Source organism: Chanos chanos, chromosome 5 (assembly GCF_902362185.1).
Source record: "Chanos chanos chromosome 5, fChaCha1.1, whole genome shotgun sequence".
In the NCBI taxonomy this organism is placed as follows: domain Eukaryota; kingdom Metazoa; phylum Chordata; class Actinopteri; order Gonorynchiformes; family Chanidae; genus Chanos; species Chanos chanos.
Genome location: NC_044499.1, coordinates 15,177,477 through 15,249,289, shown reverse-complemented (window position 1 = coordinate 15,249,289; position 71,813 = coordinate 15,177,477). Strand labels below are relative to the sequence as shown.

Genomic DNA, 71,813 nt, shown 5'->3' with positions numbered 1-71,813 from the left:
GCTGCTCGTAGAGCAGGAAAGACTCAGATCGTACTGTAATAAATTATACTAAATGTTGGTACAAAGCACATTGAGGAGGACTGACAGTCTGTTACGACCTTCAGAGACAAACTCTCATTGAGACTTTATCACTGAACTCGCATGAGTCTTTTTTTTTTTTTTTGTGAGATGTTTTTGAACTATTCCAATGGATGCCATTTGATTGGAGTAGACTATCTGGCACTTTGATATAAAAATAAAGAAAAAAAAAAGTAATACATAATATATTTTTGTTATAAAATGAAGAGCGAGAATGAGAAGGACTATGTGTATAGCTAAAGCAAAGTGTCATTCCTGATTTGCTGCACTGCAATAAAGAGACAGAATGAAGGAATTCATTTCCTGAGAAAACTGAACTATGCAACTTTGTCAAGTATTATTGGATTGTATGTTAATGTTGCATTTGTTTCTTAAGGTTTTTTTTTCCCTGTGTTGTAAATCTACTTAAACAAAAGGAGGAATTTTCATGACGTTTTAAACATAACACCATATTTTTCTTTTTGTCTTTCTTTTATTGAAAGATACTTGAAAAAAAAAAAGTTTGACCAGCTACTGGAGCCAAACTATTATTATTATTATTATTATTATTATTATTATTATTATTATTATTACTCAACATTATCTCATTTTGTCCTCTGAAATAATGAATGTTGATGAAAAGTGGGGACAATTTGCACTATACCAACATTCTTGCCACATCAATTCCAACTTGTTAGTGTTTAAGAGGCTGCTGTAATCCATTAGTGGTAAATGGAGAAGGTCAGTACAATGAATTTCATTTTAAACATACACATAGTACGCCAAAGATGTCACTAGCTTTCAGAGTAAGCAGTTTATTTAAAAAGGCCTCTATCTCTCTGAAGTTCTCTTAACAATAAGCACATAAGCAAACAGACAGATAATCTTTTTAAGTAATCTTTTTTTTTTAACAATGCAGTTGTCTCAGTTAAGGATATTTTCTGCTTTCTATATTTTATTCATTCCCCACTGCCAATGTCTTTAAAAACAGAGATTACAAAACACATTCTTGTCTGTTTTAGAAGTGTTCGTCATATTTCTCTGACAGAAAAAAAAAATCACTGATGAATAAGAGACTTCTGAATATCTAAAACAAAAAGCATTTCTTTCTGTAACAAAGTAGAGGAAAAGACACTGATGGAAACCGTTGTTAATGGTAAATAAAGAAGTAACAGACATATTTTGTATGTACAGAGATATCAGACATGAGGTGATACATATGTTGCTTTGTTGTACAAAATCAAAATGTTCTTGTTATGTTTTATATCTAATTTATTTTGCAGTATATTCTCTGCTTCATCATTAAAGCTAAAAAGATGAACAAATGCTTTTTTCAGTTTGATTTTCGGCAGGTAACACTTTCCTTTTGGGTTCTTCACCAAAGGTTACTTATTTGATTATAACCTAAAGCTGGTTCTCAAACACACTAAGTTCTCAAACACACTAATACTCAACATAGTGAAGCATGTTATACATATTGTTTAAACTGCTGTGAATATGTATTACTTGTGTAAAAAAACCCCCAAAACATTCAGCTCTTATTAATTGATCTTATCAGGAATTATTCTTTCAGCAAAGAACTCAAAACATTCATGATAAAGGCTACGAGACCAGAGGATTTTGGTCAAGCTAGTTCATCTCCCTCAAAAGGTGAGGAGCATCGCTATTACCTGAGCCACCTGTTTCCACCTGCACGACACAATGTAAAATCACTGTTGGCGGTTATATGTAAATATTGCATACAGGTGCAGAATCATAGTGTGGTCTAGCAACACACACCAGTGTTTAAAAACACACACAAAAAAAACATTGCAGAGTTCTAGGGATGTGAGTTTTTTTTGTTTTTTTTTTAACTATTGCACAGGAGCCTTGTCAGCACACTGCGTTGCTGTGTAAGGATAACAGTGAGTGACCCAGAGGTGGCAGTAATAATTGCTGTCATCACTCAGCACTTAAACCCAACTAAGTGCCCCACAGACCCTGCGAAAAAGAACCTCTCTCAGAGCGGGAAACAATCTCCTCTGTATTATTAGCTCACCGAACCTCACAAAACATAATCCCAATGCCGTATGAGATTCTGCATTGCAAATTAATCTGTCATAGAATGAATGTATACAACTATTTTAATTGAAACAACAAAATTATACAAGACATTTGACATTGCTTGATTTGGCTTATTTGCATTCTCCTACTTTGGTTTCTGATGAACAAGCCATGCCAACAACATCTTATGACTGTTCTTCATCTTTGTGTTTCCAGGGAGGAATGTAATCAGTGTTGACAGCTGATAAATCTGGTGTTTAAGCATGGAAAGACAACTGTTTAGTCCTGAATCACTGGCTGAATTTGTATTTGTGTAACTTCACGTAACTGTTAATAAACATGGTGGGCTATAACTGCCCTAAATGTTTTTTAAGAGTACCATAAATTTGCTTTCTAGATGCTTCAGCATTGAACAAGTCTCATCAAGTATAAAGTTTTTCTTTGCATTCGGACTGGTGCTGTCAGGTGTATTCTACATATTGAAAATGGTTTCGATACCGTTAAAGAACAGGTATTACAGTCTGGCCTTGCATTGACATCCATTTGCTGATCCTATTAACGATCCTAGTAACAGTCACAAGCATAAACATGTGGTGCTTCTAAAGAAAGTTGTGGTCACTGACGTTCTTGTAGTAACGATAGCAATGGCGTGTCCAAAATAAAATATGAGAAAGTACACGCAGACTTACATATTTACTGAGTTTACTGAAGGACGAAACCTCAGATAGTCTAATTTTTCTACAAGGTTGGCTGTCTGAGAGTGACATTGAATAACGGAAGGGGACCTTGTAAAGGCATAAACACAAGAGTGAGCATTCCACTGCCTCAAGGACAAACATTTGGATGGCCCTCCGCTTCTCCAAAGAGAATTTCTGGGCCTCTGGAAATATAGCAATTCTGTGGGCAGCTCTCCTTGGACCATGATTTTGCAAACCTCCTGTAGGGGTGTACTTTTGGCAGGACTTTGTCTAAGCCCTAATCCACTTGCTTACGCCTAATATTCAGACACTCATGGCAGTGCTGATTGGCTAGATGAGATGTCAGCTGAAAGATACACAAACTCTGTGGTCCTCCAGGAAAATGATTCAGTTTCTCAAACCCTTCAGCCACACACATTATTATTTCTTGTTGCTCACACTGTGTGTTCCTTCAGGAGTTGTTCTGTGTTCTGTGTGCATTTCAAAACACACAGTTTTAAACTTTAGAAGGTGTTACACAAGCAGGCTTATGAGCATTTTTATCACCATAACGAGCAATAGTATGACACAATTCAACCCTGGAGGCTCACTCCCAATGGCCTTGAGCTAGTCCAACATCCTCCCATTCATACTTGCAGAGAATCAATGAATGACGTCAGAACCAATGTTGTCTCAAGCTCCCATTCAGAGAAATGACAAAAAAAGAGAAGTCATTTCTAAACTGAGCTGAAAATTTGATACTTATATTCGTTTTCCAGTCCTTTCATGCATTTTTCCTCTCTGCAGTTTGGCAGAACATAATAAGGGACTTGCAAGGACAAGGTGGCAACTTTAAACAGTATGTTTTGCCCAGCTTAGCTTGATCAGCAATACCTCTTGAATTTCGGGACCAGGGGTGAGATGACGATCTCTGGGTACACACTCCTGAATCTGCTACACTATGATGAACGTCCGTCACAGGACTTCCCAAAGGCCTGCAAAGTAGTGTGAACGAGATACTTAGCATTTGCTCAAGTAGTGAGTAAACTTGCTCATTTTACCCACTCTTTGCTCACTAGCTTGCTAAAGGTAATTTACCCACCCTTATCTAACCAATTACCTAAGCTAATCTAAATTGTCTAGATACAGGAACCTGTTAAATGATAAATAATGTCATAAGTGGCAAATCATGTTGATTTGTCACAGGTAAAGCTTACAATTAACTTTGCTGATATGGTAAGGTTTACTGCTAATTTGCTCTTTTGACTGAGCTGTAGCGATGGAAGGCTAAAAAAAGAGCCTTTTAACACTGAAATAGTACTATGCCCCCACACTTGTAGCCTCATGATTTGACCTTCCATTTTTTCCCTTGGTTTGACTAAATCAGGCTAACTAACTTCTATCTAGATCCTAGCCAGCAGCAGGCCTCGCTGTGTGCAGGAGGCTACTTACACTTAAGAAACAGAAAGATTGAATGGATGGAGTCCGAGACCAGCGAACATCCATTTTCTTGACAACTCTGCCAGATGGACTGGGCATTACCGGCTGGCCCATTGGAGACTCAACAACTGTGCTATGTGACCCTGGCCCTAACAGTGACTGTGTGTGTGGACTGGCTCCTGGGAATGGCAGAGTTGAGAGTTATCTCAAGGTTGTCAATAGTTTAATCTCATGCCAGCCTTCTGAGGATTGTGCAAAATCTTGACACTCTTTTCAGGGCACTGGATAAAAAGGAGAGAAGAGATACAGAGAAATGTGGTTAAAAACGAGGCCGTGCAGTGGTGACCTACAGTAGGACTCCACACAAGGTGGTCTGTTGTTTTCAAGGCTGAGAACAACGTATCATGTCTGCTGGTCTGGTAGGCTTTCTCACTTTGACAATAGGAGTGAGAGTGACTGGGAAATCTAACACTCATCTCTTTGTTTGCAGAGAAAAATTAGAGCGACAGTCTACAGACTGCACGGCTCCTGTGTTATCACTACAAACTCTCTCTTCTCTGTTTTTTTTTTTTTTTTTTTTTTGTGCCTCCTCTCCACTGGGCTGAGACATGAACTCCTTTATGGCACACAGTATGATGGGTCACACATGGGTACCTGTAAAGTAATACCTGTGGAGGGCACAGACAGGACATTGAGAACAAGAGAAAGAGGGCACCCAAGATAAATCACATCAACAAGCAAAGGACTACATGAGTCAGCTTATTTGTGCATTGACCCAAAATCTTATCAATGAGTTGTAATGTGATTAATGATAAAGTCAAAGAGTTTTCCAAGTATTGTGGTGATGCTAATTAGTGACTGTATTACATTCTCCTAAACATATTATGGACATATATCCCTATTCCCATTCTTGCAGTAAAACAAGCAAGCAAACTTAAAAATTTAAACATTTTCAAAAACATCTAAACAAGGTTGCATACTCCAGTGCAACCTTTAGCTGAAGAAAAAGGCACTTAAATAAATACAGCAAATGAAGAAACTCTTTTGCGTACACAATTCCTTGAAATAAAAAAAAAATGACAGTCAGTTGGAGCACAAAACATAAGGGCACTAGTCCACGCTGCATTGTGAGAATGAAATAAGTGTCTGAGACAAACATACAGACATTCCTATGTGCATCACACTACTCTGTGGTACTAACAAAAAATGAGCTGTCATCACTCATGGTGTAGTTAGATGCTAAAGTGCATCCTAAAATGAGAGTGAAACACTTCACATTGTGAATTAGAGTGTTAGTTTGAAGTTTTACATTTCAGTAAGGAATTCAATAAAATGTCAAGATCATGCAACACAGGGCACCCAAATATTACTCTTACTTTAACTCTATCTTTATCTATATGACACCGTTTTCCCTCTACATTCATAGTGAAATCAGCATTAATCCCTTAGGTACCCTGCGTTTTGAAGTTCTTGGGTTAATTATGGCTGAAGTCTCTTTCTCTGAACACACATTTTTATGTAGAAATGCTATAACTGATACATTCTGACGGGCTCATGAAATCTTAGGTTCTTAAAACTGAGAAAGGGGCAAAAGGAAAAAAATGTACCACAGTAAACTCTAATGGTCATGCCGTCTGACAAGCGACTAAACTTTACTGAAGTGCATTCGCTGAAATCAGCGCACCGTGTGCAAAAAACAGGGCTGAGCTGATGAAACCAGTTACAGTGCAAAGAGAATAAGAGCAGAGCCCCTGGACAGGGTGGGTATAAGGTAAATAAGGAAAAGAACCTGCAAACATTGCGATGACCTCATTGGCAACTTTGCCAGCTTTGCTTTCGGAAACACTTGGACCGTGTCGTTACATAGGACACCAGCCCCAGCTCTGTGTGTTGCAATATTTACACTGCAAAATGTCATACGAACTGATCTTGTTGACTGTTACGTTTAAGAATTGTTATGCAATTCTGCCTAATGTCTTGCTGGTCAAGCATCAGGTAGCCATAAATTCTAAATTTGTTTCAACAAATTTGTTAAGACCTCTTCAAGGGACTGTTGTTATCCTGATACTTTTAAATTCAAAGCAATTTTATCAGTGCCTGTTGTGCAGCTGTGATTGGCAAGTCACATGAACCTTGCTCTCTCTTGCAATCAGCTTTTCCCTGAGCTTTAGTGGTCGTTCACTTATGTGATTACTTTATAAAAACATGAACATTTGTTTGCAACTGGTCAAGCGCACACTTCATCAGACAGAACATTCACTACCATGTTGTGTTAAAGCTCTATTAAGATAACATGATTTTTGGTGAGTTTTGGTGTAGAGGGATGCAAACAGAAAATCTATTTTTTCCTTGTGGAAATGGGTTAGGGGTGAGAAAAGTGGCTTGAGCGTGGCTTGAAGACCAGGAGAAATTGCATTCATGCGTGGATAGGCTTCCACCAGCGCCCAGGTTTGTCCTCAGGCTCTGATGTGAGTTTCATTGAAGTTGGTTTGGAGCAGTGTTGCTGTTATTCTAGGCCCAGGGGAAGTGACGTGGGTGAGACAGGCAAGCATTGTCTCCTGTCGCCGTGACCTCAGGCCCCCTCTGTGCCTATATAAATATTATCACTCACAAAAATGTAGTGCAGCATCAGGGAAGGCTCCTCTCGCAATCCTGGCTAAACACGGGTGTATAGTAGCTATGTGTCCAGTTATGAAACATTTATGCAATTGTACATTTATAGACTTGATTTACATGATGTTTAGAGTACAGTTTCATTTAGCATGGTAGAGCTGAAAATTTGAAGTTGATTGACTTTATTTGATTTAACTGCCAGGTTTAGTCAAATAAAAGCTAACAACCTAATTTAGAAATACTAAATACTTATTTGACATGCCATGTCCTCTGTGTCCCCACTGTTTATGGTATGAAAATATGAACTGTACTGATTATATTGAGACTGATGCTGTAAAATTTCTCAGATCACCACTGACCTTTCATCATTTGTATTTTGTGTGAAAACAGATGTAAGTGGCTTACTGTTGTGCAATAAGTGTAACTGTATTTTAGACCCTGGTTTCATTCATCTAATATAGGCAATCTAGGAAATGTCTTATACTGCAGTGGTAATTAGAAATGTGATACTTATTTTTTGCTTTTTGTAAGTTTTTGCTTTTTAATGGGTTTGTATTGTTAGATCACAACATAGTTCATTTATACACATACACACACACACACACACACACACACACACACACACAAACTCACACATGCTCTCTCTCTCTCTCTCTCTCTCTCTCTCTCTCCCTCCCTCTCTCTCTCTCTCTCTCTCTCTCACACACACGCACACACAGACAGGTTAATAAAAAGGATGAGACCGATACTTCCGCTGTGCAATTACTCACTACTTGTGGCACCGAAAAGGTGAGTGAGAACAGCATCAATTAATTAACTGAAGCGAATGGCCACTGTTAGTCAGTGAGAGTATGAACTGTGGGGTGGCAGCTGGCCTTAGATACCTCCTTCCTCTGATGATACTGGAGATGCTGACTCACACATGCAGCTATAGTTGGTGATTAAAGTGTAATGCCATGTGGGCCACCTCCACATTCTGTGTACACACACACCCACACAAACATTGCAGGCACATGCAGGCAAAAGCACACGCAGACAACACGAAGGATCCATTTACAGTACTAAAAACTCTGCTTATGTGTAGTTCAAAATGTACCTCCGACATAAATCTTTATGTTCATCTTAACTTTGGTCATTTTATGCAAGTATGCATTTTTATTTATAAAAAAGCAATACGTCCAAACACAGTATATGCCTCTGGGCTATTGAACATCCTGTACAGAAAACATGTGCATTAGCCATTACGACAGCATGAGATAAGAGAAAACAGTGGAGGTGAAACGATGATGAAAGCTTATTTGCTCTTTCTTTGAGGCATCACACACTTGTTTAGGACACTGCACACACTGTGTGGAGGCAAGGAAGGGATGTAGGATGATGAACGAAGCACCGAGAGTAGGCGGTGATGTGATCACCAATACGTTTTCGGTTTTGTGGTGCTATACCAGAAACGTGTCACACGATTAGTGAGTAAGAGTGTGTGCAAGTGGGTGGTCTCATCCTCTCATTAACGCAGACTACAGAAAAAAAAAAAAAAAATATATATATATATATATATATATATATATAACAAATTGCAGTGTCAATACATTTAACTAAATGCTCACTCTGTGTGTTTCAACCAAAACTCTGTAAGTCAACAAAAGTTTCTAATATTCATTATTAGTTTATAAAGCTCACCACATTCTCTTAAAGGACAAAGTGTGAATATCTCATAGATAACATAGATGTAATCCTATGTAGGCCTTAATATGCTGATATTTGATGGAGGCCACAAATAAAAGATTCATGTTGCATTGATTGGAATGTTTGAGGAACAAAGTGTTGAACAAGTTTGGAACAAGTGTATTCTGCCCTAGCAAAGCCAAGTCTTGAGGTAAAACTGATCCCAGGTTTGGTGCTGTCAACTCTATTATCCTCCCAAAACCTTACTAAGCAGTACTAATGGCACAAGAGAGAACAGCATATGTAAAGCATTAAACTCAGCTCATATTGTTTGTTCCAAAGCCTAATTTAACAAAAGGCCTGAGTGCCTTACACGCTGATACATATTCAAATGGAGTGTGTTTGCTGAAAAGGTCTGATGATCTCATGTTTTTTTTTTTCTAATCTATTGTTTGGGAATAAGTGGTAGGTATGAAGATATAGATTATTTGTTAAAGCAGAATTGAGCTGAGGCTGACGAAGTGATGACACATCCATCACGAGGCAGCAACATGCTTCTGTTAATCCACTCTGTCCCAGTGGTGGTGACCCAAACCCCCACGTACCCACCCGTCACTGCAACCCACTTAATACCGAGTTTCTCTCCCATCACACTGTGGTTCTGCCCACCATCCTCCAGAGAGAGTTGAAAAATAATAACATCATTATATATCTGCCCTGAAAAGGTTACCCTCAGCTCACCTACACCTATTTCCCCACCCACGCTCGATGCTGTGGATGAGTACCCATATGTCTTGCTCATAGACACGTGTGCGGCGCTTTCGCAGAAGACTCATCTCGTTGTGACAACGTGGACACCTTCAGCGACCCGAACCCTTCTCTGACCCCCGTTTCTCATCATGAAGGGGGCTGCTGGCAGAGCAAATAAGCATGATTCCACGTATTAAAGCTGCTTTGCTGGGTTTCTCATGCTGCTGCTGTGGGAAAAGCAGTGAAATACTACAGAGAGGATATGAGAGGTACTCTGAGGGGAAAGCTGGGAAAAAAAAAAAACAGAAAAGAAAATGAAATCCCTGATTTAGGAGAAGAGATATGATGGTATCTATTGAGGTTATGATTACATACCTCATAATCTCGCTGTTATTTCTTGTTATATCCAGCGGTGACACAGTGGCTTATTATTATTATTTGCAACGCAGTATGTGATTAAGTGATCACATATGCAGCTCCTTTCTATGTATTCTTTTACTTAACTGATTTTTTTAAATGATTGAACTAGTGCTGTGTATGCAGTCAAGATCTTAATAAAGGATGCTGTACATTCCATAGACATGGCTGTAGCGATGTTGCACTGATGTGCACAGATGTGAGTTATAATGAGCCCATGGGCCAAAGGGTGAATTTCCCCTTTTAAAAACATGTTGTCACATAATTTATGGATCAAAGTGACCAGCCTTTCCGAAAAGAAACACGTCAATGAAAGCAGTAAATAATTCATTGTGCCTAACAGAGGATAAAAAGTCACCACGCTTATGGAAAATCATTCCATTAATCCATGTTGTTACTCATCCTCTGCAAGATAACTGTAGAAGGGATTCAGTACCATGTGAACACTCAAAAATACAAAAATACACTTGCTGAAGTTGTTCAGACTGTTAAATATGTTTTCTGTTTAATTTCTTAATATTTGTTTTTTTATGTCGTTCAGTAATGTCTGGATTTTATTGTAATATCCGTCACCACTTACTCTAGAGAAGTTGTGGATCTGTTGTCATCACTACTGGTGTCATAATGTTTCCAAGTTTCTGTGGAGACAAAGTTGCAAATATGTTCTTCAAAGCCCTGGAGAAGGGTTGATATCCTTTAGGTGTTGAATATTCTGAGCAGCAAACCTGAATGACTTCCAAACATATGTTTTCCTTTACTGAGACGAAAAGCCCACAATAGAGAGTTTGTGTATTGCAGAAGTATGAGAAGACCATTTGAGACATTCTGTAACAAGGATATTCAATTATATGGCTTCTTTCTTTCATTTTCTTGAACAGGTTCTAAGCTGGCTTAATTACAAATCACATCCTTGTAGACGAGAGGACCCTTACTGTGTTAAACTGTAAAGCTGTAAGCAAAAAAAGAAGGATAAAAAGAAAGAAAGACAGAAAGAAAGAAAGAAAGAAAGAAAGAAAGAAAGAAAGAAAGAAAGAAAGAAAGAAAAATGATGATACAATGCTATATTTCTAAAGATCAGCTGAAAAATATGGATTTTTTTTTTTTCAAATTTAAATTCCAGCATTCTCGCCAGAAGGAAGCCACACAGTGACAATCCTGTGAAGTCTGAAAATCTCTCTCAAATGTAGTCATAATATGTTTTTCTTGCTTTCAGTCACCATTCAGTGACAAACAAATCAACATCTCGCTCCAAACTTTGATAATTATGGCCTGTCACGCATGTTTGACCACATGGTGTGTGTTCTGTTTTCCTCTCTTTGTTCTGGATGGCGATGTGTAATCAGCCACATCAGAGAATGCTGCAGCTCAGCTACAGGGGGTATGAGCCATATGCCAATGCGGACCTCAATCATTCATTTACCAGCTCTTTAGATGAGTCACTAACTGGACCACACAGTTCCCTCATCTACTCCCTCATTCCTGTAAATGTAAGTCTGAACAAGGTCTCGTTGAAAAATGGACAGTTCTGGTTCACAGTGATATATAATGCACATTATGCGTAACCCTGGGTAGAGTAAAATGCCCCTGAGACCCATACTGTCTACTGACTTGTTCATGTCTGGTCTAATAGCAGTTAGGAGAAAGCTTTGATTTAACTGTGGTACTTTGTGTCTTCTCCCAGAGGGTGACAGTTGAAAGAATTGGGCCAGATTGTGTGTGGAGTCATTAATGATTCAAGATTACGTACTTGTTATATTGTGACTTGTATATTATCAGTTTCTTCCAGTTATATGGTGAGATTTTGATAAGTCGTCAGTAAAGAAATTAAGAATGTACATACACCTTGCAAACCACAACTTTGTTTTTTTATTGAAACTATGGGTGTACTCGAGCGTGGAACATGTATTATTGCCTGTGGGTCAACAGACAAGGCAATCTGTAGAATGAAGAGCCCTAAGTCTTGAAATCAGCTGTCTTCAGAGCCAATAATCACAGGTGTTTCTCCTCTAATGACAATGTTCTGGGTACACATTAGCCTAACCTCTCTGTCATTAGAGACCAGTCACCGTGTCTTTGATATCACAGGATGTGATGCAAGAAAAGCTGAACTACCTTGGCCCGCGGCATATCCAGGTGTTCCATGTATGATCCATTTTTGACTTGAGGGAAGATCTTTTTCAGACGGTATGACATATAAGCAGACCCTGGGCTGGAGCTTTTTTCACTGGGGTATCTGGCAGTAATGGTGATGCAGTGAAGCACTGCCAGATGCACAGAGCGCTAGGACTGAGGTCAGTGGAAAACACAGTAACTGCAGCGGTGCAACGTAAGCGTGTGTGATTTTAAAGTCGGCGTGATGTGATGTGGTCTTCCCAGGTGTCCAGAGTGTGAGGCAGTCATGCACGCTGGCATCAGAAGTTGTTTTCTGGGAATTTAAACACTTTGTAAGTCAGCACTGTGGTTTTGCTCTGAAACCCCTTCAGCAAAAAATGAACCTCACTATTTGTCTGATCAGCTATCCCTTAGTCCTTCCCTCTTTAACCACAAGATGTGGGACACAGATGCAGGCCTTAAGCACGCACAGAAGCCAATGTGTAAACTGAGGTTTCTTTGATCTAACAAACCTGTTTTTTAAGTGGGATCTACACATGCAACATGTGCTACTCACAACAGCTTAATCTGGGATGTGGTTAGTTGCGAGCCGTAATTGATTTTTTTTTCCCCCTCTTGTGCTCCCTTCTGTTCTGTTCAGCTCTGTTTACCTCGCTCTTTCTTTCTCTCTCTCTCTCTTTCTCTCTCTTTGACTGGGAATGGGGCACACCTGTATAGATGATAAAATTTATAAACACTGCTGTTCTACACCAAAAAGTGATCAGTAAATTTTGTTTGATTACGAAATCATTTCATCACAAGCTTTTTAACACTATAACACTAAAATATTATCAGAATATGTCCGAAATGTTAGTGTGAAGTATTCACGTGGTGAGCATGTCAAATAACAGCTTTAACACCTGCCTGTTAAGGAACCCAAAGCTATTTAAATATGGTTAATTATTGCTGCCTCTTTTACGCATGACATTCTAATTTATTTTTATTTAAGTATGACCAACTGGGTTGGCGTGCAAACGCGGTGGTGTTCTCCATCAACACCATCATTGCTTGGCCTGTGTTTTCCGCCCACTCTCTGTGAGTGAGTCTGATTGGTGGGGAACAGGCCATGTGTAGGCAGAGAGGTGTTATATTACACCGTACCCACACTTTGACTCTGTGCTTCTATACCATATCTCAAAGATGGTGATGATGATGATGATGATGATGATGATGATGATGATCATTGGCATTCAGTCACAGTCAGAACACACATACACACGCACGTGCACACACACACACACACACACACTCGCTCACGCACACACACACACACACACACACACACACACACACGCACACATACAAGCACAAAGCACAAACAAAGAGAAATAAGAGGATGTGCAGAGTACATAGAACACACTCATACAAACACCCACGTATGCAGACAAGCACTGAATCGACAGCCTACACCACTCGCTGTGTTATTAGGTATTCAGCGAAGTGAGGGAAAGAGAGAGGGAGGTGAAATGAGGTAAGAGGGGATTCCTTTTACGAAGTTCCCACCACAGCGTTCATATCCACCCAGTCACAGATAAAGTCTCTGTGGGCGCCGCTGCCTCCTCACTCAGCGCTGAGAGAGAACACTGAAAGGTGACATTCAGACGATACAATCTAATTACCTATGGTTAAACGGTCTTGGAGAGTGAAAGAAGAAATAAGAGATTTTCTTTGGATTAGAGCATTTTGTTCTCGAGGTCGAGGACCAGACCGTGTGTTTTCTGTCATCCGAGCTATGGCTTAGAATACCTGTGTGCCCAGAGGTGTGGTATCTCTCATGTGAGAATTATGCAAAAATACGAGCATTACATACAGCTTCTCAGAAGTACATTTATTTTGTATGCAACTTCTGAGAAGTCATGGAATCATCTGGAACCTATTCGTGTATTTTCATTCACCGTATCAGCTACTCCACAAACTGTTCAATCGTATATTTCCTGCTCCTGATGATTTTCCCTTCCCTTGTGTAATTTTTTGGTGTACAGTCTTTTGTGTAAAGTTTATTTAAAAATGAATTGATACGGCCTTTGTAGATGCTGGTTTACCATAAGGAAATTTTAATTGCATTTACGTTCAAAGAGGTTAAGTTTAAAATTTCTCAGATTGCTTTTTAAAAGCTTTAAGAGGCTTTATCACCTTCACGCAATACAACACAGATGTGGTATAGCACAACCAACACCACAAAATTTATTTAATGTCCACCTGTTTTCTATAAACTTTTCATTACCTCTGCATAAAATGTGTGTCAAACCAAAGAAGGTACAAAGTGGACTGAGAGAGAAAGAGAACGGAAGAGAGAAAGAGAGTCTCCTCTCGTTCCAATGGTGTAAAAGTCGCCATCAGCTGAGAGCTACTCTAAAGCGAGTGACCAAAGCTGTGGTCCTACTTTACCTGTCACAGACAGACTGGAGCGCTTCCACTTAGGATGTAAACCAGAATTTCACTATCTGCAGTTGAGAATATAAGCTACGTTATCCAGGAAAACTGCCGCAGCTGTCCAGCAAACAACGTGCAGACCACATGTTGTAAACGAGGTAGAAAGACCTGTATGTTCTCCACAAACACATTAATGACAGTCTCATGTCCCTTGTGGCTTCAAGCAGGACATTGTATCCAAAAGCTGACAGTTAGAAGAGAATTTCAGTTAGAGGCAATGGGACATTCCTGAAATCAACACCCATTAACAAGTCCATGAATAAACATGAAACAGACTGATTGGAAGAAGATGGAAGAAGTTCCTCACGTGTAAAAGTCATTTACCCATTATTTTACTTGTCCAGTTACAACCTCTAGGGTCTTTTCAGATTTACTGTTAGGTTTGTGATATGAAGCCTAGAACATTCAAGGCGTGAATTCAAGCTTTGTTTTCTATCTTATTATGAAGGCTTTCTGTTTTTATGGGAATGGGGGTGTTCTCCTTGATCTCGAATGAACCCTATTGCTTTTTTTCTTTCCTCCATGAGTCAGAGAACCATCAGAGGAAGCTCTTTCAATCAGTGTTCTCTTTCACCTGCTGTGAGGCTGACGTCCAGAAACACGTTGGTGACCTCTAGATCAAGGTGACCTCTGGGGCCAGGCCACCCACATGCTGGTGATCAGTTCGTCATGATGATGGAGGCAGCACAGTGGATGCTGCTGCGACGCTAAGAGAAGCATTCTTGACCATCAGTACAATAGAGCAACTGACAGAACACAAATACTTTGAGAAATTTTTCATTTCTCTCTCTCTTTCTCTCTCTCTCTCTCTCTCTCTCTCTCTCTCTCTCTCTCTCTCTTGCTGTCTTGCTCTATGTATATTTGCGTTACCAACATATTAAAAAAACACACTGCAGGTTTGCTTTGTTTTGAGCACCTGATGTCCACTCTTTTATTTTATAAACAACTTTTATTAACCTCTGGGGCTTTTTGTTGATTTTCTCTCACTTCTCTGGTTTGAGAAGGAACGCTGCTAATTTATTTTTGTAGGCCTTTTCCATGCAGCAGATGTGAAAACATTACAGTTTGATCTAACGTCAGACATGTGGTTTCAGTCAAGTCAAAAGTATGCACTAAGTCCAGTCTTTGAAAAGCATTATCCTCAGAGTCTTTGTTATTGTGCGTGGTCAGGAAATGTCCTTTCCAACCTAAATCTGTCTAGCAGTAATCCTGATTCTGACAGCGAAGCTCCATTTAAGGGATAAACCCATATTTAAACAACCTGCTTTGGCACCTGTCATTTCATTAAAACGCTGACTCATACAGCCACTGCCCAAACAAATAACTGTTTTAAGAGATGATGTAAAATGAATTTATTTTTCAATCAGAAAATTTTGTGTGTTGGGCCCAATTTCCTTGTCAAGTGCCCAAGAAGTATTTTATCCTCAGAATAGTATTTCCATGGCAGACTGACTGAAACAGTGTCAGTAGAATAAGAACAGTTTCTTTTCAGTAAAAAAGCATGCCATCTTGTGGCTAAAATGAATAACATAATTGGCCTCTTTGGATAAAAAGTTGTCTCCTTAGCTAATACTATCAAAAACAAAGGTCCTGACAATTGAACACGATGGTGGTGGTGGTGGTGATGATGATGACGATGATGACGACGATGATAAAGTTAATAGTGATGAAGATGATGATGATGTTGGAGGTTGCAGATTGCAGGACTTCCTGTGTTAACGTTAAACCGGATCTGTGGAGGAGTGTGGTTATTGAATCTACATGGTGCACTGTTACCGCAGGCGGACCTTGGAAATCATTGTGAGGTAACCTAGCCCTTGATCCTGAATGGGAATCATGTTTTTCGCCTGCAAGGAATACGATAGAAGCTGTTAGACACATTTGATCACCCTGTGGATCTGTTTTCACAATGGGTGAAAAGTGACTCAAACATTGCGTATACTCAAAACATCTGCTACAGAGGGAGAACATGTCTCAAAGCACTGTTCAAATCACCACACACATTCAGCTCTGGCTGACAGTGCATAAAAGCCAATTATTTCTTCAACTTCCGCCAACACTCTGTGAAGGTTCACTCACTGTAGGAAGATTTCCACACACAATATGACAAAAATATTAAATCAGCAAACTAACCTTAAAAAAACAACAACCCTGAATTAGTCCATGTAATACTGTGGTCTAATTCGCTGGATTCATAACAATGTAACTGAAATTTTTAAAATTATTTTTCCCTTTTTATTTGAAATGCGTGAATGGGTGGACTGTAATGTAAGTTTTGCTCTGAAGAATAACATGTATGATGTACTGGAAGTCCCTGAACTGCGGCACAGCAGTTATTTAGATGTCTAATGAATAACGGACCTCAGAAAATAAGCAGACTGAAAAAAGTGAAATGATTGAGAGGACACTGGAGAAAGTAGATGACAGCAGCCACAGGGGTTTCTACTGCTTTGAAGCGGCTAAGTAAACTATACTTTGCATCCACAGGGAAAGTTAAGAAAGGAAAGAGGAAGCAGATCAAAAAGCAGCAGAAACACTTAAGTTCTAGCCGTTTACTGATACTTTCTAGTAAGTCGTTTGGGAATATCTGGTCTTTTCATTCTAATAAAACATTACTTATGTGAAGTGTGAAAATGTCCTCCCATCTGAACATTCATTCCCAGAATATCTTTCCCAGACAACATGATAAATTCTCTCTCATTTTCTCTTGTCACCCCCACCCCCCCCCTCTCTCTCTCTCTCTCTCACTCTCACACACACACACACACACACACACACTCTCTCTCTCTCTCTCTCACACACACACACACACACTCTCTCTCTCTCTCTCTCTCTCTCTCTCTCTCACTCAAGTGATGGATTCACTGAGTGTTGGGTACACTGCATACGATTTGCACCACCTGTAAATAAAAGTCTTGCCTTTTATGAAACATTCTGTAGCTGTCTCCACTCAGCTATTGCACCTGCAGATGGGAAAATGAATGAGGGAAAACATAGGCGAGAACAAAGAGGCTCCCACACATTCAGGGCCAAATCATAAATCTCTTCCCTCTGGCTATGTTCCTGGCTTCTCTAGTGCATATGGCTGCATGCAGGTAGAGCTCTGTGGAATTTATTTGTGTATAGATTTCTATAAGAGAATTAGAAGTGCATGAGAATATTCAGCCATGCTTCATGCTATGAGAAGTGCTTTTATTCGTCTCATTATCTTGGTAAACAATGATTGCTGTGCATTGCATAGAGGATGAGCTATCTTGCTTCATTTAATGTCTCTTGGCCCAGTATTACTAATTATGGGAAGCTTGTCTTCAACAGAAAAAACATACAGATCAGCCATTTGGGTTGAAATGGAAACAAGAGTCAACACATTTGCTGTTTATGAAGATTTTTTATATGTTTACTAAAGAAATAAACTTATTAAAATGTATTAAGAATTTCGCCAAATACTGTGTTCTGTGCAATCAATATAGCATTTAGCCACAAAGCTTTTGAAGGCTTTAAGGGGGTACACAGGGGCTTTGTGCTCAAAAAAGCATCACAGATATCTTTCTCTGTTATCAGACAACTTCTAAAACTTGCCAACTATGTGCCAGCTAGCTAACTTTTTTTGCCTCTCATCTGCTACCTCTTCCATTTCTTGCACAAAGCACTTTCAGGATAATTTTACAACTTGAGGGAAAGATCTATACTCGGTATAACACTGAATACCTTGTATTTAGACCATACCAGATCAAAAGAGAATAGTGACACAAACAGCTATAGGACTATCTTCACCATATTTAAAGAGCATATGTGCGATATTCATTAAAAAAGACTGGACGCTCTTCAGCGACTTTGTAACAAAGAATCCAAAAGGAGGAATGAATTAGGCTTTGTCTTTGAAATGGACAGATTGCTGGATGCATCCCCACAATAATATGGCCTACTTCAAAGAACCAATCAGTAAATAACATAAAGTTTTATGGAATGACTTTCTCTTTGAAATAAAGTCATACAGTTCGTAAGCTAAAGCAGTTTGTGTCCCAGCGCAAGCTGTGCAGATGAAATAAAAAAGGAGTCAGTGATTTCATTAAGCATTTTTATGTTGTGGTGTTTATTTTTTTCACTTTTTCATTTTTTTTTATTTTTTCATCTCAACAGGCTGAGACATGCTTTTGGGTCTGCGCTGTTAAGCTGAGTTTTAGGTGATACTAAAACACTAGAAATGGCCTTAAGTTTTTTTTTACTTGAGAAACACTGCAACAAATTACAAACCTTTCAAAATGACCACCATCAATTCTTTGGTTTGTTGAGTGTAAGAATTTAATAGTGAGTGATTATTTCTTATAAAACAGTTTTCAGTTAAAGGAGACCGATTCTAATTGTTTTGAAGAAACTGTGTGATTTTTATAACCAATACATTATTCTGAAATTCATTCAGACACTCATTCCTTCAATCAGCCAGTCAGTCAGACGGTCAGTCAATCGACTGTCTGGTCATTCCAGAAATCTGGCTCATGTTATCCCACACATCTCTCTGAAACTGCTTGTGATTGTTTTGTTTTTTTTTATATAAACATTCAGGATTTATTGGTTTTTAGACTGCTCTTTATCACAATCCTTATAATATTCTCAAGCTTCACAGTTTCCCAGCCATCACAAACCCCATAACCGGTACTTTGATTACACACTCATATTCCCCGTCTGCTTCTCACATGACGTAAACAGGCAGAACAATAGTGTAAAAGAAAGAGATGCATAGACGTTTTGAAGTACATGGGCATTCTGGGGCAGTGTGTACTGAAAGGGTGTGAGAAATGCAAGTTCCAGGAAATCTTTTTTATGGTTCTCATGGTATTGTTTTGCTGTATGCGTCACTCTCAAACTTTGGGAACTAATTTTTTAAATGTTGTGTGTGTTACAAAAAACCCTTGGTTGTATACACAAAAGACTAGCTGGGGGAGAAAATATGGGTACACACGTGCTGACCCAAGAGTTTGGCCTGATGGGTCTATGGCAGCACAGTTCAACTGCAATAGAACTGGGACGTTTTGGTTTGGTTAATTAGAACCCCTGGAAAGTTCCGTGAGGGGGTCAGACTCCATTGTTACCAACTGAATTCTTTCTTTAATTGGTCTTTGTATGTATGTATGAGTCTGTAGGTTTGCGTGTGGCTTTGCATGCAACTATTTGTTTGTGTGTACTTATAGAGTTTTACATGCTAAAGGCGACTCCACGAGAAGATGACTTGAACATCTAAGTGCGAGATCATTTCTTGTCATTACTAATCTATCAGCATGGGACACTTTAATGAACTTAATGAACTTGAACTTGAGACTAATTAACAGCAGCAGATGTCTAGTTAGTGGGAAAAAAAGTGTTGTGTAGAGTACGCCAATGAATGATGTTGTCATATATCAAACTATTGTTGTACTGCTGCAAGGAATTAATGTGATGCTGACTTATGAATTAACTACTAACAATGAAGCACATAATTATCACAACTTCAAAGCTGACCGGAGCAGTAAGGTTATCTAAGAGATAAAACAATTTCCACAGGTTATGCGTGGTTTTGTAAGCATATTTATTTGATTGCTTTTTCATGAATTCATTCTTTGTTTAGCGATCATTCCAAGCCATCTCATGAAATATAGAGGAATATCTGATCTTCTCCAAATGTAGTGGTGTGTAGAAAGTCAGTAGCAGTTTTCCCTCAGTTCTCTTTCAAACACTAGAATGACAGTATGATTCAAAATTTGGAATTGTGACTATATCAGAAGAATTGACCAGAAAACAGTGGCGATCCCATTTAGCGGTGGTCAGTTCCCTTGTATTTAAGCTCCTTGTTGTGCACACAATCCCCATGCTGGCTGAGTAGGGCATTGCCATGTATTGTCGGCTGTTTCTTTTCACCTGACAGTAGTGCCACACACAGGGGTTTAAATTATGCTCCTTAGCTGCATCCAACACTGCTCTGGCACCCCTAATCAATCAGTGGGAACTACTACTGCCATGGAGAAACAGCCAGCTCCCCACCTGCAAACATCAACTGTTGTGTAGGTCTGGGTAGTTGGCTGAACCAGAATCGGACCTGGGTCTCTGAAGTGGTTTCTTTTAACTCAGGTCTTCTTCGGCTACATCACCTGAGCACCTAATACGCAATACATATTAACACTACAACTTTAAGTGCATGTTTTTCATCTAAAATGTCAGTGTAGATTCATTTAAACAGAAGATAAATACCCCTTGATCAGGACTACAGAGTTACCCCCTTTCTTTCATCAAAGTCCACTTTTCTGACAACACCCCAGCCCCCTAACCTTGACACACAGAGAACAGTTAGATTCAGTTACGAACCTCCACCTGCCCAGCTCCATGCTGAGTGCTCATATTTCTCTTCTCAGGGTTTGTGTCTGTCAGTTCTTCTACACGTACACACCTACACATACAACTACTTTTATTATTGTGTTGGGCTGCTTGCTTTCTGGCATAGATATGCCTTACTTTTCATGATTATTATATTTATTCCAAGCTTTCAGTAATCTACATTTTGTTTTCAATGTCAGCTTTTCAGTGTTGAAAACCTCATCGTATATCAGTGCTGTCTGGTGCTCATTGAGCACCTGTTTTATACACAATAGGTGGTGTTTGTGGGTAGGAAGCCAGTAGCAGCTTGTCTCCATGCTGCAGGGGCAGTTGCCAGTTATTGGTCAGGGGCACCAGATTAGCGGAGCATGCTGTCAGGTGAAAAGATATGTGGCAATGCCCTCCCCAACCAGTGTGGGGGTTGTGTAAGTCATGGGGAACAGAAATACAAAGGCACTGGACAACACTAAATTGGGATAAATGGGGATTAAAGGGCAAATCTAATCAACTTTGTTTCAAGTAAAATTTCGCTATTCTGGGCTGGTATACTTTCAATGTTGAATCAATGGCTGAATTATTGATTCAACACTGTAACAGCATACAGTACAAAATAACACCTCAACAATTGCGGTACTTATGTGTCAAGTTGATTGATGCTGATTCAATGCATTTTCCTGTTATGCAATCAAAGTTGTTTCAAGGACACTTAACTATCTGGGCTGGTAATCGAGAGGTTGAAACCCTTACTTTTCAATTTTGAAAACCTCACTTTACATCAGTGTCAAAATGTATTCATTTAGCATGCACCTCAATGTGGAAACCTTCCCCGGATATAAACGTTGAACCTATAGCACTTTCTCAATGTTGAAAACTCACCAAATATCAGTGTTGAATCAATAGCACTTTCGCAATGTTGAAAACTCACCAAATATCAGTGTTGATTCATCCTCATTAAACATGAACTTTTCAACGTTGAAATCATCCCTAGATATCAATGTTGAATCACTTTCTCACTGTAGGAAAGCTAACCAAATATCAATTCTGATTCAATGTTGCGTTTTCAACAGTGACTATAAATCAATGCTTTTAACTCTATGTCAATGCTGAATCATACCACTGATGTTACCAAGCTCTCAGATACAGAATAGTGTAGATGTATATTTCGAATATTAGCTGGAAGTACATTTGAGGTGCATGAAATTCAACAGGGATGTTAGTGAACTATTACAGTAATCAGCTAGCGCTGTGAGTGATAAATAGTTTTGGAATGGTGTTACGCTTCCTGCATTTGCTTATGTTTATTGTATTTCCACTTAACTGTTCATTGTGAACATCACAATTGACCTTGAAATGTAACTAAAGATTTATATGTCTTGCACTGTTTGCCAGGTTATGGTTGTACATTCGTAGTGTGTTCATCGAGCCTCTACTATAGACATGAAGCACTGCACTACTAACCTACTGCAAGGAAACAGGCTGCTGTCAGTTGAGTAAACTGCAATGTTTATTTCTCTCATTTCAATCATTTTCTTTTTTTTAAGATTAGAACTGTGTGAACTGTGATGTTAACAATTCACTTACAGTTGTGATCCATAACAGAAAAGTACTTGAAATGACAAAGGATGAAAAGATAACCAAACTCCTCCTCCTTCATATGCCTCTTAGTCTCGCAGTGTCTTTTTGACCAAATGACGTACATATCAGTGTTCTTGTCCATTCACAGCACTCCTCTATACCTCCCATCCTGTGACAGGCCTTGATAGTCAATTGTGGTTCCTATCAATCACCCTAAGGCCTTGCTCATGCCTCCAAGCAGGTCCGCACATCCGAGACAGTGGTTTAGCAGGAAAGGGGAGGAACTCCTTCCTTCTCTGCGGTGAGATAAAAACAGCAGGATTTGTCCAAGGCAAATTGGGTGTGCATGAATGTAAACTTCCAGAGGAGGTGTGCTTGTGTTTTCATAAGCCATAACACTCAACAGAATCACAAAAGTCCGCTCATATCATGTAAAAGAAACACAGGCTGTCTGTCATTTTAAAGAGAACGGTAGGTACACGCACGTGTTCATGATAGATCTCGGCCTACTGTTACATCATCAAAAGAAAACTCATCTTCCTGCCGCCCATATCCTATCAGAAGATACGCTGTATTAACCCCTTTTTCACTGTTGCTAAGATGTAGGCAAGAAGACGGATGCAAGTGTATTTGTATTTCGTACCAATTTTTTTTTTTTAAAGGGGTCGAAGCTCTTAGAAACAAAAACTTAGAACTAAAACTCATGCTCCAAAAAGGATCTGTGAGACAGCGGAAAATTGCATTATGCACAACACCTACGAAAGCTGGCCTAAGGCCTCTGTTCGTAGTGATTTATTAAATAATTACGTATTTAATAGCAAACGTTCCAAAATCAGCCTTATGTATTAAATTCAGCTACACTGATACAACATTTTTTCCTGCCTCCAAACTTTTCCTTCAGTAACTGCAGAGTTAAATAAAGGGGCTTAATTTGGGCAACACCCCAATATAAAATATCTGACACTCATTAATGAAGAGTGAGCCGACTTTCCCAAAAGCACCATCCCTTTGTTTCCAACACTGCTGACCCATGAAACGGGAATCTATTCATACACCAGGGGTAAAGAAAGAAAAAGAATATGAATAATGTATCGACTAGGTCGGAAATATTTTTGCATTCATTAGTTTAAGGCAGAGGTTTTTTTGGTACCAGGATTGAATTAATGATGATGTGAATGTTTTTGCTTGGCAGACAAAGGGAATGTGGAGTTGGGCCACCATGCTTGCTTATGTAATTCCACAGCCATTACACGCAAGATTAAGCCTTTTTCTGGCAGTCATAACTATAACCAAAACTGTCTCGTTGCGTAATGTTTACTAAACCATTGTTTATGGTTTCCAACTATATTCTTTTGTTTTGGTGGAATTTCAGCATGACCCCCATCTCTCTTTTCTCCCTGCTAGAAGACAACCGAAGGGTTTCAAAACCCGAGCACGTTCACTGCAGCCATTCACTAAACAGATAGCAACTTCCAGTGCAGACTTGGCTGGTGGAAAGCGCTGTCTTCCATTTTGGCATTATTCCTAATCAGTCTAAAAATACAGTTATTGTCACTGATCAGTTCATCTATTAACACATACATTCTTTCTTTTCATCACTGTTTGAAAAGAAAGAATAAAGAATAAGGTTGGAATTTCTGTCTGTCATAATTGGTGTCTGCATAGGCCGTGATTTATTTGAGCTCAACAACTACCCCGAAAGTTTATTAAATCAAACTAACTGGTACAAGACAGGTCTGATAGAATTCGTTATATGAACGTGAAAATGTCATTGCGCTCTCTGCAAAATTTCATTTCAAGAGGAGTTTTCTTTTTCTGTTAGAAGAGTTAGAGTCCTCTCTGCAAGATTATATGAGAACTATCCCTCAGATTGCACTGATGCATTTGCAGGTGTATGATTATCTATTTTCCATATGTTTGGCAGAAGAGAGAGAGAGAACAATCTGGTTTTAATGTTTTATTGAGGGATAAGACAGAAGAAAACAACAGTCTCGTTCTAAGGACTTTTTGATTCTTCATCTAAATCAGGTCACTCTAGCCTATTCTGAAGAATAATCCCACACACAGGTTCTGTGCTTGTCTGAGACAGTAAAGATGTGTATCACCCATATACGAGCCTTTGCAAAGAAAGCAGTGGGGGTGGAAAATCAAATGTGAAAAAAACATGAAAGAAAAAACTTTTTGACTCGTACAATACTTTCAGAACTGCTTTTGGCTTTTTGTCTGTTGGCTGTCTGTTTACACTGAAGATGTCATTTTCAATGACCTATCTGCCTTTTCTTGTTTTACTGCTAGAACCGGACCAACACAAGTTATGAAATACATGCAAAAGGAAAAAAGCAACACTTGTAAGCTCAATTTCTTTAAGATTAAGAAATGACTTATGAATCATTCCTATAGAACTTTTTTGCCATGGACAGACTATTAGGCAAATACTTCAAAGGGAAAACCATGAATTGGAAATTATTCACTCATTCTCAATGAGATGGCTCATCCAAATGGTTTAAAAGAGAAGGAAAAGTTTGTATTGGTATAGGGAGGCGCAACCGCGAGCAACGACAAGTGCACTGGGTACGAATAGCATGTGAGCACCAAAGCATGAAGCCAGATGACAAGATTTGATTATTAGAGCATGATTGTACCCAAGTAGTGAGGGAGTCCTAACTTTAGATAAATAGACTTTCCTACGAGGCCCACATTCAGCCTCATTCACTGGACTGAGATCACAGTACGCACAAACCTACTGACCCGAAGCCAGGGTGCTGACACATTGCAAATGAGTCTTTACTAATATTCATTTACTTCATATTTTCACGGAAACTGGAGGGATGAAGAAGGCTATTGAATATTGTTATAAGCACTCCAGGACATTAATACATTTTGTATTTGCTCCAAATTGAGATCTCAGTAAAAACCAGAATGTGTGGCTACTCTTTCTGAACTCCTCTTCTCTTCTTTCTTTCAGGCTCACTGCTCCTCATTCCAGTCAGGTTGTGTAAGCGGCTGAACTTCACGTTTCATGCTGAGTTCAGTTACATTCACCTGTTTTTCACTTTCTGCTCCTTTTGCAGCACCTCTGTGGTTAGGTGGGAACAAATAAACACGTTACAACGAGTGGCTGACATTCATATACCGTACATTGTGAAATTGCTACAATTACCACACTTTCACATGTGTTGAATCAGTATTTTTAAGGTTGCAACAACACAGTTAAGGATGGGCTTTTCTAGATGATATGATAGGATCCAGCAAGTTCAAAATATTCCACCACTGATAAACGGATTAAAAAACAAAGAACAGAGTTTTTTGCTCTATGCATCACGCATTCAAATGTCTATAGAGTAGCATGGGAGTATGTCCATTTATACAAAATGTATTTAAATATGTTTTCTTAAGACATTGTTTGTTGTGACATAGAGAACAGTTTAAATTTTTCATAAGTGAAGTGACAGAGCAGCCTGTAGAGCAACCTACAGTAACCGTCTCAGAACAAGTGTACAGTTTTCACTGTGAATCATGAAGAAAAATGAAAGACATGATTAAAATGTCAGAGGAGTGCACTTCATCGGCTTAATCTCAGATGATGTGATCCACTGCTTAACAACTATCACGTTCTGAAAGAATGTTTCCCTTCATTTTTGGGAAGCAGAACAACACCTGCTGATGTCAGTCATAACTGAAGGAAAGGTGACCTCTACAGTCAGTCAAATGCATTGCATCTTGCCCTGCTCTCAATTCAATTCAATTCAATTCAATTCAATTCAATTCAATTCAATTCAATTCAATTCAGTTCAATTAAATTCAGTTCAATAATACTCCTGTGCACAAATGTCATCACAGCGAGGATTTATTTGAATACCTTTTAAACTGTGTCATTACTCAATGTGAATTTTCTATTTTAAAGAGTAATATCTGAAAACTGAATTGAACGGTTCATCCATGAGTTTATTGCATGTGTGTGAACAGCAAATGCATTGAAAACTGATCAATATCCAATGCCAAGGTTTCTTCTAAAACCACACTGAGCTTGGTCACGCTGGACTTTAGCTCTAGTACACAAAACACACACTGAAATCACGCAGGCTTTATTAACATGCTTTCTTGACTGACGTATAATGAGGATTCAAAATCATTACATAATGTTACTGCTGATGTAATTCAAGAAGAACTGTCATAATATTAATTTTTCATGTTTACATATGGTCAAATTCTGGTAGCAAAACAATTAGCAAGGGAAAAACAAAAATAAGGACCGATTCTAATGAATGGATTAACAAATAGCAATAAATATTTAGTGTGGCCTTTCTGTTTGAACTGGCAAGGGTGAGTATGGGAGCAGGGAACAGAGAGAAAGCCAGGATACACGTGAAAACTGGGCTATGATGAGAAGGGTCACTGTCTTTGGGTCTCAGAGGGACAGGGTGTACTGCTCATCTTTGTTCCTGATTGGATGACCAATCAGTTCATTATGATTTTTGATGGCAGTGTGTTGTCCTATAAAACATCTTGTTCCGCAGGACAAAGAACAAAGGCAGGTTGCATGTGCCAGTCTTTTGTTTTTGTGTGTGGATAAGATCTCGTTCCCTTTGTGACTTAAATGGGGCCTGTGTCTGACCTTTGGCCTAGTAACAGCCATTATTGTTTTCCCCAGACAGTATTGCAAACTTTAGGCACTTTCTAATGAGAACAGCATTATTCTTACAAACAGAGTGGGACTGATATGTTACCCTCACAAGGAGGAATTAAATCAAACTGGGTCACCTCTGTTTGAGAGAGAAATTCCCCAATGTTTCGATACTGGGTTAAAATGACTGATCAGAAAGGACTAAAATAAAACTTAGGTCTCTGGTAATGAATAGGCTACATCTCAGCTCAGTGTGGTCTATATGCTATATATTGGTCGAAGAAGGATACAGAATAGATTTGATGGCATATTTTTCAATTCTGGTGTTTTGGACATTTATACATCCACAAACTGAAATCCTGTGAGGAAATTCAAAAACCTGAGAAAAATACTAATCGGTCATTGCACCAAAAGCTCTAAAATCAAATATTTGCAGCTCTGTGAATTGTGAGAGACTCTTGGTATGGTTGTGTACAAGGTACATCCATACTTTGTTTTCTGAAAGGAAAGTTACATTAGTGGGCTTCTGTAGAGTGTATAGCTGGAACTGATTTGGTGCAGTTTCTATCCTGGTGCTAACTGGCAAAGAGCAGCTTTCCAAAGACTTCATCTAAAGGAACTGTCACTAGAGACTTCAACATTTATCCAGATCATTTAACACTGACAGAATAAAGTCAAAGAGTTCATTCACTTTTCAGTCTATAATTGGCATGAACTGTGTGTGGTGTAGGTTCCCATACTTAAAGAATTTCCCTAGGACAAGTTGGCCATGTAAGGCCACATTTCTCTGAGAAAATCAGTCTCACAAAAGGGGAGAGAGCCAACCTAATCTAGTGATGAAGCCATGTCACGAGAATTCAGAACAATGCATTAAAAAAACAAAACAAAACAAACAAACAAAACAAAACAAAACAAAAAACCCCAGGCATATCCACCAGACGTCCTCTGCTGTCAAAGCACCAGTTCTGTGGGAAAGCATGCCTGCCATCCCTTCCCAACTTCCATGCCCTCTACACCCTCCAGAAATACCCTGGCCATAATGAACTATTCTCTGTTTACAAGAGCAGAGTTAATAACAAGCAGAGATGACCTCAACAGGGGTCAAATCTTTGGGCCTCTTTTGTGCGCTTCCCCTCTTACAAGTGTATTTGCATTCCTCATCTCTGGATCCCCGTCCAAATCAATTTGGGTGGTAAATTAGGAATCGCATAAGTCACCTCATTGATTTTGGGGACAGTAAGATCGTCAAACAAACCTGCCTCTCCCGCATGGACTCATCGCTGATGCTGCTTAGACTCTGTCTAGGCAGAGTAAAATCCAGACATCCATCAGATGAACCTAAATGACACCATGGTGGCACCATAAAAACATACCACAGAGAGAGCATCATGGTATGTTTTTAATACTACAGTGATTACAATGGCAGGGCACAAATATGATAATATCATGGTAAATGACATTGGTACAGGCATGCTTGTGTCTGAATCGTGCCTTGTTATTATTACGTACAGTATTTCCAAAATATGACAGTTCTACCTCGATTTTACTCTTTTTGAATCAAATTGGGCCAAAATCTCATATTTGGGGGATTTATGGGATTAAGCTGTTTCTTCAGATTTCTGTCCACCATGTTCTGTCTCAGTGACTTCTATTAAAAAACAGTTTTATGCAGGCCTGAATACTTATTCTAATTAATGTGCATGTAGATAGATGCTGATTTTTGTGTATAAATGAAGTGAAGTTTTGTTTATTGTGTTATTTGCATTAAAACACAATGGTATTAATAACAGCATTCAGTCTGGGTCCCTTTCTATCTGTGTTGCTTTCTAACCTTAGCTCTTACTTTCAAAAGGAAGGCTCCACTACAGTGGAATCAGGAGTACAGGGTAGTGGGTAGAATGGAGTGAAAAGTAAATGCACTCAGTGCCCTGCAAACATATACTGCAAACATCTAAAATCACCACTCTATTGTATTAGCTTCACTGCAGCTATGAGCAGAAAGTGACACATATGCATAAACCGTTAGTCATCGGGCCTTGGCACCAGACTCTGCAGCCACCAAGTGTAGGATAGAAGAGGATAATAGGGCAAGAGGACAAAAGAAATCACTCAAAGGCAAATATGAAAAAAAGTTTTATCTACGTATCTAACATACAATAATTTGTAGATTCTTTAAAATGCCATCACTTACTCATTGCTTAAAAATTCAAAATATTTAGTCCTGATATTTTCCCTGCAATGTGACTGCTTAACTTTTACTGTTCAGTTAATGCCATGAGATATCTCTATCACTTTTTAAAAATACTCTACTGAAACTGTAGAAAATACCTGTAATATTGTTGTTCAGGGTTGATGAACTACCGGGTTGGTACCACAGACATAAAGAACAGCTTTATATAAGCTTTATATAAATCTTTTTACAAGACAAATATGAGCTACATATTCTATTCAGATTATGTAAAAAGGGAGAAAATCACATCCTTTTACTCATTTGAAAATAGTTACTTTTATATACCTATTTTGGTAACAATATTTTTTCTGTTTAACAAGGGCATAAAGGAAAACCAAAAAACAACCAAAACAAATACATGGAATTATAAAAATACTTGTTACATTCTTTGGTCAAAATATTCTATTGTCATGACGCATTTAAAAAGAGATACGCTTTGAGAGATAACATGTAACATGCACAAATACTCAGTATTGTACACAATATTGTATCAGTATTCAATATTGAACTTGTGGTCACTGAGAACATTTGCTGTACTATGTGCTTTATCTCCATCAGAACTTTTTTCAAAGAGGGGATAACAGCAACATGTACAACACTGTAACTGACTGCTTTTCCCACTTACACCTTCGACAGCATTTCTAAAGGCAGTCACTGTAGATTAGTCTATGGCGGCCATATACTGGTTATATATAATGCAATTTGGTTGTGTGAATCTCTAATGGGCATGTTTCTGCTTGTTCACTCTGCTGACAAATTCCTTGGTGGATTTTCCTCCATGTTTATTGCCATTGTAACAACACTTCTGGCACACCAGCATTTTCTCCCTTTATGCCCCAAACCTTGGAGGTTCCTGTAAATGTCCCTGGCACAGCTCTCAATGGCATCAAAGGGACATCAGTCAGATGTTTTGTTATTCATGTATGTCGTCTCATGAACTAGTGCTAAACACGTCAAAATATTAATGCAGGTGAATTTGTACCTTTAAGGCGAATGATCTTGATTATCTTGGTTATATTTACATTCATTTATTTGAATAATTAAACAATTGAAGACAAATCTGGTGGACCAATACACACTGGACCATGCGTTCAAGATTATACTGGGCTCCAGAGGGTCCCAGGAAGAACAGCTGTTTATCATGTGGGTTTCTTTTAGATTAACTGGCTCATTTTAGGCCTATGTGGGATTTTACTTTGTAAAGTGGCACAATCCCTGGTACAAATAAAAGTACCACATGAGATCCATATAAGATTTCAGGTCATTCTCTTAAGTTGTTTGAAAGGATGTGTATGCCGGAGGAAAATAATCCAATAGAACATAATATTGGAGAGTCGCAGGGGCTGTGACAGCGCGAAATAACGAGATCTGTGTGCTAACTGGAAGAAATGTAGGCTAACGAGGTGCACTGCAACACATAAAACGTGTATTTTCTGTATGTTTGGCTTTTTCTCTAACTAAATCTATTATCTCTGGCTTCTGTGTCTGCCCGCCTGTCTGCCTGTGGTTTTTAACAGGGTTTAGTGACTACATCAACTAGGCTGCAGAGACAGGATTAGCTAGCAGTGACCTCTAGTGATAAATATAAGTTATAGCTCTGCGTTTTTTCAGGAAGCCCGATTTGTGTAAAATACTCAACGAAGACATGCAGATTATTTTGTCCCTGATTCTAACAAACACAAAGCAGATTTACAGTTGTGCGTCGTATCTCATCAACATTGTATAAGGAGTCGCCTTCAACCGTGAGGGCGCCACAGTTATTGGTGGTGATGGGGGGAGGGGTGGTGATGGGGACATTATTTTGATTTGTTTCCAGTGAAACGACGTCTATTGAAATGACATAGAAAACAATGTGTTTAAGTAATTACCGAAACTAACCTTTCCCCGCAGTCTGTTCAAACGTCTTTAATTCCTGCCATTTCCGACGCCAAAAGAACCAAACTCATAGTCGTTTTACACCTTTTATTAAAATAAATAATATTTAAATGTCATGTTTCATGTAGATCGCTTATATAAGTTAACTTGTAATAGAAATATCCATTTTAGACTAAAGTGAAATAGTTTCATTTATTAGTGCTTTCCATGAAATATTTGCTTCATTTCATGGTTTCATTTTACTACTGACGAGTGACATCAAGACTTGATGAGTGCAAATGTTGATGAGACGTACATTTTTTGTCATTTAAAGTGTTGTACATAGAGTCTGACTGTTGTGATAATACCCTTTTGTGCTTCTGTTTCTGTTTGATTTAGTTTGCATTTTGAATAACTGCATTTTTAACAGGACTTCCAGTCAGGAAACGAACTCCTTGCCAATAGGTGGCGATAACGACACAAAGGTTGTATACGGCATCGAGGAAAAAAATTCGTTTCCTGTTCCGGTGTTGGGGGGTTGAGTAGTAAGAGTTCAGATACGTTAGCTTAATCGAGCCACGTATATTTAGATAGTCATTGCTCCTTAGTTATTTATTGTTATGCAGAGGCCAAATTTTCGCCATCCATCTCAAGGAATGGGTCCAAGGCCTGGGATGTTCGGCAGTCCAACACCAGCTTTCGACAACAGGGCAGGGGGTATGTTTACCTCACCGCCTTGGACATTCCCAAACGCACCACCACCGCCGTTTGGGCCGAGATTCGGGCAGTATTGTGGTTCGCCAAATACTCCACCGAGGGAATTTGGTGGTAATAGAGGCTATGGCAATAGTGGGAGCGGAGGCAAAGGAAGATTTAATAACAGCTTCTCGCCTGCTCACACACCGCGTAGACCAAATACGAATCCTCGCGGTACTCCTTCGTATAAGAAATCACCGTATCACTCACAGAGTCATGGACAACACGGTGGATATCAGGTAGAGAGCAAGCACTCGAGATAATCACTGGTGGTTAGCTTGTTACATTAACTTTTCAATACACGGACTGACGTTCTTGTAACGCACAATTGCAAAAGTAGTTGGGTGTAGTTGTTGCACTTTTCACGTGTAGTTTGATGGTAGCCACCTGTATCGATCGTAGTTGCAGTCAAAGCTAGGAAATGGAGGGAGCGAGCCAGGTAATTTAGGAGGGTTAAACGGCATAGATTCGGCCCGGGTATGGCTGTTAATAAAGTTTTTGTTTGGTTTATTTATTTTAAAATTCAGTCTTAACCGCGCAAATGAATTGCCACACTTTCTCAAAGACTTTGCAAGATGACCGTCAAATACAGTAGGTAAATTTGGTAGTCTTAGTGAGTTAGTCACCCGACCAGTGGGTTAACTTAAAACGTTAACATCGAAATTCCAATATTCAGTGATGTGAATTAGACAAGGGGCCAATAATATTCTTTCGAAGTGTTGTGTTAACCGCGTAATCACGGTCTGTTTTGTATATGATAAATTTTGCCGAGAATCTATATTTAGCCCAATTAGCATTTTCGCATTGGTTTTTACAATTTACTGTCAGTTGCGCTCTTTGGACGTCACAAAGTGGGCAGCTGGAGCATATTTGCGACAATCTTAATGTTTCTGTGCATAATGGTTTTCTCCTGAAGGATTCACCACGGACCTCCACTCCGTTTGGGTCGTCGCATGGCAGGGAGAGGGTGGAAAATGTGGAAAAGTTTTACAAACCATCCATGCTTCAAGATCCCTGGGCTAACCTACAGCCCATCTCAGTCGCAGACAAATGCAGCTCACCACAAGCCCCAAATACAGACAGGAAAGGGAGGTACTTCAACTAGTACTGAATACGTTTTTTTTTAAAATGCAGTCATTTCAAAGGAAAAAAAAAAAAGCAAATCAGCCAACAATCTTTTGAATTTAGAAGGACAATGCTCGAGTGTAACGAGCCAACAGCCAGTATTGTTTTAAAGTAGCAGATCTGGTGGCACAATGGACTGAGTCATGCTTCACCAGCAATAATTTTTTGGCATGGGACTTGTCACCCAGCATATCATCTTATCTGGCATAGCATATTTATACACAGATGGGTGGAGGTATTCAGTTTTCATTTTTTTTTATATTTTGACTGACTGCAGTATCAGGACAGTTGATGCCATACACAGTGGCGGAACATACTGGGTTATTAGTGTGAATCTAGCCCACTCTGGTGGTGTTTGGCTAAACCTACTTGGTGAAAGCAGACGCACACCACATGCTGGTGGAAGCACCATGTAAAACTGGAGATCTGGACAGAACAACTGTTTGCTCTGGTTTATCATCAGAATTTCAGTGCAACAACCAGTAACTGGTTGAAACAGACACTTGCAGTTACACACTTAACAGTTTGTTTTTTGGTACATATTGTAATTTTATGAAACATTTGTTTGTCAGGGTATTTTTTTATTTAATTTTATAAAATTTTGATAAAAGTTTCAACTATGACATTGTGATTGTCTACAGCTAAATTGTGGATTTTTTCTCACAGAAACTCTAAAAATCTATGTGACAAACAAAAGAGCCAGTATAGCCCTCAAATGATCCTCAATTTTGTAAATCAATTCTGGCAATACATACTTCATCAAAATGAACATACATTCTCAGGATTTGCTGTCTTTGTAAATCAGTACATTTTTTAAAAAGTTGTTTTTATTCTGCGACTATTCTGAAATGTGTAGGTTGTAGACATTTCTGTCAGTTCTTATGCTGGTCATTACTGGTTCACCGAGCAATTTCCAAGGAGATGATGTCGTTGTAGATTTTCTTAAATATGTTTGAATATATGGGTATATTTGGTTATGTCCAGAAATGTATATTGCGGCTGGATTTAACTTTTTGAATTCACACTTTCATTTACTATAGAAGGATACCCTTCATTTGAAAATGTTTTCAAAGCTCTTCCCAGAGAAGATTCGCATTATTTCTTTGATCTGTCATGAATATTAAAAAAAAAAGTTTGTTTGTGTAACAGTATTACTGTAGTGTGAAACACTAATGAAATGGACAGAAACCTAAACATCTTCAGAACCATAGTTCCTCTCATAGTTCAGTTATAAATGATCGTCAATGTAGCACAATTTGCTATAATGTAAAATTCACCTTAAACTGAGCTCATATTCACTCAATGTAGTGTACAAGAACCACTCACACATGGAGGATTATGAAAATCAAGTCACTAATTTTATTTTTTTCTTTGCCTTCAAGTCAGTCAAACAGCTTAATGAAAACCATATTAAAAAATAAGTCCCACGAGGCGTCGGCTGGATTGACTCCGTTAACGTCATGGCCTCGTGGTACCCAGATTAAACAAGTAGACTAGTTACGACAGGTGCTTCACATAGAGCCCTCCCACAACAGGTTAAAAAAAAGTAATGTCCTCTAAGCATAAACAATTAAGTTAAAGTGGAGTGGCTTAAAGGGATAAATAATGATGGGTAGTCTATCAGAAATGAATTACAAAATCCAGACAAGAGCCCATTCTGGATGATTTTAAATGACAAGGATTAAACATTTCACATGTTAAGACAAGTGTACTTTTCAGGTGGGCTATGAACTCTGTTGCTTGCCAGACAAATGGAACATTGTATATATGTTTCATTGTTTAGAGCAGATTTGCTCAGACCAGTGGTTCTCACTCCATTCATTTGGATCTCTTGCACACATGATTTAACTCATGAAAGAACTGGTCATCATTTAGTGTGGTGGAGCTGTGCCACACTAAAGCTCTGAAGGCTGAGAAACCCATAGGAATGGATTGGGAATCACTGGTGTAGTAAGAAGGGCAATTTCACAAAGGAGCAAGAACAGAAATAAATAGATTCTCACAGCTGAACAAGGGAGACACTGATTAAATTGCTAAGTTTTACTAAATTCATACCTTGAATTTATTGACCTAGGCAGCTGAATGTGACTAAATCACTGCATGATGCCTGTGGCCTGAACATTAGTGTTGTTTTGGACTTTTAAGTATGCTGAGAAAGCAAACTCAAGTCTGTGAGGAACATAATTCATAAGGCTGAAGCTTTCTAAAGCCCTTAAAGGACTTAGCAGCTTTCAAAATGGCCGTGAACCTTGGAAATGGCAGCTTCATGTAAGTAAGTAAGCATATATGTGTAAGCCATAACAGGAGTCTGAGGAGAGGGAAAGACTACTACTCGACCCACTTCTCTGATATTTGTAGTAATCTTACACAGAGGTTGTTTGGTTGTGGTTCAAAGGTTTTGCTTGTAGTTCTTCAAACGGCTAACAAACTGACCAGCAGAAATTGTGGAATGTGGTTGTAGGAGCATTTTGGACAGGAAAGACTACCCTCTCAACTAAAATATTTCACTTGTCTATATAATCAAATCTGCAGTGTTATGAGTTTATAAAATCGATTCGGAGATCTCGTACAGATCTTGAGCGTGAAGAACCTAGTTCCCTTTACGTGATGAAAGGAGAGCAGTAGTGGCAACAGGAACAGTTTGCTTTTTTGCATGTCTGGCTAATTAGGTTTGCTGTAAAGTCAAGGTAAGGAATAATTAAATACGAAATGTGCACAAATGAAATGTAATTAAAGGACAACAACCCTCATCTTTGGTAGATCAACTATGATGAAAGTACTGGTGTCAATCAGTGCCTCCATGTAATGTTAGCAATAGAAATGATCCAATGGCATAAACACATTTTCACATTGCATTCTTGAAGCAGTGTCTGAAATTTTGGGACACTGATAGTCCTAACAATCACGTGAGGTTGTGAAAGAAGTTAGTTTGGTGTCAATATGCAGCAAAGAAGTTTAGTGTTATGCAGTTTTACCAGCACTGATAATGCATAAATACAGCCTTACCAAGTGTTCATTTAGGTATACCTGGGACAAATGCACCAAGTTCATTTCATTAAAACATTGAAATTACAGGGACACAATATAGTTTTTCAGTTTGGGTAGTATGAACACCTTCATACATTTTTTCATCTAATGAATTAAAAAAATTAATTCAACTTAAAATAAATAAAAATAGCTACTTAGATCTGATCATAGAGAGATTTATGAATTTATCAGTGAAAGGAAGCTAATCGTAGTGCTATGGTCACCAGGTCACTTGGATAAGATAATCCACGTGATTTAGTGCTTCTACTGTCAATGCCAACCTGAAAATATTTTACAGCTAAGAAACCCTTTTGATGTCTTGAGATTTGATCCATTTTTTTTTTTTTGTTATTAAATGTTCATTTTGTTATCCCACTGTTTGCTTAAGCGTATGTCTACCTGATGCCGCACCTTGTACTTCCAATCTGTCTGATGGCACAAAAGGCTCAAACAGTTCAGTGATGGCCTTGGTTGTCCATAGGGAGTGATGAGACCAGATGAATTGTTAGAAAGCGGAAAGCAGCGTAGTGTAGTCTGGCCCAGTCACTACAAAATGCAACATCTCTCTCGAATTCTTTTGGCCAAACTTTTCTGCTTCTTCTTCCCGTTTTTCTCTTTGCTGTCCTCCATTTTTCTTGCTCTGATTTCTCGCATTAGATCAAAGAACACCTGCAAAGATCACACAACTTCATTTCAAGGGGGTCTGACCGTTTTGGGGGGGGGGGGGGGGGGGGGGGGATTGGACCTTCATATTTTTGTAATATTACATTTTATGCTGTCTCTCAGTATACTACTAATTAAAGTTTAAAGATTTCTAATCACCATGATCAGTATTATTCAAACCAACCACTCCTTTAGTCAGCATATTAGTACATCTGGTGAGAAAGTGTGCAATTCTCACCTTATCGACGTTGGCACGGGTTTTGGCGGAAGTCTCAACATAGCTGACTCCCCATTGCTCCGCTCGAGCTTTGGCCTCTTCCACGCCCACCTGCCGCCGGTCTTCCAGATCAGACTTGTTGCCAACAAGAAGAAAGGGAACATTTTCTTCCTCTTTAACTCGTAGGATCTGTTCTCTGAGGAACACGAAAAAAAAAATAGAAACCTGCTGTTAAAAACACTTCATATAATTTCAGATCCTAGAGGTAATGTGGTTCATAAACATAAGAATTACCACCACTGTCAGCTCTGTATTTATATACGAGTTATCCTTAAATTGATTAATCCTTTAAAGAACTTTTTTCCTACCTAAACTCAGCAGTGGAAGCAAAGGACTCTGGCTCTGTGATAGAAAATACACAGAGAAAACCCTCGCCACTGCGGAAGTAGTTATCTCGGATAGCAGCATAATCCTCCTGTCCAGCCGTATCCAGGATATCAATTTGGACTTCCTCCCCATCAAGAACCACTTTCTTCCTGTAGCTGTCCGCCTTGGTAGGCTCATAGTCTTCTACAAACTAAAAGCGAGGATATTTAGTGTTAATGTACTGTAATATGAACACAGGCATTTTTTTTTTTTACTTTAACCACTGTTTCAGACCAGGCGTGGAAAACAAGTTGCTTCAGCACCACTTTTGCGCTCTTAAAATCAGCATCCATGTTAATCAACATCTCTGTTCTCGCCAGCCTTGGTTGTGGAATGGTTCTACAGCGGTCTCAAGCATGTGAATCGTTTTTTTCCACATCAAGTCTGGTTTTCCATGGCACGCAAGCTCTACGGTCGCAGATTTACCATTGAAAATACATGTAAATATGCCGTTTGTTCAATAAAGAAGTAATTTTCTGTGATAAATAGATTCATAGACAATAGCCAATCCAAGCCTGTCTCCACAAGCAGGTTATTTTCAAGGCCTCTTCATTTATCAGCATAATCAAGAGAAAGTGTTCAGACTATAGGGCAAAGTCTGCCTATCTGTAGGCTTATACAATTTTATTATACAGTGTTTACCATATGTCTGCTTTTCAAACACAGGCCTGCAACCTGCCATCAAGGTCGACATGGATGTCGCACCCAGTGACAATACAAATGCTGTGCAAATCCGCTCTGCTGGCGTGTCCATACTGCACAGCTTTGGGCGTAGAACTAGGGCGAGATATCTGTCAGAACAGCAGGCTAAATAACCCAAGGAGTTGTATCAGGATGGCCAAAGTTGCGGGACTAGTTGTTTTCTGGCATGTAGTTAGGCAGTGTAGTTCTACAGGTTCAGGAAAGCTTACCTCGTCATACATAAATTGGAGTGTAAGAGCTGACTTGCCCACACCGCCACTCCCCACCATGATCACTTTGTGAAGAGCAAGTGAGTTCTGCCCCTTTGGCTTACTGGTTGCCATGGCTTCAGACCGCAGCTGAATGGTGAGAGAGAAAAATCAGTGTTTAGCTGAAGTCAGGAAATTCAAAAAGAAAAACAATCAAAAAGAATTTTTTTTTTTTTGCTTCCCAGCTGCTCTTCATTCCAAAGCGACAGAAATGTAGGCATTACGTTTAAAAAAAAATACTTCCCTCCTTTTCTTACCCCCCCTCACATGAGTCACCTAAGTCAAAGTAGCTGAGGCTACAGGCACCTCGCTCACGTTTGGAAGCAGATCACTCCCTTCTCCACACCATGACTTGGGCTGTATTAACAATAAGTGAAACTTGCTTGTAGAAGAGCCCTATATGCCTGAACCTACTGGCAAATGTTTTTTTTTTTTTTTACCACTATCGAACAAGAGGGGGAGCAGGTAAAAGATGCACCTCTGCACTCCATTAATACTCATGCTTTTGGATTATGTGATCCTGCATGACTGACAAGCTTCCCTTATATTGATTATACTTCACCAGGGGGCAATCTTAACAGATATTTGGTGTCTAGTCTACGTGTACAGTGCACAAAAGTTTTTTTTTGCCACCTCAAGTTTATAAATATCCAAAGACACAGTTAACGCCTAAGAAAATGAACTGGGAATTTGACAGTGCAGTGCGATATGGGCCACACACTCGGGTACTCTACAGAAGTCCTTTCACGTGGATAAATCCTAACCCAGGCACAATAAACTTTAATTGCATGGTTGTGACAGAAGTCGTCTCACGGGGCAGGCACCCATCTCCCTCGCTGTCCCAAACACTCTTACTCTGGCAGGCGTTGCTGGTTTTGTGGGTCTCAAATCTAACAAAGAGCTCTTCTTTAGAGCAGGCTGAGCTCATCGGCTGCCTTCCTCACTGCCACCGACATCATAAACCTCACTGATTCTCACTCTGCACTGAAGAGGAGTATGTCCTTTGAAATAGTCTGATTTCTACTGAGAGATGGAACCATATTACCACCCTCATGATGTAAAATCTCATCGTTTAAATCAAGGAAGCTGAACTCTCTTCATTTACCTGGTTTGTGATAAGAACAGTGAATGTCGTTCAAATATCGTATTTTCAAATGTACTGCCTGTTAGGTTGGTAATGTTCTTGGTGTACTCTATTACTCAAAGACATTTTTAACACATCTCTGAACTCCGACTGCTTAATCAATTAAACTATCAGCATAGAAAACGCTGGTTTATTGTAAATTATCTTCAGTGAACTAACACTAAAGAGGCTCTAGGTTATCCCTTTTTAAATAGATGAGCTATGTGCTTACAGTATTGTTTCAGTGCTCATTCTTCAGAAGCATCATACAATGCACAACCATACATGGGCCAATAGAGAGGAAACTCCTACATTTTTCACTTCCTCTAGAACAAAATTTCCCTTTAAATTAAGGTGAACCATGCTTGTGGGAAATTCTGAAAGGCATTGTGGGGTGGGGGTATGCATTGTGAAGCATCCCAACGTGTATTGTACTTCCTCTGTGAACAGGATGGGGTGGGGCCCAAAGAGCAAACAGTCATGAACAGAACACAGCATACTGACAGTTAGTGCACAGTGTATTTTGGAAGCTCTCATCCATTTTTAACAGAACTGAACCTCAGCAAATTTAAATTAGGGGAAATGTTAATGAGCCTGAAGCACATCTGCACAGTCGATCACATTCCACAAAAAATGAATGTGTTTTAAAATTCCTGTTTCTCAGCTAATACAACGAAAATAAAATGACAGCCATTTTTTCCGACAATAGAATTCAAAGAGTAATAACACACACGTAACACTGGCATGACTTTTTTTCCCCCTTATCTGATATATAGAACACAGGTTTGGCCTGAAAGAGCCTTTTGTACATGGACAGAGACACCAAGGTCAGTGCACTGATAGCACAAAGACTACACGCAACATATCACCCAAGGAGTATGTCTGTGTGCCTGACTGAAGACCTAAAATTTTTACTTTTACATTTTGCTGGTGTTACATACTGCAGAACTGTTCTTGAAAACTATTACTACAGTTTGTGTTCTTCGTATTAATGATCTTACCTCTGTTTATCACCACAGGAGCAACTTTTAGGTATTTTTTCTACGAGTTACTGGGAGACAGAAAATGTAGGTCAGACTAAATACATGTTTTCTCCAGCATTTGTTGTCCAGTGAACATCCCAGATGTTCAACTGCTTTTAAACATCCTGTTTAAAAACACTGTATGTGTTCAGCTCTCTTTTGTACTGGGGGCCCAGCATTAACCTGATTCAATATTAAACCATTAGCCAAACACAGTCCTATGGAAGAAAACTTAACACATCCACTGAAGACTCTGAACCAAGACAATGGCCTAGCAAAGCTCCCTGTTTAACATAAATCTTGGCCTCCAAAATTAGCCTGCTAATTTGTTAAAATCTGTCAGTTGTTTTTATGCAGAAAAAAGGCACAAAACATGTGATTACCTTCCAAAATGTCTAAAAAAATATTATGGAAAACAATTTTACAACCTGAACTCAGACATCACACATAACGGAAAGGCATCTTCTTTAAAGACATCCAAAACAGAGGATTCAGATCCACCTGCAGTCACTAGCTCTTGCTAAAGTGTGTGTGTGTTTGTGTCTCAAGGTGTGACAAATCAGGATGAGCCTGTAGACTTGAGTGACACTTAAGGCAAGACTTGGTGCATTGGGAGCTGAATTCTTGCCTTGAATTTTATAGAGGCCCAATACTTTCTATTGCTTTATAGAGGCCTCATACTTTCTATTTCTATTATTGAGATGTAGTAATAAGGGAACATGCGGTGATGTCTTGTTCTTTTAAAATCCATCATGGGTGTAACTGACATTATACTGCAAACAGCTACAAAGAATTACCTAGTAAACATTAGAGCATATTTACACTAAAAGACCTTTTTGTAATCATTGTGTCTAGGAAGAAACAAAACCAACTAAAATCACTACATCTCTTGATTGTGATAAGGCCAAAAACGTTATCTGCTATAATAATCTTTATACCTGGGGTTGCTTTTAGGCAATGTATGTCTGACCTTTCATTAAATGTAGTCCCACGAGTGTCTCAACAAATATATTCGTTCATTTTGAAGGTAAATACGTTGGTGTAGAGAAACAGAGCAATGTTGATCCTGTGTAGCATTAAGCTTATGTGAGGCATGTGTTGAATAGGGTGTGGTAGCTATACACATCTAATACATCAGAGGAGCACTCTCACGGCGAACTGGTCTCTGCTCAACAATGACCATAACAACAGATGAAAGGGAGAGCTGCCTGTCTGTGAACATATTGCTGATGCGTTTGTTTTAAGAGTTTTACCCGTCTAAGTGATCGACAATTCATCCATGAGATCGAACTGATGTTTTATCCCTTACGGCCGAGTTCATACAATTCACGAAGTATGGACCGGCTTTCGATGGTCGAAGCTAGCTTGCTAGACTAACACAGAGACTGTTACTTAGCCTTACGGTTAGGTAGAGGAAAGCTTACTACCTTACCCATTAAGCATTGAGCAACAGTTGTTAATTAAGACAGTTTACCATGGTTGTAAACCAGCCATTCATTCATAAATTCGAGTTAAAACGCGCTAATCATTTTCAAGTTCAAATAATAGCAAGCCAACAGTCACACAGGTTAAGTTAAGCTTTGCTAGCTAGCATCGGGTAACTTAGATTCCTACCGGGTAAGTTAGCTTGCAAGCTAGCTGTTTAGAAGTCACTTACCGCCAAACGTTGTTTGCTTATTTATAGTGAAATGTTTAATATTTACCAAGCCCTGCTTCTGTAATCACGTGTTGACAAGTGACACGCTTACCAAATGAAGTCACGGTTCGGTTAAAGAATTGGTCGACAGACTTATTTGGCAACACAAGGCATGACACACACCGTCGCAGAGCGAGATATGGTATATAACGTCAACGTTAGTCACTCAAGTGTGAAAATAAAGCCCCTAACTATCCGAGCAACCACATGTAAACTCAGTGGTGATCTACAGCTGAAAGGCGCACAGTAATGTAGTTCGTAAAAAGTAGCATAGCTAGTTACATTTCTTCATGGATACCTCTCTAATTAGACACAAAAACATTAGCATTAACTACTCTACCCAAGCTGATATATCAACAGATAAGGCAACTTACTTACTATCCTGTTCCTCTCCTCTTTTGAAATGGTCTCACTGTCAATACCTTGACGGTAGGTAAAGTGAGCGATTAATTTGACTCAGTTTGTAACCGTCCCAGTTAAGACCGACTTCACAGTGTGGTATTCCTATTCCTGATGCTATAACTCCATATTCCAGATCCAATGCGTATAAATAAGGAAAGTGTGTCTCTGAAGTATACTAAGTACAGCCCTCTTTCACGGCTACCGAGAGCCTCTTGCACATCCGTTTATCTGCTGTAAATATTGGTAGAGGGTGTGACAACCTAAACGTGACGTGATGCTAGGGGCAGCAGAGACTGGTCTTCAAACTCTCTGTGGGCAGTTCCAATCCAAATCGCCTGGCCACTTCCTCAAACTTTCTGTGTAGATGCCTTGATAAAACTAAACAGAATCACTAACGCGCCAGTAAGTGTCCACTGTGCAATTTCATCGTATTGCCCAAGAATGGCTACTTAATTTTTATACTGGGCAGAAAATAGTGAGAACTATTAATGACTGACTCCATACCATTCACATGATAGTTTTAGTCACGTGGTGTAGATGTGATCAACATACTGACATTTATACAGTTCTCACACATCAGAAAAGGAGCAGTGGAGGCTGGACTGTTTATGAAAGAGCGGTTACTAAGCGAAAGCAGCAGCCGTGAATTATTCACTGAAATTTTAGCAGCTTTGTCCATTTCCATTCAAACGTTCAAAGTATGAGCATGGTTGTTTGCTCGTCCCATTTCATAGAATTCAAGCCTACCCGTCGCAATTGTGTTCTCTCAGTGGTTTCTACAATTCGAGTTGGAATTAACGTTGTTCTCTTACGTCGGTATTGATTAACTGTTTAGCGCCAAGAATAATTGCCAGACTCTAAGGACTTGTGATAAGAAATGGCCATGAATACTATTAAAAGTAGTTTAAAACTTTGTTTCTGCCCGGTTTCGAACCGGGGACCTTTCGCGTGTGAGGCGAACGTGATAACCACTACACTACAGAAACACACGAAAGCTCCTTAGGGGGTCAGTGACCATACCAGCTGTCCGATTTCATGACGGGTCCACAAGGGTTTATGTTCGCCTTCGTACAGCACACAATTAAGAAGAAGTCCGACTTGGCCGAACGATCTGCTTGCGGTGAACAATGGCCAAGTACCACACACAAAAAAAAAATCTATTTGTTGGAGTGTGATCTTTCGAACCCCGCTGAAACAGACCGATGCTACAGCTCCCATATGGTCTAGCGGTTAGGATTCCTGGTTTTCACCCAGGCGGCCCGGGTTCGACTCCCGGTATGGGAATGCATTTTCTCGGTAATTTATGTAAAAATGCTTGCGTTGACATATCCATGACCGGAAGCTGAGAAAGTACACAGCATGTAAAAGGGGTTCTTGGTTAGAGGTACAACATGTCATACACCTGGTTTACGAGCAAATATCGTTACTTGACCACGTGTGAACGCGATGGTAACCCCTATCGTGAGGTTAAAGACGCGCAGTTTGACGCAGACTTAAATTTTTTGTCTGTGCGTGCGAAATACAATAACTGAACATTGTATCTTTATCCTTATAAACTTTTTCTTCTTTTGTTAATGAAAAAATGTCAGTACAAATGTCATCAGTAAATATGGGCCTAATACTGACTTAAAAGCTTAGCATACATAAATTCTTAATTCACATTTTTGAGTTTCACTTCAAAGCACTACTATTTCAAATGAACTTTAATCACGTTACTCATGTGTGCAGTGGTTTTGACAGTAAAATTTAAAAAAATGGACTTTTGTCAGCTTCTTTTATGATTTCTGTTTTTGCTTTAGGATTAAGGGAATATGCTTGCTTTTATTTATGTAAAGATGTTACGCTTATTTGTCTCCAGTAGCACTCATTTAATTCTACTGAAAGCATTACATATTTCTTTGAGATTATTAGCACTATTAAATAAAATAATTTTGCAAATACATTTTTGCTGATAATCTGTCATATATTTGGTCAAACAGCAACACCAAGGTTTCTAAAAGTATTTTGTAGCTGAGGACACAGCTATCTGGGGCAACAACTGTGAAACTGTGAACAACAAAGTGGTAAAAGAAGAAAAAAATGGAAAAAAAATCTGGGTGTTCATTTGCATGTAGTTCTATTTATTTTCGATTCATGTGCAAAAGGAAAAATATGTACAAGACAAATTTATTGAAATGTTTCATGTCAACATCTTAGGGCCAAGAAAAAAAGAATACATATTTATGTGCAGCCATCATGGGTGACTTTGATTCCAGGAACTTATACTCAAGGTTAACTGTAAATAATGTTACATCTGATTAATTTTTCTCATTCTTGGTATGACGTCTTAGTCTTTGCATTCAGATGAAGCATCAGGCCCAATGGAAGACTGATTACAAGAGTTTTGAAAAAAAAAACTTGAAAGACTTGAAATCTAAAAGAATCTTACAGAATCTTTTACAGCAACTGTATAGTAGTGTCTTTCCTTGCTTAAAGTTCAGCATATAACAAACCCTATTACAGGCTGTTTGCATTTTGTACAATGGTAATCCCACTGCGAAACCTCCTTTAATTGCTTTTTCATACTATTGCATTTCCATTCTCAAAGTCTCTCTAGAAATCAAACGTCATCGCCTCTTTTCATACAGGTGTTGCCCTCCACTCTTTGCCCTCTGTAAGTGCACGAGGCTGGTGGATGAACACACTATAACGCACACCCTGGTTTGCAGCCGCTCGGACAAAGCCACTATTTGCGGTCATGGTAACAGCCCGGAGCGAATCTCCAGTCCCAAAGATCATAAGCGATCTACGGTTAACCTTAGAGCTGGTAACTAGACGTTTTGTACGTTCAGAAGGCTGATCTGGAACAATCCTGAGTCTGGCCAGGAGCTCTTCAGCCCGAGCTTTCTCTCCAGGACCTCCTAGTGTGTCCAGTATGATACGAAAGTCCTGAACTGCAGAATGGCAGGCAAAGAGCTCCTTGCCCTGCATGAACGCCTCAAGCTTGGGAAGAACCTTCTCCTGTCGCTCTTGGGCTGCTTGCTCTGTCAGCACCACCTCTTTAAAAGCAAAGTGACAGCGGCCATGACTGAGCGAAGAAACATAAGTGATAAGTGTTGTGATGTCCAAGTTTGCTCTGTTACACACATCCACCTTAACCTCAGTAGGGAAAGAGAGACTGGCCACAATGGTGTCCCTGTCCACTCGTGTGTGCATTATCGCTGAATCATCCTCATCCTCATCATCCTCATCCTCATCATCATCGTTCTTCTCTCCACCTTCATCTTCACCTTCCTGCTCTTCAACACACTGCCCATCTTCATCTTCATCTTCATCACTCTCCTCCTCCCTGTCTTCATCTTCAGTCCCTCTCACAGAATTCACAGCCACAATATCTCCTTTAACAGAGATGCCCATCTCCCTAAGCCTGTCAGCCATGGGACTGGAAACACCATTGTAAAAGGCAAAAATGATATGGGGGTTGCTGTATTGCACAGGTTGCTGGCGGCTAGCTTCAAGAAAGTCTTCTGCCTGGTGCACCACACTTTTGTCCCCATACTGGCCACGGCCTTGCCAGATGTTGTGCAAAGCTTCTGCCTTGCGCCCAATGGCTTTTACCCACGTGTGCCCACTGTTGGCGACCACGTCGACTACCAGCGTCTGCTTCTGCCCATGAGGACCCTCATAGGCAAACACATGCAGCACACTCACCACATCTTCCAGACTCTCAGCTGACTCAACAATGGCTTTAAGATGGGTAAGGTTGGTGCTCTGCAGATGAGACTCTTTGATAACAACTTTACCTGCCTCAACTTTCTGAAGGAATCTGAGCTCAGCTCGAAGCTTGCTGCACAGTTTTGCCCGCCCCTCCACTTCACAGGGTTGTCGGCTACATAGCTTATCCACTCGTTCCAGTAGCTCTTGAGCGACCCTGATTCGATCCTTCAGCATGGAGTTTGAAGCCATAGCTGTTGCATTATTCCTGGAACACGACAGATATGTGAGTATAAAAGAAATATTGTAATGAACTATTCCAAGTTAAAGTATCATCTTGGGGGGCAATTATAAACTGTTACTTTCATGTCACAATAACCTGTTACAATGTATGACAACAGTCTCTTCATAGTTCACGATAACGATTAACTGCTCCCTGGAACATCCCAACACAAGGGAAAATATGGGAATTCAGGCAAAAGTGACAAAACTGCCATCAGCTGATTCTGACGATACATATGTTCAGGACAAAGAGTCAAGGACTATTATAATACTTTTCATTTGATCTGTTCTTTTTCTTGTCCTGCGATGGGCTGGCGACCTGTCCAGGGTGTATCCCTGCCTTTCACCCTATGAGTGCTGGGATAGGCTCCAGCACCTGCCGCGACCCTAATCAGGATAAGTGGCTTAGATAATGAGTGAGTGAGTGAGTGAGTGAGTGAGTGTTCTTTTTCTTTGGCTAGACAATATACAAGCTTCATCTTAAGAATCTAAGATTTCCCCTGTCTGGGTTAACTATGTTTCACATTAACCTACATACTTTGGTTAGCTTCAGACACTTAAGTTCAGGCTAGATGGTGAAATATTGAGGTCCGTGCAGTTACTGGTCTGCGTATCCGCTCTGCCTGAGGTTAAAAGCTTTTATAAAGTGTACTTCCACAAACAGAATTAGCTCATAGTAGCGAGTGTTAGCTAGCTACCACCTAAGGTGCTGCCAGTGGCAGGCCCAAAATCAGTGTCCTACAAAGATGAAAAAAATTTCTCATGCCGTATGCTGGAGTGGCAAGTAAACAAGCACTGGCTGGATTAAAACATGATGAAATAGTCCATTCCTCGCGTGGAAGCCATACGGTTTATTTAACAGACGCCGGCTATTGGTACGTAGACGGCTAAGTTGACTGGTCGAACTCTTTAGTTAGATTGCTAATGTTATGGCCAAATGTTCTCATAATTATTCAGCTGGTAAGAATACAGTGGCTCTAAGTAACTTTAAAGAAAATCAGTTTACTCACAAGTGATACTACCAGAACTTCGAGAGTTTTCCCAAAAAGGATGTATTGTTGGCGACTACTTATTCACTGACAGACCGACTCTTGTCCACTGGTGTTGAGAGCGTTATGTCGCCACCTAGTTCGGAGGTTTCAAACGACCGGAAGTATTTTCGAGCATACGTAGATACACGTAACCTTTGCAATGAATTGTTTCGTAATTATTCCTGTTTCAATAGAAATAAAATGAATTAAAAAAAAAAACGCATTTTAGACACAAAGTGAACTTTAAGGGAGTTTGGATTAAGTAAACCTCGAAGTTTAGAGTTCGGTGCATCATCTGATTTGGGAAAGGAATCCAGTGAACTATCAGCCGCACATTTTTATTATACACGGGCTCTGACACATCGAATTCAACCAGTCACCAATCATGAAACTATTGATTGATTGTGTCCTTTATTAATAGTGACATTCTATAAACCTACAACTCTGCAGTCTCGCAAAGCTGAAGGAGACTGCTCTAATTAATTTTAAATTAATTAATTTTCTAAAGAGCCTCTCCCCCTATTTTGGCTTCTCGGGTGTGACAAACTGTGAATGACTGGGGACGCTACTTTGTGACTCCTCCTTTAATTATTTGTCAGGGGGCACTGTCCATATTATTATCAAGACGCCGACGGGAATGTTCTTCAGGTTATCTGCTTCAACGAAGACGCAGTACCCCGTATTAAAACTCTAGTGTATTTCCAGTCAATTTTCTTCGCCGTTAGGCCAAACAGTTGTCAGCAACAGATTTAAATATTCCTCCAATGTTAGTGGTCGGGGTGGGAGCCGCCACTGCACATTAGTTTAATCATAAATGCAATCGAACAATAGTGCACACGTGACAGCAATGCAAAAATACAAAAATAAAATATTAAGTGATTATTTTAAACAAAATTGGAGGGGTGTAGTTGCTACAGTATGACAGAGCCAGTAGATGGCGAGGTTTAGAATTTTGAAGCTGGCAATTTTACAGTGGTTCTGAAGTGTCAAAGCACGGTGCCGAAATCTAACGGAAATCTTTAAGAAGCATGATTATTTGGTCACAAATTTTCTTAACTATTTCAGCTGAAGCTGCAATGCGCTTTTTACTTCAATTTGCTTTAAATACTAAAATTAAACCTAACAGTGCTTGACATTATATTTAAACAATGCTTTAGTCCTGTAGATATCACCATTTGCTTTGAAAATCGGTGCATTTGAGGGAGAAAACGTAGCAAACTCTAAAACTTCCCCACCACTCTTGTTTTGCTCAAGGAGACAGCAAACCTTGTGGAAAGAGGCAGGATATTACGGCAAATTCTCATCGCCTCCTAATGGAAGTGTCTACATGGTAACGGTCAGATTCGGCAGGAGCTAATGCGTGGTCTTGACGCAACAAGTTTCTGATTTCCAGGCACCTTTTGTCTTCCAGAACGCAGTCCTGGACGCGAATTAATGCCTTAGCTGACATCATGGGGAATACATCTTTTGGATACCTTTAAGTAATGACCCATCATATCTGACAGTTTTCAACTGTCGATTTAGCAGACAGCAAAATGTTTGGACTGCTTTATTTTACTGTTATAGCGTACCCTACAGCGTATTAAAGGTCCGAGAGAAGCGAAGTACAACGGAGTGGAATTATTTTTGCATTTTTAATCTAACAAAATTCTGCAGGATTAAGCCACTGATTCTATTTCTATGGATATTTTTACGGAGCCTGGTCGATAGATTATGCATTCCACAGGATGGGTGCGAACAATGGGAAACAGAGTGGGAGTGAAGGTAAGTGCCAAACCCAAAGTTGCACAGCTAGTAAGAAAGCTCGATTTCAGCTGTTGAAGTACAATGCGTCCCAGAACCATGGTTTCAGCGTCACTATACTTTAAGAGGTCTTTGTAGGGTATATTAATCAGTTTTGTAGACTACACTTTCTGAATATTTGATTTTACTCTTACAGTGTTAGAAACAGAATCTGCCTACTTTAACGTTAATAGAAAAGTTAGAGTTGCGCTGTGCCGTCCTCTGGAACAGACATTGTGATGAATCGCTGTGACATCACGAATTACTGATAAAATACGTTTTATTAGGTTATTCTGCAGTATAAAAACTTCTTTTACCTTTCGTCAGAGATAATATAAAATACCATAAATAATACCAAATAATGTCTTATGACTCGGTAAAATAACTGGAACTGGAATGCAGTATGGCTAGATTTTTCTTGTGAAGGTTTTTCCACAAGATTCTTTCTCATTGGGCCAAACGTATAAAAGCTTCTCTGAAAATGTGGGATGCTTTCAGTGGATAAAACTCTCATGATGATAGAAGCATGCACCCCCCCTCCCGACTCACAACATATGCTGTTTCAGCTTACTGTATGATAGAACTGCCAACACATAACATCACGGCAGTCGAATATCACACAAAATAAAATAGGGTGCTTCATGGTTGTGAGGGCACTACAGAGCGTGGACTCAGGCAGCAGCGACGGAGGCCCAGAACTAGATTCAGAGAGGGACAGAGCTTGGCCTTGTCTGGAGCCAAGAATAGTGCAGAGTAAATGGAAGGCAGGTTTGGCATCCCCGTTCTGCCTATGTGGTGGTAAAAAAAAAAAAAAAAAAAAAAAAAAAGAATGGCAGAAAGACAGAGGGCAGACTTGATGGGAAAGAAATGTTTTAAATAGTTCACATTTTCTTTCTATGAGCATTATTTCCTATCCCACAATGCTGACAATCCTGAATGTGACAGGTTTGGCACTTGTTCTAAATAAATATGCTTGGCTATTGGACAACTCCCTGCTGAGATTTTGTGTAGGATTAATTACATGTTATAACAGGAAACAATGGTGATTTGGTTATGGTGAACTTTACTCTTGTGAGATGTAAAAGGGTCTAGTTATTTTTGTGTGCTCTGCTGAACACAGTGTTTTGTCATCATGCCTGAAGTTAGATGTTTCTTACAGTAAAAAGTTTATCAGTCGACATTTGTCAAAGAAGGAATAGGGCATAAAGAACCAAGTACAGGCCAAACAGAATAGAGTATCTGTTAAAGAGAGATAAAGCTTTAAAAAATCTTATCTGTTGCAACAGGGGTAGAATCCATCTCCCTGTGGATGGGTCAGAAATATGCCAAAGATAAAGGAAAAATGTAGCGCTGAAAAATGGGATAATGTAGTTCTTCACCATAGGCAACAGAAACAGAACAAAACAACAAGATATTCTAAAGAAAGGGTACATCGGACAAGGCTCTCTCCCTGCCAACACAGTTGCAGGTGAATCTAGGGTCTCGGGCTTCCACCAATGTTCCTATGGAGATGCTTGTAAAATCACCAGGTGAAAAGAATCGGTATTCGGCTGTGTATGGATTGAAGGGTGCCTGGGATAACCCTCACCCACCCAGACTGGCACAGGTTTCATGCAGTGAACAAGACTCCCCAAATTCAGTTGAAACTCAGGACTCAGGACTCCCCAAATTCAGTTCAGGTGAAAATCTAGAAAAAAATTCTATTCACACAGAGTTGGAACAAGAACAAAATAGACAGGCTAATTATTACAGCACTTGGTATCAGAAGAGAGTACCTGTTCTTCAAGGTTGAATAGAAATACTCAATGTTTCCTCTTCCTCTGTTTTATTTTGTTCATTCAAATTCCTAATTCAAAAGTAACGCCCCTATCATGGTCTAAGGCAACCATAATATTTGTACACAAATCATCATGTAGGTATATATCAATCCACTGTTTTTAGCAGAATTAAAGCATAAATATAAATGAAATGCATTGTTCCTGATTCTCATATTTTATGATTGTTGTGCTAGACTGCTTTAAATATGACGTTTTTAGACTACTAAACATCTAAAAACTGATGAGAATCACTTGATAACACGTTTAGTTGGTGTAGAACACAAAGAACCCTAATCTCTAATCACAGCATGTCCTGTCAAAACTGATTGTCTGTCCTACAGCCAAATTAAAAGGTCTCATTATTCTTCCAGTCCCAATGTCCATCTCAAACACATGGCTACCAGAATTTTGCACAGTTTGATGACATGGCTCCATCCTGTCATATCATATTACATTCACGTTCCCATTAAACTGTGTGTTTTTGCCAAAATATTTCACTTGCATAATATTCCACATTCCGGAGAGACAATACACAGTAAACATTGCTTGTGATGAAAGTAGACACCATTGTGAGCATTAGTGGCTGCTCCACATTGGCTAATGGATTTTGTCTTACATTTTCATACTTGTACTCAAATTCAGTTTTTCGTGAGCTTATTAAGTGAAAGCAGGTTTGTTTATACAGCCCAGAATGCTTTTGCCCAGTATGTGATAGCTCCTACTATCAGAGTATACCTTGTATGGTAATATGATGGCTAACTTAAGTCATGTTGTGTTTGTTTAATGAGTCTGACTATAAACATGTCTTGTATGTAATCTTACTGAGCAGTCCTTAAGTCTATGGTATTTCAAAATTATTTACTGTATTGAACAATCTGTTTTTTTAGTTGGTGATGAACAAAAATCGCCAAGTCATTTATTTGAGAGATTTTACAAAGCACAGTGTACCACTGAAAAGTTTGTAACAGTGTGCAGGCTTTAGTTTTCAATTTATTAATGTTTATTGTTCTCTGAAGCTGTGCTAATTTCACACAGACCTGTAATTATAAACAGAAGTTATGAAATGGATGAATCAGTCCTACATCTCTCTGTCTCTTTGTCTCTCTCTCTCTCTCTCCCCCTCTCTCTCTCTCTCTCTGTCCGTCTGTCTGTCTCTCTCTCTCTCTCTCTCTCACATACACACACACACACGCAAACAAAGTTTATTCGCCTGTCTGACAGTCATACTAGTTAAGTTGCGATGTCACTTTGCATGACGCATACAGGGTGTCCTGATATGTCCTGGGGTATCCTCTGTCTTTTCAGGGAAAGGCAGTTCCAGTATTTCCTCCGACCTGAGTTCAAGTACAGATCAGACGTCGACCAAAGCTCCAAAGAATGCAGCTACCAGTGAAGGTAGGGCATCTGTTCCTCATTAGGTCTCACTGGCCAGCCTTTCATTTCTTTTTCCCCCCTTTTTTTTTGCAGTGTTGACTATTTTTGGAAAAAATGCATGTTTTTAGAAGTACTTTTTATTGAAAACAATCTGCCCACCACCGTCAGTGTTGAGGGTGGAGGATCTTTTTCGTCTCTTTTTCGTTTTCACAAGCCTCCCAACTAAAGAATAAGATCCATTCCACATCCATGGTACTGTTTAAAGCGAACACGCTTCAGGGGATGAGACTGTGTGTGTGTTTTTGTGAGTGTGGGTGTGTAAGAGACACAGAGAGAGAGGGGGGGGGGGCAAAAATGATTTTTTTCTGTTTAGAGGGCATCCTTTGGAGGTTTCCAATGGATTGCCTTTTGTCTTAAGACCTACTGTCAAAATGTGGTGGCCTGCAAAGGCAAAGCAAAGAAACTGTGGGGAAGCAATGCAATAATAAAGGCAGAAGAACTGTACTGTTCTGTTTAAAATAACAACAAAGTACAAAGCATTGTGGGAGTGGTGAGTCAGTGCAGGGTGACCACTGTGGGGTCATGCAGTGAGTGTGGGGTGTGGGAGATAGCCCTCTGGTTGAAGGCAACATCATCACTACCCTGAGGTGTCAGTGGTTTCTCACCACAGCTTATGGAACTACCATAGTAAGCTAAGCTTGTCTTAGCTTCAACCTCAACTGTCGTCCACCCACAGTAAATGCCTGCGTCACACAGTGAATGACTGCCCCTGAAACACTGATTTACAATGGGGCCTCAGCGCGTCAGCCGTTACAGAGGAGCAAACAGAGACATTTTAGGTTCTTGTTTAGCTAAACAGTACAGATTACCCTCAATTGAGGTCTCTCTCATTTTGGCAGTCAAAAACCATATAAAAAAAGAGATGGACAGAGTGCTGAGTTTGCTAGCCTTGCTAGCCTTGTGATTTTGTCCTCCTTAAAGAGCAGTTTGCCGTACAGTATCTGCACTGTTAGATAGTATTGTTATGGTATGGGGCCCTTCCTACCAGTGTTTCCTCAGTAATAACTTTACTTGGCTATGTTCTTGTTTACTTACGTGATATCGGATTTTGGATTTTGTACATGTCTTAATTTGTTTTTATTCTTTTACAAGCGAACAAATGACTCACTGAATAAATGGCCCTTTGAAATTCTTTATCTGGGATATATTTTACGTCATAACCCCCTTCCGTGATTTCTAAGCAGCATTAATCTATTTTCATCCGTGACACATTCCAGGCTCATGTTAAAGGTTTGGTTTTGTAAGAAGCAGAATTTTTATTTTAAAGCTGCATACTTTTAGATGCTAGAAGGTTACTGTTGACTCTAATTGATTTGACTCCATTGTCTGTTTAAATAGTATCAAATGACTTACATTATCTACATCAGAAACTGCCAGCAAATACAAAATAACATAGAAAGAAAACGAAAGTTGCCTCACAAAAGCCTTTGAAAAAAAAGAAAAAAAGAAAGCATATCAGATCTGGCACAGCAAGCCTCTAACTATTATCTTTTTGACATGCAAAGTATCACAGGCTTTTGCTATGCTTTTGTGATGTACTGCGTGCTGAATTTTTGTTTTTAGTTTTTAGGGAGGCAGGAGGGCGGATAGGGTAGAATAAAAGAAAGCAAAGCAAAGCTGGATTGATTTTATCGGATGTAATTAGCCCAGCAGTCTTCGCTCCCTCTGCTGGAAGTAATCATTAGCCCTATGTTAGCTCAGTTTTTAAGCAGCATATGTTCTCTCTATTAGTCCTTCGGCTGTAAACAACAAAACACTTAAGAGATGACTGAGGTCTCAGGTTATAGTTGTACCTGCCATACACCTGGACTAAAGAGGAGAGCTTGAGGGGGTGTGTGAATTTTGGAACTGTGGGGGTGTGTGAATTTTGGAACTGCATGCAATTTTTAAAAAAAATGTATTTATTTTTTGCTGGGAACTGAAAGTTAATAGTTTAATTTAATAGTTAATAGTTAACTAGATTGGGAGGAGGGAAGAAAGTAAAAAGTAAACTGAAAAGAATGAGCCCTAATTTTTGCTGTTGACTAAAAAAGATTAGGAGGGGGGGGGGGGGGGGGGGCATTTTCATCCAGCTTCATCAGTCTGGGCTTCCTACACATGCACATCTCCTCATTCCTCTGCAGACCCCACTTATGGGCTCTCAGCTGGCCAACAGCAATATCACATCGTTTTGTAAGAGGGAGAGAAGCTGGATGTGCGTCAGGGCAGTGGAATTTAGTTTCCCTGACAATAGATTCAGAGAGAGTCTGACTCACTGAGGGAGGAGTCATTATTGTTAAAAAAAAAATTGGGGCTAAAACAGTGCTAACTGCAGTATTTAGGAGATGGACACGTGTGAGCAAATATGTCTCATATTTGACCCCAACAGCAATCCAGCCAACCAAGAAAATGCTTGTCGTATTGGACAAGTAAAGATAGTGTCAAGTGTTGTCTGAGAATATCATGCTGAAGCGATAAACAGAAATGTTTTGCATATGTGAAAATGACAGAACCCCATCAAAACTGGTTAGATTTTGATTCCCAAAATATTCACTCATAATATTTCAAATGTTCTGGGAACTTTCCCAGAATCTTAAATTGTTAGTTTGGAATACACTGGCAGCTCAAGGAGTACCAACTGCACTGAAGCTGTGTTACAGCATGACTTTCAGTATAAAGTTAAGGCGAGTTAAGGAGGACCTCAGTCACATTGACTGCACAGAGAAGGAGGACAGTGGCACCATTACTCATGGTAATCATAGAGCAGGGACCACAACTTATGGGTTTGTTTGCACCACACTCTTTGTGAATAGTACACAGTTGACATTATCTCTCAGATTAAGTATAGAGTATGTTTATTACAAAGTTACCAGTCCAACCCCTAACATACATATGGTTGAAAGAAATGGACTGCTGTTGTATGTTGTGTGAATTTGCTGCAGAAATGTGATCTGTCTGTCTGGAGCATGCTGAGGAGAGGAGTCAGGGGTGAGCTGTAGTTCACTCAGGGAGAACCACATTAGCATTCTGTGGGAGGTGGCAGACTGGACACACACACACACACACACACACACACACACACACACACACACACACTGTTGCCATCATAGGAAGTTGAGAATGCAATCATTTCAGACCTGCCAAGACGCAAATTTTAGTAATGTTTGTTTCCTTTTGAGACTTCAAGCTCTTTGAATTTACTGTTAGACAGTTACATAGGCTATTCATCAAAAGAAATGTTATGACATGTTTTGCTAGCCAAATGCTAACTCTTCCATATTTTTTATTTGTTGAGATGTATACATTTTAAGTGAGTGGCTGAGCTCAGGTGTGCTGTGGTCTATGTTACTATTTCCTGTTTTAAATGTGATGTTGACGTATATGAGACTTGGTACACAGCTGTACATCAGTGAATCTGTTGAATGAGTGTGTCAGTAAGAGGCCAAGTTCTGGATATAGGCCATTAGAACCATTGAATGAGAACATCAGCCATAAAACCCTACTCTCCTCTCTAACCCTAAGAATGATTAGGGTAATTTGCCTTTTCAAATACATCAAGTTCAGTGTAGGGGTTTTATAAAGTGACTATTGTTAGGAGTGGTTCTTTAAAGAATTTTAATTCATTCTCATAAAGAGACTTAAATCAAACATGTCTAGTGTGAAAACAAACGTCTTTCCAGAATGGATACAGACTGTGCACTTGTTAATTTTTAGGGGTGATATTTTTAACGTATGACAGCATTCCTTATCAAAACCACTTTTTCCCTGTGCAGCTCAGTTGGAAAAGCTGTTGGAATACAGCAGTAACATTTTGTGAGTGATTATACAGCCTACATACGTTTTCCTCTTGCATTCCTTGCAGTTCACCTGTATTACTCTGTTATATGAAGTTAATGTCAAGTCCAGAACCCTACAGAGCATGGATTTTACTGCACCATATAATTTGTTGTGTCTGTCTCTGACATGCACACCTATACATGGTAAAGCTAAAGCTTCCATTACTTCACTCTTCACAGACTATATGCCTCATTAGATAGCGAGAAGCTAGATCTGTTTTGTTTTCTTCAAAAAATATTACCAATGCGTAATCTACTGAAATTATTAAATTATTCTTCAGACTACTGCACAAGATGTTTCAGAGACAGAGGGTCTCAGAGGAATGATTGCTGAAACATATTAGTGCCTCTCTTGTCCCAGAAATGGTCATATCAGTGGTCATAGGAGATTTTAAGAGGGAGGAACCTTTTCCATAAAGGAAAGCTGAAAATTCCAATAAACCCTCTCTAGTAGCTTGTGGCCAACTGTTCCACAGCTGTTTCTTGGGTCATTAGCATGTCATAACAACATTACGGGTCATGATTTTGATTTTATGTCTCTACGTTTGCTCCAGAGGTTTTGTGCACCTGATTTGACATTAGAGGAGCGGTCTGTGTTAAAGGTCCTTTTTCTGACACACCAGAAAAGTCCAAGTTTTTAAAACCAAGCTCTGGAGAGCTTGGTCTGGATGAATTTTCTGAGGCAGGAAACAGAGTGGGTGTTGGAGAACACTCATGGGGAGGGAGGTATTCAAAGCAACTTGATAGGAGCAGTGAGGTCTACAGAGATGCCTCCCAAGAGCATGTCGAATAACATTCATCAAACACTGCTTCATATGACAGTAGGAGAGGGATAGGAAGGCTCTTCAATTTTTCACTTACTCCTCAAAAAACACATTAAAGACCCAGAAGAAAACATTTACGAGTCCAGCACTGGAGCACAGTTTTGGAAAATAGAGACTCAGAGAGAGAGAGAGATGGTGGTTAACTATTTTGAATAATATTTCTGTGAGGTCATCGTAACTCATGAGTCATGAGAGGACTCGTCCCTTTTTTCCAATAAAATAGCAGTTAGTTTTGAAGTATAAGATAAAGTGCAGATTACAACATTTAATGCAGGTCTCAGGGGAAGAAACAGAATGAAGGGCCATACATTTAATTGATTTTGTTTCCTGTGGCCTCACATTACATATCACTCAGTTTTTGTTTTTGTTTTTTTCTTTGCTGCATGATGTCAGAATAGGAGGTTAATGCAAAGACTTATTTTGCTAATGTCACTGAAGAGTGTACTTTGGCTTAATTTATACTCACCCCCATAAAAATAACCTTAAATAGAAAAAAAATCAGTCCAGGTTGAGCCCTCTGTGCAATGGAGAGAAGTAATACCACTTTAATTTCTCCTTGAAGAGATGTTCCTTATCCTTTAGCTTTGCCTATGTACTGACAGCGTTGAAAGCTGCTCAACAGCAGACGGAAACCGTACTGTTTTTTGAGGGAAATGTCCTGCAGGTGTTTGCATTATAACTCCTCCCAAGACCATGTTTGTATGTTTAACAAAACACTGTGGATGATGGATTCAAATTGCTTTTTCACCCTCTTTCCTCACTGCAACCTTGCGCATTTTGTAGTTGAACGTGTTGCATTGCTAGTCATGACAACTAACAAATCTCTGTGGCTTAAGAAAGGAAACAGGCGTAGTGAGAATGCCAAAAAGCAACTATAGCTAAGGTGAGAGGAATCTGTTCTTAGAGTGCATTTAAGTCCAATCCATTCTGCATTCAACTCCCTTTAGTTATCAGATCCCAATGTATTAAAACAACTCTCTCTCTCTCTCACACACACACACACAGAACCTGCTTCTCTCATTTTATCCCCAAACACCTTTATTTCATTGTTTTTTCAGTTCAAGCCATAATTATTAATGTCAGTATGGCTGTCCCACCATTTTGCTTAATAAACTGAACCATGGCGCCAGTGTTGTGAGATGAATTTGATTAATGATGCAGTGTCCTTTAGTTCACACATCCTGTGCTGGGGAGGCACTTTTAGAGGGAGGACCTCACAGGAATACACATGACAATCTAATTTAACACACATACCGTTCACACTGGACAGAATTGTGCTAAAAGAGAGCGCCTCATTCAACCACAGTTATTCTTTCCAAAGAACAACAACTAATACAAAACCTCACAGGTACTGTGATAGAAGCAGGTTTCTAAATGGAAAAGTTTCACCCCTGTTCACATTTTCGGTCATTTTAACACTGTAATGCCCACAACAGCTTACATCTAATGAAATGATCAATAGAAGTTTTCTAAACTGCTGAAGTTTTGAAATCCAGTAAATATAGTAATGTGTGACTTTCTTAGACTGGCTAACAGAAAATATCTGTGAAAGATACAAACCTCATCCTACCTCATCTGACAATATTTCAGAAAAGCATTAACAGAATAGGGCTCACTTTTTTTTTTCAATCAAATGGTTTATGATTAAGGTTTTTTTTTTTTAAAAAGGAAAAAAAAAAAAAGAAATCCAGGTGAACAAGATTAAAACACCAAATCATCAAAAGGTTGAACTTCCCCTTCAAAGTCATAATTCTATTATTAATTTCTTCCTCTTCCTTTTCCTCAGGAAAAAGTTGATGTCCTATTTTTGAGACAAATCAGTGCTCCCGTGTAAAATAAAGATTTAGCTTGGGGGAAAAATAAAGATAAACATTGCTGTCAAAAGAACTGAATTTTGTATGCAATTTATAATGTGTAAACATATTGCATTTTCTTTTTCTCATGGTATGGCTAGTGCCTGGTACCACCAGTGTCAGGGTAACTGTTAAAATACTTTACTTTACTTTACTAGAGGGTAAAGACAGACAGATTAGAGAAGTGTCGTAATTTCAACATGCCGCGGGTATCTGTGACAAGTGTTGACAATAGAATCAGTGCGGGACGGTGAAACAACTCAAAACCAGCCATCACCAGAAGGACTTATTGCAGGCCGGCCAAAAAGACTTGCACTTTCATGTCAAATGGTGGGATGATTACAGCCACCACAATGTGCTCTTGATTAGTGAGATAGAGACGTAGTCATGCGAGGTCAGTTTTCTGGGTAAATGAGTGCTTTTCTCATGTGGAAGGGATTGAGTAAACACTGTGCCCTTTAGGGACGGCCGCTGAAGCCTGGAGGGAGCGTGTACTGTCTGGAGCATGTGGAACAGCGTGGGAGACCTCATGGTGTGTCTTACTCAGTGCTCTTAAGACACACTTATTTCATTACAATTGCTACAGTGTGAAACTAGCATTGACTTTTAGAGTTGGCTTTGTGTGAAAAGATTCAGATAGTGTTAGGGCAAGATCTATGTTTGTCTCCATGCGTGACAGTGAAAGCTGTTGTAGACTGCCATGCTGGGAAGGAGGAACACTCTGATACCTCTCATTTTACTGGATTCTCAATCCTCTCTTTTAGCAAGTTCAACCTCTTTGTCTATATCAGGTATTATAAGTGACTAACAGAATTATGAGGGCACTTTCTCTGTCTCGCTAATGTATGTGCAGCATATGCACACTCAGTGGCCCTCTGTTTCTGATACTGGTTTCCTGTCTTGGGGAACTTTAGGGTGAACAGGAAGTTACTGGGCAGTCAATTCCATTGTGCCCAAGCTACTCTGATGAGGTCATTACTTCCTTTTCAGTGGCCAGTGTTTTACTACATCATGAGCTGTTTAATCCGTTTCGTGTGAAAATTAAAACGGATTACATTCGGTGATTTGAGATATTCATGAGGTCAGTTCACATCAGTATATAGGCCTTTTAATGACCGTTGAGGTGTATAAAGAACTTTTAATTTTTATTTGTTAATGATATGTTTCCTTTGTTCGAAAAAGAGCTTTAAGGTTCGCCTAGGTGCCACAAAGCATTCAGAAGACTGCATGAGTATCCGACACTGTAGATGAGCTCTAGTCTGCCTTGATGAGGTTTACATCATGTTTCCACTGAGGCGTGCCTACCCCAGTCTGCAGATTAAATGTCTTTCAGTCTGAGAGATTAAGGTTTTCTAAGCCCCTCAAGTGACCATGAATAATGAGCTTGTGGCCCAATTAATCTCCCTGGCATACAGTAAATGTGTGCCAGGGCAAGGGTTAGACTAGCATCAAATGTGCCACAGGTCTTTGAGACATACAGCATGATTGACAAACAATGGAATATTTGTCTGTGTCATTTAACTTACTGTGCTGACTGGACTGACTGGATTTTTCAAACACACTTCTGTTTTAACTTTATCTCTTTACTTTAACGTCTTAACTTTATGCCTTAACTTTATTAACCCATTACTGATAATTCAAATGTGGGTTCTTGCCAAGGTTTTTCATTTATATTACACTTGTAGTAAACAACATTCCTGTTGCTTAGACAGTGCAGTAAGACAAGCTGAAAGTTTACTATGATTTAAATCGTAGTGAAATTCATTAGAAACAATTTGACTGTAATTATTCATTACTGTATCTTGTTGATCACATTTGCTCATTCATTGCCTTAGGATTTGTGGAAGGGATAGGATAGTGTGTGAAGTGGTGAGTGAGCGAGAGTGAGTGAGAGAGTGTGTGTGTGTGTGTGTGTGTGTGTGCGTGTGTGTGCACGCTTGTGGTTAATTTGAGTGCAGAGGGGCCCTGAATGGGACAGTGAGTGATCAGGCTGCAGAATGCTTCACCAGACTTTCTGCTTTATGCATCATCAGAAGGAGGAGGAGGAGGAGAGAGTGAGAGAGAGAGAGAGAGAGAGAGAGAGAGAGAGGGAAAGAGAGAGAAAGAGGGGGAAAACAGGGATGACTGGTTTGTAACATGAAATGCATCTCTTTTTCCTTCTTTACTGTGGCAAAGCCCTAGTTTAAAGGCCAGATGTTTGAATATTTCCTCTATGATGTTTCTGATTTAATAAAAAGGAATCCCGCTCATATGAATGAATGATTCCAGAGACGAGGTCAGAAAACTTTCACAATTTATGGTGACACAATTACTCAGCCTCTTTTTAAATATGATAATTAGTATGTGGAAACATCAAAGACAAAGATTAGAACCTCTACATATGCTATGCAGATAAAATGAAGGAAAATATGCATTTAGAGAAATGCTACCAGTGCACACAACTTCTTAAGACGACTCAGGATGGTTTGTAAATCTTACTGCTTTGATACCTGATACAGCTTATGGAGTTCTAATTGAAAACAAAATCTGTTTAAGACATGTAAATCTGCCATAAAGCCCCTCTGGCTTTCATGCTTTTAAAAATGAGCAAATTACAAATGAATGGATGACATTAGCATGCAGAGCACAAATGTTACAACAGGTTGAAAATATATGTAAAACACATGAAAAATGCTGTATTGGTTTGGCGTATTCTCTGAAGGCCCACCTCAAGGCTACCACTTGTACGTTTCAACAGTTTCAGTGATTAAGGGATGTGTGTTGAGTGTGTTTAGGTGTTTTTTTTTGTTGTTGTTGTTTTTTTGAGACTCGAAAAACCATTTTCATCTGCTTATGTTGATGGTACGTTAGTTAGTGACTGTTCACTTTTGTTCAAAAGAGTTGATACTATTTTGATAAAATATACTCAACAGCGTGTGGGCGTGCATAAGCGAATCCCCGTCGTTGCAGGAGAGTTTAGTGAGGTGATTTTAAGCGCTACGTCCATGTGGTCTCATCGATGGTGGGGTGAACACAGCTGCTTTTATAAGATCAGCATAGCGGTGCAGGGCCAGAGAATCTCGCATGAGAAGCACAGAAGGCATTTTAATGAAAGCAAGATGCCCTGCTGGAAGCTGGACGGGCAAAGCTGAGGAGTAATGCAGGACCAACAGTCTGTCAGTAACTGTGGTTAGACAGACATGTCAGCCACGCACAGAGAAGACCAGGTCTGTCAACAACCTCAAGTAGCGCTATACTCATCAGACCTTGGTCCTACAGAAAGCACCGCAGGCCCCCAAAATAAGACTGTCTGGAATTGTTTGTCGCCTATGCCAACATTTCGTTTCTGATTATTTCATCGATTTGTGTAACATATGTCCTTAATAGAATTGACACTCCGGGATAAGACTTCCAGTGCATCAAAGTGTTAGAGTCTCACAACCTGACTTGCAACATTGAAATGTGACAAGTTCCCAAGGCTGCGTTCTGAGATCCGGTTACTGTCGGCTGCCAGGGGTCAAGGCCTGTGTCAGTGTGGTTGAAAATGCATTATGACATCACATTCTGTTTCTCTTAACTGAAGACAACTGTATAACTAGTGAAGGGTGAAACTTGAAGCCAACTACCAAGTAGTCAAAGGAGTTTTCACCTGAGACAGGGCATTTTTTGACAGATAACACAACCCGGTTGTGATGGATTATAACAGTATATCGATATGAATGACTTTGATGGATGTTGTGTCGGCGGTTCCAAAGATCTGCACTTACCGTACATATACTCCCTTACTCTGTGTGCATGTGTGCCTTTGAGTGTGTGTGTGTGTGTGTGTGTGTGTGTGAGAGAGTGAGAGAGAGAGAGAGAGAGAGAGAGAACAACATTTTTTTTTCATATTTTGACCTCCATGATATGATAAAGATTGTTTCATTCATTAATAGAAAGCGAGAGGGAATTAAATTGACCGTTATTTTTATTTTTATACACGTTCAGTTGATTACACTGTAACTCAGAAAAAAAAAGAAGTTAACTTTCCCAGACGGTATGCTGTGTGTGGAAGCCTGCAGTCATGTCTGTTAGCGTAAACAACACGAGACCAAGACTGACCTCCGCTTCACCCTCACTACAACCATTAAAGAGCCTGCCCAAAACATGGAAATTGGCCCTCATTCCAAACATCTCATTTTCATCCTTCAAAAGAGGAAAGATTTTGAACAGAGATTGTGGTAAAAGGTCTTGTCCCTAGATAAGGACCAATTTGCATTGAGGTGTATTTCAGAACAGTTCTCCTGGGAACACGCCTGAGATGAAACAGGACTTTTCAGCAGCAGCATAACTACTGATACACATTTTCTCCTCTCCTCTACACATCTTTTACTGTTGGAGTGTTTTCAGATACACTACCAAATTTATAATTTGATCATTTTATAGTTGAAATCGCACTTGACACCCTCAACCGACGCACCCATTTTTTTCAGATACCCGTCTCCTGACTGATTTAATGTAAGTAAATTCAGATTATGCTGCCGTGGCGCATATAATGAGTCAGAAAAGACGTGTATGGCAATAGGTCTGACAGGAACCATAATGAAATCACTCTGCAGTGTAAATGATATGTCATACTTCATGAGTTAATATTACCCTGCATTTAATTTCAGTAGCGAAAGGATGAACATTGCAGGTTTGTTTAAATGTTTGTACGGGAGGGCGCTATTCAAGCGCTCTGGTTTGAGTGATAACAGGACTCCCATGTGAAGTGAGCTGCTTGGAAAAATTGCATTCCTCACATTCTAGCTTGTCATTTTTGGGGCGCATCAGTGAGAACTCTCACTCAGTGCTTATCTTAGTGCCCTCCAGTCTGAGGGAGTCACTCTAATTTTCATGTTTTTGCTCTATGTTTTTCAATGTCTGATTAAAGACTCTTAAACCGTGGAGTAAAGTCTGTGTTTGAATAGACAAAAAATGAAATAATGAACTCAGCTGCTCAAAAATAACACATGTCTTGGAATTAACGATAGTTTCAGTGCTAAGGGATGTTTTTATGATGCATGTGTTTTCCATAATGTCAGTGGACCAATAAATTTGACATTTTGACATATGGGTAAAATTTAGAAAAATTTTCTAAGAGGGTGACAAATGGTCTACACAAACAAGTAACTCATACTAATCGCCTAGCATAGTCTAAGACAGTTTTAATTGGTATTTAACCAGATTTAAGAAACCTAAGAGGTTTTTTCGTGCTACGATCATTTCGGTTGTAGGAGATTTGACATAGTAATTACTCTTGAGATGCTCTTCAGAGAGGTCTCTTAAATGGGATGATGCTTGTCAATCTGTTCTAAAACATAATCTCATACCATCAAACTAGTTCTTCAAAAAATCCTGTCCTGACATTTTCCATTGACTTCATAACTCCTCATTGTCCTTGTAAATGACAAATTTTTATATTTGTCTTTCTGCATGAATGCATTTTTTAGTTATTTTTCTAGTTATTGCATCACAGAATTCTTCCAGTTTGTGCTAAATGTCGCTAAATGTTCCAGTGGATGGAAAAAAGTCTCTTGTGTATTGTACAATTCATTTGTTTTGTGTCACCCTGTTAATGTCATCATGAAGAATCTACTTAATGAAGTGCCTAAAGCAGCAAACAAACAATGTTATGTTTGTGAGATGTCAGGCTGATCTTCCAAAGCCTTCACTGGGTAAATCTGTGTGTGTGTGAGAGAGAGAGATGGAGGGGGTGAGAGAAGAGGGGCAGTGTTCAATGAGCATTGACTTTAAAAAAGAATACATGTCTGTGGTCTTCATTACACTAGTCTGGAATACCAATCTACAAACCACATCACATCACAAAAGGACTCACCTACCACATATTATTATTGCCTTGAGGTTCAGAAAGGCAAACAGGAGTAATTTTAGAGGGCTGTACTTTAGATTGGTGATTTAACTTCAAATGCCACTCTCATTTGCATCCCAGTAAACTGGAAACTGGCAGGAACTGATCCTTAAATAGAAAACATCATAAGTGCTCTTGTCTGAGGATCTAGGGTTCCTTTTGGTATATTGTATGGCCGGCTCCTTTTGGAATAATATGTGGCCTCTATTATTTTATATTATTACATATTATGTACAAAAATATTTATATTTTTGGTTTTAAACAGTTTTTAGTTCTCCGAATCTTATTGTCAAAAAACAGTGCTGTCTTGTGTTCTGTGCTGCAGTCAAATAGCACAAATTTTTGTGTTCTAATTTTTTTATTTGTTTATATTTTGGTGAAACCGATGACTCAGGAAGTTGCAGGAAAACAACTTGGCTAAGTTTTCAGTTTTGAGGACATATCTCCATGCCAGTTACTAAGTTTCAAGTAACAGTCTAACAGTAATTAACTCTCCATCCTGATTTAAAAACCTAATCAGTGATGAAGTATTGGATAGTTAGGATAGCCATCCGCTGGGCTCATAGTCTGAGCCCCCTTCATTTGTATTACTGCATGAGGCAAAGGCCCTAAGAGAGGCACTGGAACAGAGTAGTGGTTTTACAAATGGAACCTTGATTAGTACTGATGGAGGATTAGCCAATTATTCTTAATCCCCCCTCTCTGTGCCTCTTAGCAGCCTGACAGGCATGCTCCAGAAGGGCTACTCTTCAGTCTCTCCAGTCACAGCCAGCTGATCTAAGCTGTTAAAATCCTATTGTCGGTTCTCAGCATTAAGATTTAATTGCACAGCTCAGAACATGGCGGCCTTTCCGCTTCTATAGTCTCTGTATGAGATATTGACTAGGATGATCTTACCTGAATATATAGTTTTGACAGCATAACTTTCTTCGGTATCGATTTGAGATGAGTGACGTAGTTAATAGTTATTTCATGATTCCATTTCAATGGTTATTTTGTCATTTGGGAATAAACCTTTTTTTTTACCACGGCATTGTTATCAATGAAGTAAACAGTACATCCTGATAGTTTTTGGTTAGACTAGGTTGGCACTCACTCCTCATGCCTCTGCCTTTCTGCCTTTAGTTTTAAATTTAGTTAAATGAAGTCATGGCTTGTCATATTTGTCCCCTGAGTCTTGCATATCTACTGCTTTTTGTATACAGATGTCGTTTCCATACAGGAACACATGGTGGCACTGAACTGGAAACTGAGCTTCTGCTATGCCAGTATGCCCCACAGAGAAAATGGGGGGGGGGGGGGTGTGCAGCCTTCCTCTTATTCCTCCATTCTCAGTATTTTCCACTTTAAAAGCAAAGCGTTTGTCTTAAAGAACAGGGTCTTATAGGCACGGTCATGTTCAGACCTCAGGGTTCAGTGCTCATATCAGTCACAATACACAGTATGAGGTAGTTGTCTCAGTGGTTATCTGGTTAAAGCTTCTTTAAGCACATATTAAAAATAGTTAGCCTTTAATCTTCATGTAAGTATTAATTCTCTGGAGGTCACTGAGGTTATTGAAAGCCAGGTTTTGGATGTCTGCAGTTATTGGAGTCTCAGTGGAGGCCAGATTCTGGAGTACTGGAAACTCTGAATCTGTCATGGGAGATTAATCTGCCTGAATTTGGTTTTTCTTGGTTGGGGTGAATACTCCAGACCTCCGTCTCACTTTTTGAATGGTAACATTTTCATAGCCATGAATCCAGGATTAAAAGACTTATTGCTCTTCCTTTGTACTTCAGTATAAGACTATTGGAATGAAGTAATGAGGACAGAAGTAAATAAGCCAAAGAGATCATTTTCAAAATTGGTTTCCTGTGAGGGCCAAACTGAAATGTCAGATGTAAAGTGAAATCTGCAAGTTAATTTAATATCATTAGGTGGAGGGTCCTTTAAGTAAAAGGTTTTTCTAAATCTGAATAGACACATTAAACTTTATTTATGCCTTTTAAAAGCAGTGAAAGTATCTCAAGATGTGTAATGTCTCTCCTAAACTCTTCTCTGTCTCTCTCTCCCTCTTTTAGACTCAGACCTTAGTATGAGGACACTGAGCACGCCCAGTCCTGCTCTGATCCTGCCCCCATGTTCCTCACCACTGGGTCCTGGTGCCTTGCTCAATGGCTCCTCCACATCATCCTCCTCCTTCACTGCAGAGACTGTTGCCATGGTACACGCCCCACCCACCGTCCTGACCCACCCCCAGCGTAGCCTGCATCACTCCAGAGATCAGCAGATCGCACCAATCGACATCCTGCCCGACCACGCCTTCCTCCAGATCTTCACCCACCTACCGACCAATCAGCTGTGCCGCTGTGCGCGAGTGTGTCGGAGGTGGTATAACCTGGCGTGGGATCCGCGGTTGTGGAGGACGATTCGGTTAACGGGGGATGTGCTGCATGTGGACCGCGCGCTGCGGGTGCTCACGCGACGGCTGTGCCAGGATACTCCCAACGTGTGTCTGACACTGGAGACGGTGGTGGTCAGCGGCTGTCGGAGGCTGACCGACCGTGGGCTCCACACGGTGGCCCAGTGCTGTCCAGAGCTCCGCCGTTTAGAGGTAGCTGGCTGTTACAATATCTCCAATGAGGCTGTGTTTGAGGTGGTGTCACGTTGCCCTAATCTGGAGCATCTGGACGTCTCAGGTAAACTATGCCAAATCAAGGAGTTTTTTGCTAATAGACCATCTCATAAAGTCACTTTGAGAACTCTCTTACTAAGAGAACAAAAAATTGGATAATAGCATTCACACTTACAGGAAATTCTCTTTTTTTTCCATGGCTTTGCTTAGTAATCCACTGATGTTTCCACTGAAGATGCCATTTCATAGTGTAAGTGGCCCAGATGTAGGAGCAGCTTAAAATAGTGACTAGCATGGAACAGATTTCATTTACTTTAATGTTCCAAAATTCTGATATTTTCCAAAGGAATATTCATCTAAATTTCTCTGACTTTGCATGTCAAAAATCTAAGTGTTTGAATGCCCTGACGTGGCAGGCAATGCCTAACTCACAGTAACTCAACATGTGTCATAAATGTGCATTTGAGTAGCATACACGTGTAATGTCACTCTTTATTCCAAAATATGTTCTGCCCACTCTTATTTTAAGGCACTAAAATATCAGGCTGTAAATGTCAACAGAGAAAAGTAACGAAAAACTAAATCAAAACCCAAAAAACCAAAGACAACAGAAGGAACCTTTCTTCTTTTCCTTCCTACATCAGAGAAGACAGCCGCCGGATTTGGTCTCATAGATTATTCTGAAATGTCCCTGTTTTCCTCTCTGAGCTGGGAAAGATATTAATAGATCTAGCATTCTCTCTGTGTGTTTGTCTTCCCTAAAGGAAAATAAGCCCATGCAGAACTAGGACCTCTGACACGCAGGACCGTGGCGGATGGTCTGTTCCCCTCATTTAGCAAGCATTGCCAATGAAGCCATTGACAGACCCTCTCTGATGAATGCTTATTTACAAACAGTGTGATAATCCAGTTCATTTCTTTGAGGCTGGTTTTAGTTTCTCAGGACTTGAATCACGTCAGTGCAGATGATATAAAAGATTACTTAGTTTTGTTGTTGTTGTACCACAATTTATAGGCCTATTGCTCATGAAATGTCATGCAGCTGAAACTGTTGGCAAGTTCCATTCAACTCCCTACCCTCCTATATTTCTGTACCAAGAAAACTTAAACAAGTACCCTGCCTCCTATCTACAGTTAGGACAGTGGGCAGCTGAGAACATGACTGTACAATGAGCAATTCAAAGAATGACAGCCTCTCTCTCTTCTACTTCCTTTAGTCCCTTTCCTGGTGTTTTATTTCCGATTTCCTGCTCCTTTCTTCCCGTTTGAGCATATTGTTGGTTTCCCCGTGTATATGCTTCAGTCTGGCTGAGGTCCCTCTACCGTTGAATCTCAGCTATACATTTTCAGCTGTCTTCCTGAAGACACAGGCAGTGATACCATCCCCCACCCTGACTCACAAGACGTAACTCATTTCAGATGTCTCTCCAAGGTTCAAATCACCTCTCCTCTTACCTTTTTGTAGGACAGTTAAAGACCCGGCACTGAATTAATACTAAACAATACATTACAGAGGTGGGTGAACATCTGGAATGTTGTTCCCTGAAGACAGCTAGCCAAGACAAACTGGAAAACCTAAAAGAAAGTGTCTTGATTTTGATTTTTGCTTTTTCTTGAAGTAACAATCCAGGGATAGGCAGTGGATACAGAATTAAGTCAGTTGTCTTCAAAGAGGCCCTGTCAACACCTTCTGTTAGATCAGATTTTGGTGATCCGATCACAAGTGGACAGCTGTAAAGTACAGGTGTAAATGCACCCATTACGCATTTAGGTCACATAGATTCAAGTGTTTAAGTGGGAATGAGACTGTGTTGACATAAATTAAGTTTGAATACAAACAAGTTAATCATAAAAACTATGCTTTCGTACACACTCATTCTTCATTACAGCTTGTACTCGACTTACCATGGGATTCCGTTCTGAGCACCCCATCAAGTTGTTGTAAATCAGGAATCCCCTTATATGCCTGAGGCCAGACACCCAAACACGCCAAGACCCAAACAATGACAAGTACTGCTGCTTTACTGCAGTGTGGGAAACAGACGTTATCGCACTGTAGATAGAACAGTCATCATTAGAAGTTACGATGAAATATCGGTATTTGAAAATAATATAATAATCGGTTAATCGTAAGGTTAATAAAAGGTCTATTGTGGGTCCAAGTGGTTATGAATTGCGTATGTCATAAGTCGGGGACAACCTGTGTATTTCTGCTATCTTTGTGTCAGCACTTTTTATAGCAGAACTAACGTCTCAACGCTGACCTAGTTTTCTCTGTGCTGATAAAACGCCAGGGCTTGTCTATCTTTGTCATTACATTTGTTATCTTTTCCTTTCCCTGCAGGCTGCTCCAAGGTGACTTGTATCAGTCTGACAAGGGAGGTGTCACTCAAGCTGTCTCCTCTGCATGGCCAGCAGATCTCTATTCGTTATCTAGACATGACTGACTGCTTTGCCCTGGAGGATGAGGGTCTGCACACCATTGCCGCCCACTGCACACAGCTCACACACCTGTACCTGCGCCGCTGTGTGAGGTTGACAGACGAGGGTCTGCGCTTTCTGGTCATATACTGCCCATCTGTACGCGAGCTCAGTGTTAGCGACTGCCGCTTCATCAGCGACTTCGGCCTGCGTGAGATAGCTAAACTGGAGGGCCGTCTGCGATACCTGAGTATCGCGCATTGTGGCCGCATCACCGACGTAGGCATTCGCTACATAGCCAAGTACTGTGTCCGGCTGCGCTACCTCAATGCCAGGGGCTGCGAGGGCCTCACAGACCATGGCATTGAGCATTTGGCCAAGAACTGCCTCAAGCTGAAGTCTCTAGATATAGGCAAGTGCCCCTTGGTATCAGATGCGGGGCTGGAGCTCTTGGCACTGAACTGTTTCAACCTGAAGCGACTGAGTCTAAAATCCTGCGAGAGCATCACGGGCCAAGGCCTCCAGGTGGTGGCCGCTAACTGCTTCGACCTGCAGCTGCTGAACGTGCAGGATTGCGATGTGCCACTGGAGGCGCTGCGCTTTGTTAAACGCCACTGCAAACGCTGTGTGATTGAACACACCAACCCTGCTTTCTTCTGAGACGCTGAGTGGGTAGCACAGACGAGGACCATGCATAGATACAGTGCCACTAGCTAAAGTGCCAGTGGCTTTTCAGTCACACAAATCCAGTCTTTTGCAATGGCTATGAAGAAATTCCCCATGCTGGGCCTCTCAATATATTTTTTTTTTCAAATCAAGGACTTGTTTTTATGTTTTTTATTCATTTATTTATGTTTTTATTCACCTCTTTTTTCAGTTATCTTTCCCCTTTGTATTTGTGTCAGATGATATTCCATTAAACTTTGTATAGAAATGTATCATTTACTTCGAAAGGGATTTCAGGCAATAATTAAACAATGATGCAGTTTGTTTACTTTCGGGTGGATATGGAAGCATGCTGTGACTAACTGGAGTGATCCTAATTCAGTCTGTTTCTCATTTACACAATAATTGTTTAGAGGTTATAACATGAAACTCTTTGAAAAACATTTGACAATCATTCAACAGAATAAATGACAATGTTGACCTTATAACTGTAATATAAGATTCAGCTCCACAAAATGTTTACATTTAAGTGTAACATGCTGGATGTGAATTATGTTTGACTCAGCATTTTCAGACTAATATCTTTATTGTTTTCTTTTTTGTATCTCTAAGGGAACTCTACAAACGGTGCCATTTTCATGATGAAGTTCACTTTAATAAAGGACAAGTCACTATAACAGTGAGTTTAGCCTGTTTGTTTCTGGTGTCAAAAACAAAATGCATATCACTGTGGTGAAATAAAAATACAGAAGTTGTCAAAAAACTCTGATTTATGGTATTTTTTTTTTTTTTAAAAAAACCTCTCGTCTATGCGTCACACAGCTCTCTTAGCATATTATCAAAGCAGAAAAGAGATTAAACAGTAATTGCCATGATTGTGAATTTCTACTAATAAAGTTATTTTAGAGAAATTACTGAGGAATGCTTCAAACTAGCCAATAGCCATTGTTTTCACCTGACTGGAAAGTCGGTCATAATGCATTTACTCTGTAACTAATGAGTGGACCCTAATGGTCAAAAGGACCTTTGTTTGACTATTTTTTTCCATGCTCAGACATGAACTTCCTCTTTCAGGCCTCATGTCCTATCAAAGCTCCTGCAAATCCTTAACGACACCTCAGACCACACACTGGGCAGATTAGGAGTGACCCTTCACCCACCAGACAATTAAAGACTATTTTCTAAACATTCTTATTCCATACTGACTGTGTGCAGGATACATCAATAAGTAATTTATGCAATCACACACCACAAAGGTGTAGCTTGTGTTTTTTTTTTTTGTTGTTGAAATACAGCAATATGTTGTCTATGCCAGTCAATTTAATGATCTTTATGTACGGCAACAATATGAATGGTAGATTGTATCATATGCTCTGTACCAAGAGTTGCCAGCTGATCTCTTTCTCTGGATGTATTTTACAAATTCTG

The 71,813-nt window shown here is 39.6% G+C and overlaps 5 protein-coding genes and 2 non-coding genes across 9 annotated transcripts in view; 4 read left to right on the top strand and 3 right to left on the bottom strand.

Annotated features, from left to right (window-relative positions):
• The window catches only part of inhbab (inhibin subunit beta Ab), a 7,379-nt gene extending 6,817 nt beyond the window's left edge, over positions 1–562 (top strand). For both annotated transcript variants that reach the window (XM_030773741.1, XM_030773740.1), the window contains one exon: positions 1–562. This exon is cut by the window's left edge and continues 789 nt beyond it. In XM_030773741.1, the coding sequence (XP_030629601.1) occupies positions 1–11 (11 nt within the window). In that variant the 3' untranslated portion in view covers positions 12–562.
• A 30,859-nt stretch (positions 563–31,421) lies between these two features.
• mplkip (M-phase specific PLK1 interacting protein) lies at positions 31,422–33,809 on the top strand. The gene is made up of 2 exons (XM_030775355.1): positions 31,422–31,869; positions 32,547–33,809. The coding sequence occupies exons 1-2, from the start codon at positions 31,495–31,497 to the stop codon at positions 32,733–32,735; spliced, it is 564 nt and encodes a 187-aa protein (XP_030631215.1). The 5' UTR covers positions 31,422–31,494; the 3' UTR covers positions 32,736–33,809.
• A 2,128-nt stretch (positions 33,810–35,937) lies between these two features.
• On the bottom strand, positions 35,938–42,443 carry LOC115811590 (ras-related protein Ral-A-like). 2 transcript variants are annotated; one of them, XM_030773864.1, is made up of 5 exons: positions 42,254–42,443; positions 38,000–38,128; positions 37,031–37,239; positions 36,684–36,858; positions 35,938–36,451 (listed from the first exon to the last, which is right to left on the bottom strand). In XM_030773864.1, exons 2-5 carry the CDS (start codon positions 38,111–38,113, stop codon positions 36,329–36,331), a joined length of 621 nt encoding a protein of 206 aa, XP_030629724.1. In that variant the 5' UTR covers positions 38,114–38,128; positions 42,254–42,443; the 3' UTR covers positions 35,938–36,328. The 2 variants fall into 2 exon arrangements, with proteins under 2 accessions (XP_030629724.1, XP_030629725.1); XM_030773865.1 differs by having other exon boundaries at positions 42,258–42,443.
• A 751-nt stretch (positions 42,444–43,194) lies between these two features.
• Positions 43,195–43,267, bottom strand: trnav-cac (transfer RNA valine (anticodon CAC)). Its single transcript has one exon. It is a non-coding gene; the product is annotated as a tRNA-Val (tRNA).
• Positions 43,268–43,493: 226 nt separating this feature from the next.
• Positions 43,494–43,565, top strand: trnae-uuc (transfer RNA glutamic acid (anticodon UUC)). Its single transcript has one exon. It is a non-coding gene; the product is annotated as a tRNA-Glu (tRNA).
• A 1,303-nt stretch (positions 43,566–44,868) lies between these two features.
• On the bottom strand, positions 44,869–47,350 carry c5h7orf25 (chromosome 5 C7orf25 homolog). Its single transcript, XM_030775605.1, has 2 exons — positions 47,267–47,350; positions 44,869–46,242 (listed from the first exon to the last, which is right to left on the bottom strand). The coding sequence occupies exon 2, from the start codon at positions 46,224–46,226 to the stop codon at positions 44,901–44,903; it is 1,326 nt and encodes a 441-aa protein (XP_030631465.1). The 5' UTR covers positions 46,227–46,242; positions 47,267–47,350; the 3' UTR covers positions 44,869–44,900.
• A 1,630-nt stretch (positions 47,351–48,980) lies between these two features.
• Positions 48,981–70,379, top strand: fbxl7 (F-box and leucine-rich repeat protein 7). Its single transcript, XM_030775906.1, has 4 exons — positions 48,981–49,051; positions 52,192–52,281; positions 66,745–67,362; positions 69,643–70,379. The coding sequence occupies exons 1-4, from the start codon at positions 49,015–49,017 to the stop codon at positions 70,377–70,379; spliced, it is 1,482 nt and encodes a 493-aa protein (XP_030631766.1). The 5' UTR covers positions 48,981–49,014.
• Positions 70,380–71,813: the final 1,434 nt, after the last annotated feature.

Bases quoted from the DNA above. Each gene is read 5' to 3' on its own strand.
- mplkip (XM_030775355.1), top strand. From the start codon at position 31,495: ATGCAGAGGCCAAATTTTCGCCATCCATCTCAAGGAATGGGTCCAAGG. The intron at 31,870-32,546 runs GTAGAGAGCAAG...TTTCTCCTGAAG, and splicing joins GACAACACGGTGGATATCAG to GATTCACCACGGACCTCCAC.
- LOC115811590 (XM_030773864.1), bottom strand. From the start codon at position 38,113: ATGGCAACCAGTAAGCCAAAGGGGCAGAACTCACTTGCTCTTCACAAA. The intron at 36,859-37,030 runs GTAGGAAAAAAG...CGTGTTCCTCAG, and splicing joins GCTTCCACTGCTGAGTTTAG to AGAACAGATCCTACGAGTTA. The intron at 36,452-36,683 runs GTGAGAATTGCA...TGATCTTTGCAG, and splicing joins CCCGTGCCAACGTCGATAAG to GTGTTCTTTGATCTAATGCG.
- c5h7orf25 (XM_030775605.1), bottom strand. From the start codon at position 46,226: ATGGCTTCAAACTCCATGCTGAAGGATCGAATCAGGGTCGCTCAAGAG.
- fbxl7 (XM_030775906.1), top strand. From the start codon at position 49,015: ATGGGTGCGAACAATGGGAAACAGAGTGGGAGTGAAG. The intron at 52,282-66,744 runs GTAGGGCATCTG...TCCCTCTTTTAG, and splicing joins GAATGCAGCTACCAGTGAAG to ACTCAGACCTTAGTATGAGG. The intron at 67,363-69,642 runs GTAAACTATGCC...CTTTCCCTGCAG, and splicing joins GGAGCATCTGGACGTCTCAG to GCTGCTCCAAGGTGACTTGT.